This window comes from Ambystoma mexicanum, chromosome 5p (genome assembly GCF_040938575.1).
Source record: "Ambystoma mexicanum isolate Mex_15411 chromosome 5p, UKY_AmexF1_1, whole genome shotgun sequence".
In the NCBI taxonomy this organism is placed as follows: domain Eukaryota; kingdom Metazoa; phylum Chordata; class Amphibia; order Caudata; family Ambystomatidae; genus Ambystoma; species Ambystoma mexicanum.
In genome coordinates this window covers 559,007,767-559,079,855 of record NC_090930.1, presented here as the reverse complement: position 1 = coordinate 559,079,855, position 72,089 = coordinate 559,007,767, and positions in this window count along the sequence as shown.

Genomic DNA, 72,089 nt, shown 5'->3' with positions numbered 1-72,089 from the left:
TGATTGACAGTCAGGCTGTGTGAATGGGAGAAAACTGCATAAAAAGCAGGTCTCTGGGACTTGGAAGGCGCCACTGGATCGAGATGACCGAAGAGAAGCTGAATTAAGAGGACCAGTACCATGACTGAACCTCCCGGTGAAGCCCTGCTGCGGGTCCGAATCTGCAAACTTCGACGACACAGAAGATCTGCAAGGAATCTTTTTCCCTTGAGCTGGTGGGACCAACCAGTTTGCCAAACATCAAGCAAGACCTCCCTCCCCTGGTCGAATTGGCTGTGCACAGCTGCAGTGAACCGGATAGCCAGGAGGACCAGAAGCTGTTTGGGTTTTAAAGAGTGCACATTTTATTTGTTGCTTTGCTCTGCTGCTGGTTTCTTCCCTGGGCAGTGCAGGACCCTCCAGTCTTCCTCCTTCGTGTCAGTCCAATAGTCGCTTCAGGAACTGTGAGCCTGATAGGATCTGCCAGGAACCTCTGCCTCAGCTACAACATTCTTCTTCTTCTAAGGTCCTGTTCAAACCCGGTTGTTCGTTCCGTCCGACCACGTTGAAAGTGTTTTAAATCTTTGCCAATCTGAGGGCTTGTCCTTCTCTACTCTTTTAAATAACTTTTCTTCCGACCAACTTTGTTTCAAACTCTTAGCAAAGACTTAACCGCGAACTACTCTGAACTCTGATCCTCTGAAAAGACTCTGAACCATTAACATTGGCCCAGGCCTATTGATTTGAATCCTCATTGTAGCAAGCCTTTTCTAGATTGTCCTGCCTACTTACTTGCTGGTTCTGCTTAATTTTGTACAACCTTGTCTTCCATCCCCCCACTCCCTTTTAAATTGCTGGAGTGCCATTTTGCTCACACTTCATTTTGAGCTTAACTTGTCCAGAATTGATTGGGTGTTGTGTAGTATATTAAGATTGTGATTTTTCTGCTCTTTACTTAGTGAACCGCTTTACAAATGAATGTGTAAATAAATGTATATCTTTTTACTCAGAAACCTTGAATCAGTGTTTGTTTGAACCATAGTGATTACTGTCCTTTGTTTAACTTCTGATACCGCTCACTTTACTCTTAGTCTGGCTGCTCAGCCATCGCTACCACTTTATTGTGTAGTACAGGCTTGTACCAAAGTTGAATTTGTACTTGCACTTGTAGACTTATTTGTGTGTGGTGTTCCCAAAGGGTACTGCATATGATTCTGCCTAACAGTACCCACCCGCAGAAGTGATGGTAAGGTGCCCCCGAAGATCTGTGGCCACTTTATCGGCTTCTACATTTCCTGTAATATGTTAGGAAAACTGCAGCTATGCCACCAGTTCTCTGACAACTAGCTAAAAACATCAATGCCAACTGTGTGGAATTCAACCCTATATCCCTGAGCATTTGTGAGAAAAGTGCCATACAGAAACTAACTACAGCAGTAGCCAGAGCTGGCAACTGGATGGTGCCTAACATACACAATGGTAAATGTTGCACAATGCTGCAGGCATTTAAAGAGGACACTCTATGTATCACCCTGTCTGTATGCTAAATCCCTATGTGACGTGCTGCACTGGTTTATTTGCTGGAATTAGAACTATCCAACATAACACATGAACAGTAATTGGCACGAGTTGCAGAAGCAGTGTAACTGGCTATGAATCTGATCCCAACCTTCTGACAGTATCCACACATTTTTGCAATAAAGAGGATTATGGAGTACATCATGGTATCATTGCTTGCCACTTTATTTTAAAATCAAGGTGGCAATATTTAAACAACTTGTGCATGAGGATGAGGAAAATACAGCGGGAAATCATTCAGAAGAGGATGTGTTAACCTTAAGATGTTTAAAAGAACACATGGAACAAGAAGACAGAGTGAAAGGACAAGCAACCAGTGAAGACCCCCACTACTGGAAGGTCCTTTGCCTGACACTGGTTCAGGGGGCACCAAGGTGAAATACTGGAGAGTGGAAAAACGGTAGAGGCTGTGGGAGAGACTCCGCTCTGAATTTGTCTTTCTATAGGCATTGCAGTTTCTACAAAGGTTCAGCAGGCCGACTTAAAACTTGCTAACTGTATAGTGATCATGATCTGCTGCAAGACAAGTTTGACAAGAGGTCAGCATAGCCACCTGTTCTTGTTCAATTGGCTTTGAAAAACCTAAGCTGCACCGTAGTTGGAGTAAACTATGAACAGATGTGTAGTGTTACTTGGAATATTGTCTAAGATCACAGGAGACACATCAATGAGACACATGTAAGAGAATTTACTTTCATAAAAATTGAGGTATATCTAATTGCTGTAGACTACGGTGGATGACAACAGCAGGTACATCACTTGGAAGACACCACAACTGATTATTGTGATGACGAGGATTTGAATATGAGCCAGGAAATGCGGTGTTGTTGAGTGCATTGCAAAAGTACATCTTTACTTTTGTCTTCATCCTCACTTTATGTATCTCTACTAACCAATGGAGCAACACTCCATGTTCAAGTACCATGCTCACAGTCTGGAGGACTTGCCTCAGTTGCGTTCGTTGTAACAGCCCATGAAGGCACAAAATGCCCTCAAAATAGTGCTACATTCCACAATTATTTAGGGCTGTTAACAACAACTTTGGATTCAGGGGTAGTTCTGCCTCTATATATTTGAATGTACCAACAAACAGAAGAACTCTCACAAGTTATGTCTCAATGTATTCCTGCACCATGTTATTATTATTATAATTGGTTATTTATAACACGCTTATTTGTACTTTTTTATGTTTATGGTTTGTTACAAAAAAATCTTTTACACATGTTCCACATAATAAAATTACTTTCTAATAATAATTCATAATAAAAGTACATTTACCAGCCCAGCAGAACTCCCCAATATCACCAAACTGCATTTTCCGCAGTTACAAGTAGAATGGGAGGGCTGGCTCTGCTGAGCGCTATTCCCTTGCATCACAACTGTGTTTTGCAGCAACAAAAAGGATGGCTGCACTGTCTTTGCTGGGCACATATGGGGTGAGATGAAACTTAGAACACCCCGGGAATTGCTGCAAGTTATTTTCTTCATGTGCACCAAAGAAAAGAATTCAAATGCAGTGCTGCTCTGCTGCCAGCTTAAAACTTCCAACAAAAAAAGTAGTAGCGCCATGGTTGCCGCCGGTATTTTACCGATTCCGCTATGGTGAATGGCGGAATTACCGCCCCATTCCAAGGTTGGCGGCCGGTAATTCCCCATTCACCATTGGCCCTTCCCCATTCCCATTTTTGCCCCCATAGGGCTCAATGGAAATGGGGAAAGCAGTAGTTACGGTACCACAAATTGCGGTACAGTAAATACCTCCAAGGTCCCTTTTCGGGTCCAATCCTTAAGCCGTTAAGGTAGGACCCACAAAGGGACCTTGTAATTAGGCAGTAAGGGGTTAACGGCGCCACCACCTTTTATGGCGCCATTTACCCCTGTCCACCTGGGTCGTAATGAGGCCCATTGTAGGTTTTTCTAGCATGTTGGGGAGGCAAACGCCAGGAAAATGTCATTTCTGGGAAAAGCACACATGGCACGGTTTTCAAATTTAAAGAAAATATGCCCAGTGATAATATGTATATATTTACACGATAGCAAAATTTTAGGTGGGATGTTTTCCAGGGAAATGGTGAAAGACTGCCAGAACGACTAAACAGCATTGCTCCGTCTTGGGAGTTGGATCAGCATGCTTCTTGTAAAATATGGAGTCTGCCTATTTAATTTTTCCTGCCGATGACATGTGTAAAAATAAGTGTTTTGCTCCATAACTTATTTTGGCAAAAGTAACCTTGTGGAACAAAAGTACATCATAAAACACCCACCCTAAAAACTGAGTCACCTCCTTCAGTCCAATCTGCTTCCAGGGAGGAGGCAACATTACAGCCTGAACTATCCGATTTAGTGGTGCTATCTGAAAATAATACCTGAATGTATTTTTGCTTTCATTCAATTGTGTCTCCTGTGCTAGAAGGTTAAATTAAGTATATTCTATCATTTTCCTGTGTAAGTATCACCACAGTGGTGATTGCTGCCCTATATTGAATGTGTTTGATTTTTACTCCAAATTAAAATAAATAAATGTTTCATTATCACACACCAGCCTGGTTCATGCTCCATTGTGACACAGGGTGTACATTAAGGGGGCGGGGGTGATTGGCTGCCTTCTCAAAGCTGAATTCAAATTCATTAATTTATAAGTGTTTTAATTGTGCGCTGTATCCTTGGCCAGTATCAAGAGTCCGGGTTTGGAGTGTGACACCTCTTTAAAATCCTTAATAAACCTTATCCTCCTTCCACAGAATGAAACCTCCCTTGCAGATATACAAAAAACACAGAAAAAGATTGCGTCATTACAATCCAGGCAAGGAAAAGCATAAACTCTCTGCTCTTACTTCCCTTGTCTTTTACTTTTTTTAAACAAACTGAGCAAATGTCATTGCAGCTAGAACTAAACTCGTCTTTTCAGCACCTAATGCCAACATTCTTTGCTGTCAGTGAATCAGATTGCTTGATAAAGTTTCCCAAATATTGTAATCAGATGTCGGCCAGGGCTTTATAGCTGGTTACCAGATAAAATATGTTTTCTTTCTCCTTTAGGCCGCCACAGTATCTACAGCTTGTCTGCCCCCAAAATCTATTTCCTTGCGAGTAGCACCTCTTTCATCAGCAAGATGTTTAGGGGGCACTGCATAAACCAATCCTGATAATGGGCACAGGGGACGTTTTGTAAATACCCTGGGATTTGGTTTAACCCCCTGCATTCCTGAGAAAGCGCCCAAGAGAATCTGTAAGATCTTTGAGCTTGCAGTGTGTTAATCCAATCAAGCTCCTGCATCCTCTTTCTGGCCTTCAGTTGGGTGTTAATTAGTACATCTAGCGTTATCACATTCTTTTAGATTGTTACCACATTGCTCCTTCCATCCTTTAAAACACTTGTCTGACTGGGATGACTAATTTTGCCTAAAAATTTCAAAGGTAAGGGCATTATCTGAAAACAGACATTTTCTCTATAGGGAGATGATTTTCCAAACCACCACTGCTTCCATCGATTGCAGCCCCAGCTCGAAGAGAATATACCCCATTGGGAGGGAGGTTGGAAGTCGCAGGACTTTCCTCCAAAATATCCCTTCTAGAACACCCCATTCTTTCCATGGTATTTTGAGGATCAATTCTGCGCCATAGGTAAGATCCTACACTACCTTTTGTTTGTAAAACATCAGAGATGGCAACATTGACAAGGCCCCAAATTTCCTATGCAGAGCTGTTGCCTGGCTCGTTAGATTTACGGCCTTGGCCAACAGCATTACTAAGTGCACCCCCTCATTGAGTTTTTTGTTGATTATGGTCCCTAAATACATTATCACGTTTACCTTGTCCACTTCTCCACAATATCGTGCCCCATCCTCCATGATAGTCCGCCATTATCATTTTTACTAGCTGATGATATGATGAGGACTTTAGATTTACTTGCATTGACCGGCATACCATTCAATTCTAGGTAGATTACAAAGGTGTCTAATCTCTGTTGGAGGCCAATCTGCTTTTGGTCCAATAATACCAACTCATCAGAGTATAGGACCCAAGGAAGCTCTATCTCCCCCAAGTTTGGGGGGGGGGCAAAGATCCCTTGTTGGTACTCCTGCAGATCTGATATATAATGGTTAAATAGTATAGGTGCTAGAGGATAACCTTGCTTCAGGCTGTGATATGTCTGGAATTTTTTCGATAGTGCCCCATCTGATGAGAGCCTTATCTGGATCGATGTGTCTGAGTACAGGAGACTAATTGATTCTACCAGATGATGGGGACAATTCCAATCTAGCAGTTTGAACCAAAGCTGCTCCCTTTTAACACAATCAAAGGCTTGCTCAAGGTCCAAAAAGGCCAGGTACACATTCCTGCCAACTTCGATTGATCTAAGCTTGGGGAGATTTAGGAGATAAAGGTTTAATGATGTGCCAACCCCTTCACAAACCCCGTCTGTCTAGGGTCCATGTGGCCAGAATTGGCAGCCCAAGCCTTCAGGCATCTTAATAGCAGTCCTGCAAACAACTTACCCAGTGTGTATAAAAGGGATGTTGGTCAATAGTTTTTAGGGTCGCTACGATCACCTTTCTTAAAGATTGGCACTAGTATCCTATGTAGCGGGTATCTGCTTAGTTGCTAGGAAATGTTTGAAAATCTTTACTGTGAAATCCTTTCAGGCATCAAGGTTTCCATTCATGACACAATTTGCCAAACCATCCGGGCCAGCCGCTCTCGATGAGCTCAACATTTAAATTTCCTCTGTGTCAAAGCTAAATGTCCAGCTTACACTCAGTTTCTGGGACTCCCCTATGGGAGTCCCCCAGTCCCTTCCTCTAGAGAAGAGCTTGGAGTAATGGTCCACACAGCTGGCTTCCATCACCTGATTTATAACACACTTAATACCTAGTTGATTCTAAGCACCGACCCAGGGATCGAACCAATGTTGCTCTGTGTTGTCTTGCTTCCAAGGTGAGCGTGTTGTCCCTGAGCTATCCTCCGGAGACAATTCCCTCTTTTATGCCCCCTTAGGCAATCATCTAGAAGAGGGTAGGTTCATGCAAGAACATGTGCTTCTCCATGACATCCACTACTAGCTTGGCATTCTGCTCACACTGATTGACAGACACCACGCAATGCAGTGCAGTCACTCTGTATTGAATGTTCTGCCCAGATGACAAAACCCCCTGATTTCTACCGTCATTGACACTGGGCTATGCTGCAAGTGGTAGTAGAGTTGGTCAGGTTGTGGTGGGCCAGAAATGGGGAAGAGGGAGACAGTTGATCTGGCCTGTAATCAGGGGGATGGTGGTCACTTGTTAGTACATGACTGGTAGTGAGCAGGCATGCCATCTAACACTCTATTATGGCCACCATCACCAAAGTAGGCATGTGCTGCACTAGCTGCACTAGTTCCATGTGTGGTGCGCTCCTCAAACACATCATTGTGCATGGCTACAGTGATTACATATTAAGGAGGTGGCAAAAACACACTTACTTGGGTTTCACTGATGAACTGTCTTCTGAAAGAGGTTGCTTATTATGCGGCCTCCCTCCTAACATTCATGCCCTCCAGCAAGCTGAAGTTGTCCCATATCCATGAGCAGATTGATGATGGTGTCAAGTGTGCATATGTCTTCAGACCAGAACTCACCGTCTTGAGGTTAAGCCTGAATCTGCCTTGACCCCTGCTCATGAGCAGGCAGCATGAGGTTCTGTCATTCTCCTCCTCCTTAATCATCTCTGGCACTTCTACCTCGTTCTCTTTGATCTCTTGTACCACCACCAGTCCCACACTTTTCCCGCTCTGGCCTTCGTCTCCTGTAACTCTATGGATACCTTTCTCTGGTGGTCCCAGAGTACATCCTCCATGCCAACTCCAAGGTCAAGGCACCAACCCACCATCTGTTAGTACTCCTTGTGTCACTCAGCCTGAAAGAGAGCAGGTGTGAGACAACCTCTTGATTGGTAGGCTCCTTCCTCTCTGCAATAATTATAATACTCTCCATTAATTACAGTCATCCCTCCTCAACCACCAGCTTCTGCTCCTCAAACACCATCTCTCACTCCTCAACCACCAATTACTCTTCCATAATCAACATCCTCCCCTCTGCCTCCCCCTTTTCAACCACAGTCTTCTACTCTTCAACCACAATTTTTTCTTCCTTCCTCATGCTCTATCTCAACTTCCACCCTCCCTATCATAGGGATCCCCCTGAACCACTAACATGGAGGAAGAGGAGTAACCCACTCTTCATCTTCTCCCCCCACACACCCTCCAAATAAGAGAATATATTGCCAATGGTCTTAATGAGCAAAACTCAAATGTGCCTAATCTTACCTTTGGTGTCAATGAGCACAATAAGTGACAAAAAGAAGCAAAGGAATTCTCACAATGTTCACATAATGCGGAAGACTTCTATAAACAAAGAAAGAGTACGGAAGGTGACAGCACATAATATGAAGAATACTCTGTATGACGCACAAAGGGTTTTAAAAATGATTAAGGGAAAACATAGAAGATTAGAAAGGGAGCCTAAAGTATACTCCCAAAATTGTTAACACAGGGTTAAATAGGGATACAACACCACTAAAGAAGGAAAAAAATGCTTCTAAAACACTGCCAAACCCCTCAAAGCACTTCTTACTCATCCAAATCCAATAATAGTTGTGTCTGCTCTGTCCATTACTTGCTTGATAGCCCAGTCTCCCTACTCCAAAAATGTGTGGTCTCTGTGACGTTCCACTACAGCCAGGTTGCCTTTATTTATGCTAGCGAGGGCCTAAAGGCCATAGCGTTAACCGTCTGATTCCTTTAGAGACTACCTAAATGATCTAAATGTTGCGTTATGATTGGCTTGACATGCCTTTTTTCCGGAGGACCATCTTTCAAACTCTTTCCTCACTCACATCTCACTACATCTGTCTCCACTCTTCTCCTCTCTCACTCAAGATCTTGCGCAACCCCACTCTACTCCTGCCCCGTTTCTCATCCACCCTCCTGCCTCTAGCTTCTCGCTTTCTCATTCTCTCTCTCACTCTCTCTCTCTTTCTCACCCTCTGTAATCTTTTCTCACATTATAGCCCACCATTTCATTTCTCCTATATATACTCCCTCTTAATTAACCTGATTTAACCTCCTTTCTCTCATCTTTCTTTCTACTTCTCTACTTGATTCTCCCCTCCTATCTTAATTTCTCACCCCTCCTATCTCCACTCTCCTTTAATGTACCTGCTCTAACTACTCTCTCTCTCTCTCTCTCTCTCTCCCCCCTTTCTTTTGTTCTCTCTCTCCTACTGTCTCTGTCTCTCAGTCTCCCTTCCTCTCTCTCTTTCTCTCTCTAGCTCTTCCTCCATAATTCTTTGTATCTCTTACCCTCAGTCAACACCTTACCTTCACTTTTTTCCAAACAAGCCTAAACACTCTACTGAATACTCCTACACCTTCTATGCTGGTCTCTTACTCCTCCCCAAGCTCCTCCAACCTCAGCCAAATATCTCCCACTATCAACAGACTCTGTTGGCTATTTGTAGCAACCCTGTTCTTGCCTAAAAGGCTCTCTCTCTCAGCTTTCATTGAGTACGTAAATCAGTTGTTTAATCTCTTACCAATCTATTACCCACAGCCTCCCATCCCATTCCCTTGTGGGCTGCAACTTCCTCTGAAAGTCTTCCAAAGAGCTGTTAGCCTCGACCCTTTACAGTCTCTCTTTTTGTCAAACCAGGCATGCAGTAACCTATATTGGTTTTTCATTACTCCCCTCCTGGATCAAGTAAGTCATTGTCGAAACATTGTTTTGAGAGTATCCCTTTGTCTCCTCTAATACTGGGCAGCTCCCTAATAGTACCAGCTCTCCACTGCTGCTGCTCCTCTGTTATCTGTAGCCAGTCTGGGTTTTGTGGGTGTAGGTGTTGGGCCTCCCATTTAGCTCCTGAATGGGAAAGGATGGTCAATTTCCTTTAGGGCAGCCAGTTGATCTCTCTAACGGGCCTCATCTACTGGTATGATATTATAGGTTGTGTATAACAAGCCTGTACACAAGTGTTTCTAGGTGCGACAAGACAAGGAGGGGAAGACAAAGTGAGGAGAAGACAAACAATCGTACTAGGCTTGTGTCATTCAGATAGTGCAAGTGCAACAGTGCAAAAAAAAGGACAAGGGAGAGGGGGAAGTGCCAGGGAGATGGAAAGGGGAAGTGCAATCAGGTCAGCATTGCTCTGAGTGAGTGCAGCCATGGATGCGCGGCTCTGGGTAAGTGCAAGGAGGCAGGGGGCTGTAGATGTTACAGTTGCAGCCCCTACATGTGTGGTAGGCCCAAAGGCAGTGTAGGGGAGACAGTTCAAGGAGGAGCCTGGTACCCAGTGAGACTATCGGGTAGCCAAGCAACCAGTCAACGCAGCAGATAGCTAGGTCACAGAGAGAGAGAGAGGGAGAAAGAGGGAGAGAGAGAGAGAGAGAGAAAGAGAGAGAGAGAGAGAGAGAGAGAGAGAGAGAGAGAGAGATATTAAGGAGAGGAGAAAGGGTAGTCCTTGAGCAGCTTCCAAACTTCAGGTGGTCCGGCTCGAGTTTGAGAGGGGCATGGAGGCCATTCCAGAGGGAGACACCTGCAGAGGAGAGAGATGTATCCCCCCACACTTTCAGCCAATAGAAATGTCTGACCCTCAGTGAATTGGAAGTGGCTGAGCCAAGGGTTCAAGAAGGAAGGCATTTTGGAAGAGAGAATTGAACGTAGTACGGGCCCCTGCCCTAGAAAGCCTTGTGGACGACGCAGAGGGTCTTGAACTTGATCCTAGCAGCCTCTGGGAGCCAGTGTGGAGATTTCAGTGCTGGAGAGATATGGTCCCTGAGCCTGAGGCCAAGTATAAGTCTTCCAGTCCTGTTCTGGGTTAATTGAAGAGGTTGGAGAGTAGCGCAAGCAGATTGTGAAATAGGATGCTGCAGTAGCCAAGCCTAGAGAAAACCAGAGCACTGGAGACAGTGAGCGTCTGGGGGAAAGTAAGAAAAGGATGAATACCTCTGAGGAGGTACAGCGTCTTGCCAAGGTCCTCGATGTGAGGAGAGAAGGAGAGAGTAGAATCGATAATAACAACCAGGTTTTTTTTCCTCTCAGGAAGACGAAGGAAGAGGGCCCATGGAGGGCAGTCAGAATGAGAGAGGGAAAGCGGAGCAGGGGTCCCAATGAGAAGGATCTCTGTCTTACTGGCATTAAGGCAGAGATCGTTGGAGGTGCACCAATCCTGAATCTTGGATAGACAGTCAGGAATGAGCGAGAGAGGAGGTTGAGGGGAGTGTCATCCACATACCACTGAAAGTTAGAGGGTAAAGTAGAAATCAGGTGGACCAAAGGAGCTAAGTAGACATTGAAGAGTTTGGGTGAGAGGATAGAGTCCCAGGTGCATTATGGTACTTGTCATTTTATTCTGGATGGCATTGCTTCCTGAGGACCACCTGAAAGATCAGAAAGAGATGCCTGACCAGGACAGATGCTAACAGGCATCGGTACCAGGAAAGAATTAGCAAGGTACAGACTTGGCTTCGTGCATATCTGGGAGCTGGGGATGGGGGTCCCCCTCAAATTCCCCACACCACCTTTTGGGTAGGTCTGGCTCTAGCCGCCTAGTCTGGTTGCGAGGGATCCTTGGTCTAACCTGACAGAGTCATACGCATGAACATGTCACATCTCTCTTTTACATCCTTTTATTACCTTACTTTCCCTTAAAAACCCAAACGTACACAAAGCATGTCCCCTTGCCCTTGGTTCCTGCACAAAAAAGCCAATAAACCAAAAAGATTTCCTTTTCCTCTGTTCCATTTAACTTTGGTAATTTTTCACTTATTCTTGACTATTTGATTTGGTATTCCATTCATTTTGTTGTTGTTTATACTTATGCCAGTGTATTTGTGTTATTTGTTGCTTTATGTGCATTTGGGTTTCGAGGCATAGTGAAATTGGCAAAGATTAATTTGGGATGTGAGATTTTTTGGTCTTTGGCCACCATCATCTTTGGAAGAATCAAAATACGAATATGTAGAGGTGGCTGTTGTGGGAGTGATGGCTGATTTGCGGGCTTGTATTCTTGTTATAGGCATAGAGGCTGCCAGCTTATTAGAGGAGGGTGTTGTGGAGGATGTTGTGCTATTTTTGCGTAGCAAGCCCATTCTGCTGTTAGGGTCAGGCGGGTCATGGGCATAACTGATCAGCAGCACTGGGGGTCGGTCTCTGGGATGGAGCAGGTACGTTTGCTGCTAAATAAGGTTACTTCAACTCACAGATAAAGAAAGCTGCCAACTCATATAAAACACTTTTTAAAAGCTTCCATAAACTATGTAAGAATAGCACATCTGCTTCTAGTCTGCAACCATCTCAAACATGATGCAATGCGCTACAACACAATTTTACTAGTAAAATAAAAGCAATTCGTAAGGAATGCGGAAATGATCACCAGGTCACCATACGATGCAGTCAAGAGGTTTCAAAATCCTTCATTTCAACAAGCTTAGTGCTTCAAATAAAAACGCTCAGGAACATTGTGTCAATTCTAAATTCTTTAAATCCTACAATAGGCCCGGGTGATCCCTGTCCCTCGTTTACAATTAAAACTCATATAAATATATTTGCCGTCCTGTTTACAAATATTGTAAATGGCACCATTATAGTGAGCATTATTCAAGATTGCCTTAAAAAAAATCCAAGGTAACTCTTCTTCTTAAGGAACCCTCATCAGACCCAGCCCGCTACTCAAATTACAGAACCATTTCCAATTGTTCATTCATCTTAAAAATTCTGGATACAGTTGTCTCTCTTCAATTGCGAGACCACTTACAGGATGGAAACCTGCTGGGACACTATCAATTGAGCGTTGGACTAAAACAAAGCACTGAAACGGCTCTTTAGATGTCAAAGAGAATATTCACAGCTCTTAGATGCAGATGGATCATGCATTCTTATGTTAATAGATATGTCAGCAGCATTTGACGCCATTGGCCATCACATATTGCTGCATAGACTTAATCAGACACTTAAGCGGGATAGTAATTTCCATATTTGGTTTCAATTATTCCTTCAGAGCCGCACTTCCTCAGTCAAATTGACTGATTTTTAAATGTTTTCCTCCACACTGGAGTACGGTGTCCCTCAAGGTTCTTGCCTGTCCCCCATTCAGATCAATTACTTTATTGCAGCGCTTCACAATTTGGTGCTGAGTTTGGGGGTATGTTTCAAAATAACACCGAGGATACGCAAGTCATACTGAAAATGACAGGTACTCCAGAATAACATATATCATCAGTCGGGTTGTGTTTCATAACATGAAACAATCTATGCCAACAAATGTTCTTAAGCTAAATTAATTTAAAACTGAATGTCTCCTATTACACACTGTCCACCTAAAAATAGACATCACAGCAACTTTTCTGGTTATTCTTCTATCTCAGAAATGCATTTAAACTATGGCGAATGCAAAGTCTCTTGGAATGTTATACAATGCTACCTTATCCATGACAGCCCAGGTTCATGCAATTGGGAAATTCTCTTCATATTATCTGATACTGGTTAGGCAGGTATGTCAATTTCTGTCTGATAACAATTGAGCCACCGGGCTTTCCACATGTTTACACTTGCGGATGCCATTTTGCTGACTTTTTATCTCGCAACTGACGTCACGCGTACGTAGCACGTTATGTCATAGCCGCAACGTGATGTGTGTAAATAAACAAATAGTAAATAAAATGAAGTTGAATATATTTTTCTGGTACAATGGGTTGTATCCCAATGTTAATATAGTTCTATTGCAAACGAGCCTTGCATACATGTAGTTGATGCAATGAATTGTGTACCAATGTTGGTCTGGCCAGTATATTGTAAATGGGATTTACATAAAGATTGTAGTTGCTGGTTTCCAGATTAACTGTCCTTGGAAACCCCTGAAGGTCAGATATACTCAGCTTGAAATCCTTTAGATGCCAGGTTGCTCTTTGGTACATTAATTTCGAGACTGACTTGGTTATCTGCAGAGAGTTATGATTACAAGCACAACATCAATGTCCCCAGTGGGCTGAATATAACATATGTCTGCAGATTCCTTGCATAATGGCATATTCAGATATTGTCTAGTTCTCAACAAAAGTGGTTGGTCCCGGCAGTCTGGGAATGTGGCTGCATTCTTACAATACATTTAATTCATTCCTGAACAGATGTTACATTCATGTTTGGCGTATCTTGATTGTGTCACACCATTGTTGTTTCTATTATATATTCACCAAAATCAAGTGATACATTAAAACAGAACATATTTCCATATATGTGCTACCCATACAGGAACCTTTCATCTCCTTGGTACCAGCTTGATCCAATCCCAAAATTCATGAAAATATCAAATTAACATCTTTTGAAAACAGGGTCCACTCCATGTATACCATTTATAGAGTACAGCATTATGTAAATAAAATAATCTACACATTTCAAAAAGCCTTTTCGTAGGTGCCTGTAACCTAAAGATTGCAATTTATAATGTATATATACTGCTGGGCAAACACAACAGTTAATCTTTAGTCAAGCGACAAGATCATTGAAAATTGTAACAAAGAACTCACCTATATACAAAGAGAATATTTGCAACCACCTGTGTAGCATGTCTAATTACATGACATACAGTTACATAGTGTGCTTGACAAATGCGTACACCAGAGCAACAACTGGAGAAACACATTAAGCTCATGTTATTTATTAAAATCCAACATCATAATTTACAGATCAATCTGGATTGCAATTGCCTTACAGCTAATTTCTGATCTCCACCCCTTTTCACACATCTTGCTTTCTGTAGTCCAATGAAGCATATATCTGCTTTGTTCCCCATCTGGTGCTCTTCCTGCCAGTGATTGGCCATTGGTAATCTCTGATCTTGAATATTCAAGCAGGACAGATGTTCTCGTATCCATACACGCAACCCTCTTATTGAACTGCCCACATATATCTTCTGACAGATACAGATGACAGCATATACTATATGTTTGGACCAAAAATTAATACAATCCTTGATCTTTATTTCCATTCCTCAATTACACGTGAAATTCTCAGTATTCTGATGTGCATACCTGCACATGCTGCAGGTTCCACACGTATGGAAACCCCTGTGTGTAGATGACAAACACTGAATAACAGTTCCTACCTCATTAGGTTTTAGAAATGATGGGCCCACCTTACTCTTAATCGTCGGAGCCCGAGTTTATATGTACATTGGTTTCTCATCAATATAATCCTTCAGGTCTGCATCTAACATTAAAATGTGCCGGTTTTTCTGGACCATTTTGTAAAGCAAGTTAGTAGTAATTAGCGAGTGAAAACACGCGGGACACAGGCATGAAGGATGTACCCTAACAGGACATCCAATTTAGGAAGAGCACACAAGACCTAAGGAATACGTCCACGTGCACCACAAGCTTAATATATAGCAATATCTACAAATGAAAATGAATACTTAACAATGATTCTAAAAATGTTTAATTAACGTCTTTATTCATCTATATATCCTTGCAGATGGATTACTAATTATTGCTAACCCAGCACAACCCTAATGTTATTTGAGAAGCAGACTTCAGACAATTCAGACCATTTGTGAATTTAAGTGACATTCATTTTGGTGAGTCATGGAATATCACATGATTGACTGGACACATTGAAATATAATCTCACAATGAGCAAATGTAGCTTAAACATTGGCGATTATGAGGACCTGACCTGATTTAGGAGGTTTTACAGTTGAGGAAGATTAGTACTAGTCCCATATGGTGAGTGTGGACTTGCATAATACTCACATATTAACCTCAAGCAGGTTGCATGGCTAGTTGCTTACTACTACCTCACAGGGTGGAGTTTGGCACTTTTGATTGCCTAATTGGTTACACTTCACATGAGCAATAATTGAATACTGGGCACAACAGGCTATTTGGAACACGTGGAAGTGAGTGTACGTGGTGGCACTCAATAGATATTGGACATGATTAAATCGAAGTGCTTCCATTTAAGACTGTGGGACACACGTTGCAGCATTACTGCATGCTAATATATATGGTATGGCTTGATAACATAGTCGCATGGCAATCTGTATTGAGACCTCATTTATCAATGAGATTCGTGCACTTAAGCTGACACAAAAATCACTTTCTCTTTTCTGTTTCCTTGTCTGTTATTGATGTCTGTATCCTTACAATTTGATATATTTTAGGACACGCCCATATATTACATTGTATATATGTCATGATGGTACCTGTTTTGGATTATTTTCTTTACATACGGATGGATAGCTGTAATGTGTTTATTTAGAGACATAATGTAAAATAATTGTAGGCATTCAAAGCCCATTGTTTGGCTCGACAAAGATAGTTCGGATCAAAACACGTGTCAGCCGGGGCAGTCAGGAAATTGAATTAACGATGTCTTTGATGTTATTTTTGAGTTATGTTTTTTTTCTGTTCAATGCGAGGACTCTAATGATTTGTTTTTTGTATTCAAATTTCTTCTAATGAAAAGCAAATCGGATAAGTGCATCCTCTCTGGTCTAATCCATTTTAACCTATTTATTTACATGCTTGACATGAGCACACATTGGTCTTGTTTGCGTCTGATGCTTTCTTAGACTTGCATATCATTGTAGGACTGGAGTTGGCGTTTGCATAGTAGCTCCATGACTAGTTTGACATGTATGTTGAAAGGTAGGAGAAAGAGCCCTGAGGGATTTCATGCTCAGAAGGATTGAATTTGGATGTTTGGTTTCTTGTTCGTCCAGTTTGGCTATGATAAAACAATATTGGCTTGAACTGTCCCAGTGAGGGAGGGAAGACACTGGCCACATGTTGGAGGTACAACAGAATGATGGAGCAGGCCACTGCATCAAAGGCTCCAAAGCATTAACATGCGCATGTGACCAGTGAATTTTCTGATCAAAGTGGGGGCAGAAACTTAAAATAAATAGCTTAATTAAATAGCACAGTGTGTTATTGCATTGAGTTCTACAGTGATTTTCTCAAAAGTCTTGCAGTGGTACTGCAGCCCTACAATAGTATGCTAGTTGTTGTAATATTGGAGGTCCAAGGATGCTCTTCTTTTAGTAGATCTTGGACATGGCATTTTTTAGGGTTTTCTGTGCTTTTACTGTCCTTAGCAAAATGTTTATGAATGCAGTGATACAATTTCACAAAATGGCCGGTATGCTGCCTCAAACCAGTCTATCTTTTCATCTCCCACAGGATAAATGATACAGTCAATCATGTTCCTGGTTTTGGTAACACATTCTACTTTGCAGATTGACATTCTGCTGTACTAAAAAACGTAGCAACTTTAGTATTACACAATCAACAGGCAGCATTCTTTATTTACCACTGTAGCATCGTGTTCTCAAAGTAATCCACTTAATAAGACGCAATATATGATTGCCTCTTCTGCCCCTCTCTTGCCATATCAATTCTTATACTTTTGAACAAGAATGACTGATTCAAAAATACGATTGAAAGCCATTGAAAAAGAGGGTGGGCCTGTGTTCATCTTGCTCTCTACTTTTGTTGATTCTGATTTCCAATTGCACAATACATGGGGCATGGAGGGTGTTTCCAATCACGGAAAAGAACATTAAATATTCACAAGATATTACATTTCACCTTTTTGGAACACGTGAAGGTGGACGTGGGAATACACATAACTGTGAGTTCTGTCCCTGCTGTGACTTGTTTTGAACCCATAAAAGCAGTGGGATGTAACACAGGAGTTCTGCTTGTATATTTACCAATTTAAGGGAATACAAATGAATACATGTTTTCTTCCCCACATCACTCACATGGATGATGGGAGCTTAATGCATTAGTGTGCGGCATTCAAGCCAAACATTAACAATATTCTCAGGATCCAGGTTGAGGTTCTTTTGCACTAGTGCAGAACCCCAAGAAATGCACATGGTAATATGCAAGATGCACATTTCTTATAATTGTGCACACAAAAGGGGATTCACGCTTTTCTTTAGAGTCCAATTCATTGTGCTGCATCATTTTAAATGATAAACTCCTCCCACCAATTCACTTATTAAAACTCACAGTTGCATATAGTCCTAACTATAATAATCAGCCTTGACTTTTTCCCTTAAGAACTAGCTGTACCCAGCCTAACATATCTTAAACGCCATTCTATCATATCTTAAAGGTAATAATGAAATATCATCACACTTTTATTCATTTATTCACTCATATATTTCATTGTAAACACAATTAACTATCTCGTTCTTCTCAGATACAACACTTAATGAGCCAAATTATCTAATTCTGGAGAGCGCAACATATAGTTGTCCATGACTGAATACAGGTTTTGGAAGGTTTAGGCAGATTCTCTCAAAAGTAGTGGTACTTTTTAATGGTCATTGAAAAGGCTAAACATATAGGAACTTGTCTTCTTTTGAATTTGAAAGGCATATTTGTATCAGATGGAATGAGAGGTATGCAAAGTATAAGAACAGTATCTAAGTTTAATATATCGATTTGAAAGGCATAATTGTATCATATGGAATGAGAGGCATGCACTGTATAAGAACAGTATCTATGTTTAATCCATCGATTACTCAGGCCTCTATGATGTGTCTTTGTAAATGCATAATTGTCCAACTTGTTCCATTGCAGAGTTCCCATGATGGCATAAGATTTCATAGTAGCACAATTACAGCACTTACTTTCTGTTTCAGCTTGTGAGGAGGCATTCGTCCTACAGCGTTTCACACTGGAACTGCCATGCCCTTTGGGAAGAGATGTGGGATTAGACAGAAGTCACTTGAAATTATTCCAAATGTTTGCAATAGTGGAAGCTGAAGGTGACCACGTAGAACCTTGATCATTCTGTTTGTTAAAATGATAGCTGTTTTTGAAGTGGAAGGGCACACAGAGGGGCGGTTTGCCATTTGGACAGCAGAGGGCATCCTAACATTGATAAATTGCATCAGCTGAGTACGGAAACATACCTGCACATTTTATGTATTTAGATAAGGAGAGATTTAGAATGACATTTCCCCAATTACTGTAATACATGGATAATGGTGGTGTGTCACGCTATCCGCGCTCTTCCTACTTATTAACAAGATTAATCATATATGTATATATGGCATTAATATCAGTGTAATTGCTAGTATGATCGTATGCATATTTACACATTGAGCAGTTGCCACATTTGTGAAAACCTGAAATTGGAGTCAGCCATGTACTCTTGGTCTCAGGTACATTACAAATTGACTGTAGAAAAGAGGGGCTGACTTTGTCCTGAATTGTTTGTGCTCTAGTGCAAACAAATTTGGGTTTCTCAGCTAAATATGGCTTTAAATCACTATCCAGTAAAAGAATATTCCAGTGCTTGTGCAACAGCTTGTATAAGCGATTAGAGTCTCTTGATAATTTTGTAATAACATCAACAGTATTATGTGGTTTGGAAGTTTGTTTCGATGCTAGTAAAATAGTGGACCTGTCCATGGATCGATATCTCTTGAGACTATTTGTGATGTTTTCTTGAGAATATCCTCTTTGGCTGAACCTTACTGGCAGGAGCTCGCATTCCCTTACAAAGTCTTCATCTCTGTTACAGTTTCTACGAGCTCGGTAGAACTCGCCCCTTGGTATGTTCTGTATCATTGATCTCCGATGGCAACTTGTAGAATAAAGAGTTGAGTTGCCTCGGTGGCTTTACAAAAAGTTTTGGTGTTAATTTTACCATCCAATATAAAGATTTTGAGATCAAGAAATTCAATCTGGTCGTGGCTAGAATTTCCTGTAAACTTGATTCCAAAGTTGTTAATGTTGATGCAATTAAGAAATTGTTCAAAATCCTCATTAGTACCAGACCATATCATAAGCACATCATCTATGAATCTTCTCCAAAGAACAATATTTGTACTGTATTTAACAATACTTGTAATATGGGTTTCCTCCATTTGGGCCATAAATAAGTTTGCAAGAGGGGGAGCATACTTGGCTCCCATGGCCACACCCTTAACCTGGGCATAATATTGATAATTGAACAAGAACATGTTGTTATTAAGAGTGGATTCCTTGCTATTGACCATGTTAATATTCTTCTTGGTCTTGTGTCTTTGTCTGTGCTTTCGTCCCCCCCTCTTGCTCCTGATGTGGATGTTTTGCTGTTAAAGTATGTGATGTGGGATCTTTCCGAAATCTGACTTGCTTGAGCAATCTTTGGGAGCCCCTTTTGTACCTTCTTATCTGATCTAAAAAACGTGTCTCGCTGCTTGTAGAATTCTCGGGAGATACCCTGCCCTCTTCTTCTGAATCTGGATCTGAACTCACTGGAGAAACAATAGGTGTACTGCTGTGAGAGCGAGGTGCTACATCATCATATTTATCTGAAATGTGTACACCCTATTCTGTCGATAATCTTTATCATCCCTAAAGAATTTGCGACACTTCCTCAATTTTATCTCATCCTGATATTCGCTTAAAATTGCATACATTTTTTCAAAATCTTTCATTTTTGTTGCCTCTGGATTTGACATTTTGGAGATTTCTTCTTTTAGTGCATCTATCTGGTTGGTCACCCTGGTATGTTCCCTTTTAGCATGGCTAGTCAAGATTTCCAACATATTTTTAGAGTTTTGATGCAAATTCGCCTCCCATTGTTCTGCAAGACCTTTATCCTCATCATTTTCGAAATTAGGAAAAATAAGGATTGTAAAACCCCTTGGAATATTTGAATTTTCTAAGTAGTTGGTGAGGGATGCTATCTCCCAGTATTTATTGATTTCTTTTCTAGAAAGCCTTTCTAGTCTAACAAATGTTTGTCTCAAAGATTCCGAAATACCTGGTGTAATTTTGAATGTGTTGTCGGTACTCCCTCTCAGGGCAAAACGGGCTACCCTATCCTCCTCTCTGTTCAAAAGGTAATTGGCCATATTGTTCTAAAATGTGAGCTTCAGTCACAACAGTGTGGGCCCTGGGATAATGTTAAAAAAGTGTGTTAGTGGGTAGTGACCCTGACAGTGCGCTTTTGTGCACTTGGAATTATATATGTGTGGATGGAGCTGCGTTACGTGACACGTGTGTTAGGCGTACCCACTAGCACCTAATCAGTGAAATAAGGATAATGGTGGTGTGTCACGCTATCCGTGCTCTTCCTAATGATTGACAAGATTAATCATATATGTATACAAAGAGATTAATATCATCAATAGTCTTTTATTAATGCACAGTATCAGCCGACACGTGTTTAGACTATACATCGTCTTCAAGGCTGTTATCTATTTAGCTTTTGCATATATAAATGCACGTATGGTTGAATTTCCATAAGGTCAGAGATGAGTCTCAATTCATTCATGGACAGTTTTCATTAAAGTTGTGGTTTGGTGGGCGATATCCAAAGTCTCAGTCTAAGGACTATATCTCCAACTCTTTTGCCCTTTTTGGCTCTCATCAAACCAACAAAACATATGTCATCCTTGTTCCTCATTTGGTGCTCAGTTTTCCAATGAATGGCAAGCAGTAGTTTGGGTCCTGACTACCTAAACTAGCCATGTGCTCCCTTATTCTTACACGCAATTGTCTTATAGTGGATCCTATGTAAGTTTTGTAGCAAACACATCTCAATTTATAGACAATATGCATACTACGACAATTGATAAAGTCTCGAATCTTAATCTCTTGGCCATTAATATCAGTGTAATTGCTAGTATGATCGTATGCATACCTGTGCGTTTTATGTATATAGATAAGGAGAGATTTAGAATGACATTTTCCCCAATGACTGTAATACATACCTGTTATTTATTCAATCACATTTGGGGGCTAATAGTTCACAGACATTTTGTACCAGTTCAAGTGTGATTGTGCATGCTATAAACTCTAAGGCAAATTTTGAATTAGGAAAAAAGAATAAACTCTGAGAACACATTAGAAAACCTTTACACCATGGCAAGTACAATTTTGCATGTTATTAGCACTAAGGCAACAACTGCAATAGGGGAGAAAAAAAGCCTGATTTACAAAATGGTTTTCAGTGGGAATTTCCCATTGAAAAATGTTTTTGGAAAATTATTCTATCAACATTTCTTCATCAAGGCAAAGCTTGAACCTAGTTGTAATACCATGTTGTATGGACATGCTAATACAGTGCAACATTCTACTTATAATGGTTCAAAGACTATCTAACATGACTACACGCTTTTGGAACTAGGGCAAAATGTGCCCAAGTGCCAATTAAGTGCAAAACAGCACTTGCACTGGTGCAAGGTTCATGTAATCTGGTCCAAGTTTCCATCTCCTGTTTAACCTTAAATAGCTGACTTTTATTCAAGAAATGGATAAATCTGAGTTCAGCCAACAGCAGTTCTTGATATTCATTCATTACAATTTGTTTGATGCATAATCCCATCTCTTCTCTTTCTTCAACTCACAGTCATTATTGCCTTCAATTATAATCCATACACTAGAAATAAAAATGTTTATTTCATATTGTTCAAGTGCTCATGTTAGTTGATACATTATTATGTCAGCTATAAATATTTTCATTCCCATGTACACCTGTTAGGAAAGATTTCATATTGTATGTAATGTTCCCTCCATGTGGCAACCCCCAAACTTTTTGCTGCCATTTTACACCCTGATCTAGACTTTGCCAGAGAAGCGCAACCTTCCGCCGCACTCCTCTGGGCTTTCGCTCAATTTTTATGGAGAAACTGACATGCCCTTAAGACAGTCAGTACTCGGAGACTTTGTTTCCCTTAGTCCTTTCCTCATGTTGCAGCTTTTGTGCAACATGAAACAAGAGTGCACTGTAATTTACTTTACCGTGCTCTTGGGTCTCTAGTCATTCCAAAGGCCCTAGAAACTCTCGCTGGACTTATTATGAACTGTGCAAGTGTGTCATGGACAGGACTGGTGGCAGCTATCGTTTCTCTTGTGTTTTGAACCCTTTTTCTCCATGTTATCCGCGCTTACCGCATTTGGCACAAATAAGTGGCCTGGCTCCAAAATGGCCATGCCACAAGTTTCTTTGTCCTGTCCTTTGGCCATCTTGCCCCTTTACCTTCCCCTGGTCCAGCTGACCCGGGTTAGTCCTTATTTGGTCATGCGCTTTCCCGCAAAACCCAACCCTTTCGCAGGCTTCTGCATGCCTTGTGTGTGCCTACAGGATGTGGGCTGGGATGTCTGTTCCCAATACACATCCTATATGCCAGAGAGTCTGGAGTGTCCTGAATGCCTGGGACCACAGTGGTCTGTGATAGGTCCACGTATGGTGTGAGTGTTTGTGAGCAGATCTCCCATTGGGTCCTCTCTGTTTTGGCACAAAGGGAACTTTGGATAAGAGGAGGCTGAAAACACCACTACCAAGTCGATCTCCTAAGTTCACACCGAACAAGGGATAAGGAGCCAAGTATTCTGCAACAAGAAGCTGAGTCGAGGAACCACTGGTGACCCGCTGAGCCTCTGTCGTCCTGCGAGACCCCTCTGCATCTGATCATCCTAGAAGGTCTGCGAAGGCGCTTTGACCCATTAGAATAGTGGGATCAACTATTCCCGGCACCTTCATCAAACCCTGCAAGTAAGCATCTTTGGAAGTGTCCCTGGGCCAACCAGTGGGCTGACCAGCATATGCAGGATGCTTTGTGCTGTCACCGCTGCCGTTTCAGGGAAGCCCTCGAAATTTGGTCTACTGCTTGCTCTGCGTCCACGGCACCCTCACACAGAATTTCAGACACTTGGCATTCCCAGGTCTGAAGAGAGACGAGTGTGCCCGGACCATAGTAAAATGCGGTTGCCGTGTTGCTCTGCTGTGGTAACAACCTGTGCATGTCCGCTGCATTTGGGACACCCTTGACCCTGCAACCTGCTACACAGAATCTACACGGTGTCGAGACGTCCTGATCATCGCAGCTGAACCTGCCAGCAACGTGAACTGAACTGGAGAAGTCTGGGTCTGCCTGCGTCGGGGACCAGTGAGTAGTCCATACCCCAACCGGTGGCCCCTCGCGCAGGAGCCCGTTTCTTTTCTACCGCGGTTGTGAAATAGCGACTCTATTCCGCACTCTCACCCTGCCTCTGCCCACCAGTGGAGGCCTTACTTGAGTAGTGGGGACTTGTTCTGCATCGCTTCATTCACCTTCCTGAACTGTCTGAGACCCTTGAAGAGTCCCTACTTTATCCATTGGCACCAGCGCGTGCAGGTACTTTTGAGCATAAAGCTCCTCTCTTCGTAGGGCTTGGACTTCCTCCTAATTCGGTGTATTTCAGATGTCGAACTGGGTCTAATGATTATTTGCACTGCCTGTTTTCCTCCCCATCTAGGTGGTCTACATATTACGTGCTCCTAACTCCTAAGGCCCCTCGGTCTTGTATATACATTGAATTGATTGTGATGTGTTGGTTTACTTTAGTATTGTTGTGATTCTTTGCTATGGTCGATGTTACAAAGGCCTTGTAATAAATGTGTATATTTTTTTAATAAAACACCTGTCTGGAGTAATTTGTAAGTGTCCTTGCTTTGTGTGCTCATTGAGGTCTTTCCGTCACCCTCACCCCTCTTGAGACTTAGTCTTGACCGCCGCCATCGCTACCCTGATTGGTCTGGCTTATAATATATGGTGTCCCTGACCCCCCTATCCAGTTCCCCAGATGAAGTGTTAACCATACATACTTAGCCCTCGAGTCAGCCTTATTCCTGTTGCTGAAGAATGTGTAGTAATTAATAGTAAATGTATAATACAAACTACTTATATTAAGGCAAAGGGACCCCTTACACCTTCTAGGTGCCGTCATGTTCGAAAGTCCCAGTGTATAACTACTCGATATTTTCACTCTGGGCCAACCAATGTTTGCTGCTATTGTAAAAGGATAATTGAGAAAGCAATATATAAATGCTTGTGTATGATGTAATGAAATATGTTGTATTAGTTTGTAGTATTATTGAAACGTTTGATAAATATGTTGCTTTCATGCTCCTGAGTGTATGACCCAACTTGATACTACCTCATGTCTTGTTATTAGTCCGCCTTCTTATGAATTACAAGTATTAAGCCTGGTTAATGTTCAGAAATGTGTAATTTCCCTAATGCTCCCAGCTTTAGCATTCGTTCCCTCCAATGGTATATTGTGCAGCCCTGTGAATAAGAGAGTTGCTCAGAGCTATAAGGCCATCTCCCCCTCCTCCCGCCAAGGCCTGAAGGGGCTCGCTGCTGTTTGAGCAGCACAGCCTCACCTCCCCACATTGCTGCTGGACCCGCTTCAAGTATTTCAAGTATCACTTTCTCTTATCCTCCCACCTCACCTTCCCTACCCCACAGGCAATGCCACCCTCATCACTGCCACCCTCCTTCTCGGTCATCCGACCCATGAAGCGCGTGTCAGTTGAGGCTTTCGCTGCCACCTTCTCGCCCCCCCTCCCCCTTCGGCTGACTCCGACCCTGACACAGCCCTCTCCACTCTTCACTCTGCTATATCTGATACTCTTGATATCCTTGCCCCTGTCATGAGAATCCGCCTGAAGCCCAAAGCCAAATGTAACTCCTGGTATGACTCGGATCTCGTCACCCTTAAACGCAAGTGCAGGGTGGCAGAGAGGAAATGGCGTGCCTCATGTGCATCCTCTGACAAACTGGCCTGTCGCCTGCTCCAAAGGCAATACCGGCTCTCCGTTCTCACCAAGAAGAGAGCCCTTATCCAAGCCCGCATCTCTGCGGCATCTAACAATTCGGTCGAACTCTTTAAAATCTGCAAGGAGCTGGCCAACCCTGCTGCAGTCTCTACTGCTCCTGTCCCCTCCCAGGCCCTCTGCATAGCACTGGCCTCTCACTTCATTTCAAAAACTCAGGACATCCTGTTCTCACTCTCCTCTTATCTCCTGTGAATAAGAGAGTCACCTCCCCCCTCTATTCCCTGCTCTTCCTCTGGCCCTTCTGCAGCCACCCCTCCGCCCCCTTCTCTGCCTTTCCCCTTTTTTATGCTGACGAGGTTTCGAGACAAGTCCGATCTATGAAAGCCTCTTCAAAACAGGTCCACCCATGCTCCTCCAAAACTATCAAGGACCATATTGACTCCTTGGCTCCTGCCCTGGCTGACTTCTGCAATCACTCCTTCGCCTCTGGAGTCTTCCCATCCCCCCTCAAGCACTCCCTTGTGCACCCCCTTCTTAAGAAACCCTCTTCCAACCCCTCTTGCCCGGCTAACTATCGCCCAATCTCTATAACTCCATTCCTGGGCAATCGCTTGGAGAAGCTGGCCATCTCCCAGCTTAATCTCCATGCTGAATCTGTTGGAAGTCTTCATGACCATCAGTCTGGCTTCAGAGCTGCCAGAAGCACGGAAACTGCTCTCCTGAACATCCGTGAGGACCTGCTCTCGAACCTTGACTCTAATACTCCATGTGTTCTCATTTTACTTGATCTCTCTTCTGCCTTTGATACTGTCAATCATACCATTCTGCTCAACCGTCTCCATGGTAACCTGGGTATCACTGGTCAGGCTCTGGCGTGGCTGACCTCTTTCCTCTCCAATCGACCCTCTCAGGTCCAACTGGGGTCCTTCCGCTCCGACATCTTTTTCTCTACCTTTGGTGTCCCCCAGGGATCTAACCTCTCTCCCTGGCTGTTTAACCAGTACCTGGCACTTCTTGCCCACCGCATCGCCGCTCCTCTTCCCCACCCAGGTATAAGATTGATGTTTTAGAAGTTTTCAATAACAGCTTGGCATAGATGAGTGTGATGAATGGGTATGTTTCTAGAACTATCGTGGTGAATCTCCAGTGACAACCAGCACCTAAGAGCTCCACCCCGATGAGCCCAGCTGACCCAAGCATGTTGTGATGCCACCACGTGGATCTCCGCCAATCATGGAGCACCACACCTATATTCCACATAGTAGCTAGACATTGCCATCCAATCCCCAAGACTGTGTGGCCCCTATAGCTTATCTCATGCATGACGTGTATTTGTAATATAACTGACTGTCTTTGCTATTGTCAGACAGAGCACACTCGGAGTTTGCAAAGTCCTTTCCAAGCCCTATTTGATTTAGATAAAAACCTTTTAACTTCTCCCGCACTTGGTCGTCGTCTCATTCTCTCCTGGGGTGTGTCCTTTATCGCCTCTCAGTAAGGGGGGCTTTCTGCCGTATTGGAGGACACTTACTTTCACCCCCCACCCTCACCCCCCCCATTGACGGGCGCCGGGCCGCAGGCCCCGACACATGGCCCACCAAACACCATGTCATAACAAAACAGACCCATGGCCCTAATGCCAACCCATATCCCCCCTGTCACCAGTACAAGCATGCAACCATCCACTGCACCCACTCCCAAATTACCCATGCCATGACAGTCTTAAAAGAACCTGCATGGCCATGCATGAATGTACAACAGAGCCACACAGTGGCAACACATGACTGAGGCAATGCTCATAGAGAGATGTACAAAACCAATGAGAGTACACAACACCAATAATGAAGATATATGAAATGTATTAAAAAATATAATAAAATAACATAATGAAAATCAAACTTGCAAATTAAGAAATAATGAAAGCAACACCAAAAAAAGGAAAATCCAATGAAAAACAAAAATCCATAAACTGAAAACTGAAAAGTGGTCCATCGCCAATGTCCATATAAAGTAAATTAAATAAAACAACAAAACCATTGATCCATGGGAAGTTGAAATAACGAAAGTATGTACAAGCCTTGAACTATTTACAATTGAAGTCCAAAGGGTCCATGATCTCCAAACAAAAGGAAACCTACCAAAAATCCTATAAATAAAAAACTATATACATAAAGTGGAGCAAAGTACATGAACTCCAAAACAATATATAAAACAAAGGAAACCTAAGCCTAAAGAACTAGGTACAAAGGCGGTGGGTCCAACGGCTCACTCTTTGATGTTCCGGGGGAGGGCATCATCGAAATCCACGTTGATGTTCCGGAGGCGTGCCTCTAACCTGGCCTCGAGGTCTCGCAGGGATGCAGTCAAGGCCTACTCCAACTCCCTGCGAGTTGGCTCGAGGAACTCCGCCCACCTCAATGCATGGAGGTCTCCGCCCTGACCATTGTGAGCCGTTCCTCCTCCACTCGCCGCCGCTCCGCATCTACCTGCTGGCCCAACCGCTGCCACACAGAAGACACTCCCAATCCTGGGTCCTCCTGCCCTCCGGCTGATGCCTGCCCCTGTGATGTTGATGGTCCCGAGCCATGATCTCTCCCACCCTGAGCCTGCTGCTGCCATGCACGTGCCCTGCCTGTTGATGCCTGCACGTCCTCCTCTTGCTGGGGTCCAGTTGTTGAGGTGGCCACCCCTGCTCGACCTCTGACTCCCGACTGTGGCAGAGCCTGGCAGCTCCACAGGGGGCACAGGTGATACTTGGGCTGGAAGATGGCACAGAGGATGACTGGCGCATAGGGTGTTCAGTTGAGGAGGGGTTCACAAGGAGTTCCAGCACACGGATGAACCCAGTGCCAACGACCTGTCCTAGTAGGTCAACATGGCCAAAGAGGGATCCAAAATGATGTGCATTGTCCAGACGAGAACCCTGCACATCATCCCGAAATCCCACGTTGTCGCAATGACACCCCAGCTGGGACAGGCTGAATACGGTCACGGATTGCAACGTCCGCAGGGAGAGGAAGGCCAGTTGTTGCATGTGCATCCCCTCCCTGAAAACGGGTCTGGACGGAGGCATCCCTGCTGGTGCCGGATGATGCAGTCACAGGATTGAGGACGGGGTTACACACAGGCACCTCCGCAGCAGCCTGTGCTGCCTCCTTTCCCTACCCCTGGAATGCACCACTAGCACCAGTGGAATCCCCGCTCCAGGGCCCGTGCATGGGCCTTCGCGGGCTCCTCCTCAACCAAACCCCCCACCAACCTGGATGAATCCATGCCATATTCCTCCATAGGCCCCTGTGGGGGCTCAGCTGCCCCAGCTGCTACCGAGGAGTCCATCTCCAAATGCCGGCTCTTGAACATACCCTCGGCAGCTGCGGCCAAGGACGCAGCACCAGACTCCTCACTCCCCGAAGAGATGAATACCTGGGAGGGGAGCTGGGCCCTGTTTCTCTAGCTGGCGGTGGGATCCCTGCTGCTCTGCTCCACAACACCATCTCCATCCTCTTCATCAGTTTACACTGCAGACAGGGAGAGACAGAACCCAGGCATCAGGGCACTGTACAATGGTCATATACACACATGACAGTTGCACATGAGTGGCAGTGTCAAACTTCACAGATGGCATCACACTCCACAACACACATATAATTTGAACCCACACACATGCACAAATTAACTGGAATGGTGCATCAGGCAGCAGCATCCATACACACACAACAGCATGAACATCCAAAGGTCAGCCTGACGTCACAAGCAACATGGGGAGTGCCAAACATATACACACACGCCACCAGACAGACATGCATCTGTACATCTCCACCACCTGTCACAGTGCAATCACCGGCAACTATGTCACATCTGCCAATCAGCTCACTACATATCTGTGTCACATGCATCCATGGTGTATCACAGTCGCACACATGTCAAACACACACACACGCACATGTATACCGTGCATGTACATGAAGGTGGAACCAGCAAACATGTGTCACACCCCAACCATGGCATAGTAAATACACAGAAATGCTAACATGTGTGTGTCTCCACATGCATTTGTGCATCATGCTTTGGAACACATACACCATTGATGTGCATCACACATGACTGGACTCACATGCGGCAGGATCATGTCACTGCACATACACATCTATACATCAGTCTTACCAGACATATGTCCATGCTGCACACTCCTGGCACACCTCAACATGCACTGCATCCAATCAGTACACATGGACACTTACCACTCGACTCCGGACAGGTCTGAAGTCCTCCCAGTGCCTTTGGACATGTGGTAGGTCACGGGTTGCCAAACACTCAGTGTTGATGGCAACCTCAATGTCCATCCAGATCCTTCTCCGTCCGTCCTTGTCAGCGCATGTTCTTCTGAAGAGGGCATCGTAATGCACCAGGGCTTGCTTCACCAGGATGCCAACCTCTCCTGCAGTGAAGGTGGCAGCCCTCTGCCTCTCTGGCTGGGGGTTTCCAGTGGTCTCAGATGTTGTTTCCCCCAACATGGCAACCCCCGTGGCAGGTGTCGGTGGGAAACTGTGTCCTGGTGCTGGGCTGTGGAGTGATGGAACTGCAGTCGGGAGTCTTCTGTTCCAGCAGGGGTGGTCACAGCAAATGGACCCCTGCAGATGACTGACGTGCAGGCACCAAATAGCAGGGCATGTGGCCAGCAGGCAAGCAGGCAGCAGCAGATGGCTGGTGGGAGTCAGCTTGGGATTCTGGGGGGCAGGAAAATGGCCTTCTGGGCAGGAGTGTGGTCTTCCGTGTGTTGTTGCGTGGCCAGCTTGATACAGAGTGATTTTGCACATGAAAAAACAGCACATCAGCGTGTAATTCGAGGAAAGTGCCTTAGCGCGTAAGCACGTGTGTGATGTAACATGCGCGGGTGTTTCCCTCGGCACGGGTGCATAGTGATTCAGCACGTGAAAAAATTGCACATCTGCGTGTTAATGCATGTAATTTGAGGAAAGGGCCTAAGTGCGTAAGTGATGTGACGTGCACAGGTTTTTCCCTCGGCACGGGTTAAAGGTGAGCGGGGCCAGCAGTTCACTGTACGTGCTTTTCGTGGAGACCGACGTGTGTGTTGCTACTTCTGGTTGTTTCACGCGCCATCACTACTTCACAGCAGATCAAGGACGTATCTCTTCTTTTGGTGGGGGTATTGGCTCATTATCACGCTAGTCAGATGGTGAGTTCCACACATTATTTTTCCGACTGCGGGTCCCCCTGTGTATCGCGTACCCATTTTCGAGGTCATAGTAGCTTGCGTGTCCCACACGTATGTGTTTTTCTTGTCCCTGGGAGCCACCACATTCTGCAGGAGGTTAATTCCACACACGTGGTCTACCGGGGTTTGCAAGCACGGTTTTACTGCAGTTTTGGGGTGCCTGAGCATTGTGTGTCACGTCACTTCATCACCGGGGTCACATACAGCCTTGCAGGCACACATGGGTGCTGTTAACATCTAGTACCCCACCCCGTTCACCCCAATTGCCCAGGACAATTGTTGTGTACAACTCCCATTGGCACTACTACTACATCTGTACCAGCGCTACTACATCTGTGCCATGGTTGGGAAGCCACGAAAGGTGAGGGGCACTTCAGCTGGGCGTCCTCCACATGGCGGGCATGGTCAGGGACGTGGCCGGGGTGACCAGGGAGTAGGGGGACTCCAGGGTGTCCAGGGTGGCTGCAGAGGGGGAAGAGGCAGGGGTGCGCCACTACAGCAGGATGTTCTGCCACGTGTTGGTGCATTCATGAGTGTATGAGTCAACTAGGTGACAGTAACAGCTATCAACTATTGAAACGTAATCCAACGCAGAAATTGGAAAGGTTGATCCAACAAAAGGTGAGAAAAGCAGAAGAAAGGAGATGGATCACGAAAAAAGAGGCGGATTTCCTAATAGTAGAACAACCGAGGATTCCACAATTCTACATAATCCCAAAAATACATAAATCACTCACTAGACCACCAGGGAGACCGATAGTATCTGGGTGTGATTCGATTTTGGAGCCATTGTCAAAATTCACTGACAACTTTATGCAACCGATGGTCAGGGAAATGGAGGTAGAAGGCAGACCTTTTGACATAACTAATGAGATCTTGATCAGTCTTGATGTAATAGCCCTCTATACAAATATACCACAGAAGGCATCAATCAAGGTCATAGAAGAAAGGCTACTTACAGAAAATATTAGCACAAATACCCTGGTGTCTTTCATCATGTGGTGCACCAAAATGGCATTGATGGAAAGTTATTTCCATTTCAATGGCGCTTTCTACAAGCAAATACAGGGAACGGCCATGGGAGCCACCCTTGCACCGAGCATTGCAAATCTGTATATGGAGGCCTTTGAAAAGAACACCATCTATAGTGACACCAATCCATATAAAAAGAACATACTACTATGGAAGAGGTATATAGACGACGTCTTGATCATTTGGAGAGGAGAGGAAAACACTGCAAACTTGTTTTTTGAGTGGATAAATCAACAGAACCAACACCTAAAATTCACTGAGAATTACAGCAACGCAGAGATTAATTACCTCGACGTGACAATCAAAGTGGATGGACAGAAGGGAGAACTTTATGTGAAACCATATAAAAAAACCTTACAGACCGAAATGCTTTGTTACACTACACAAGCTTTCACCCACCCAACTCATACATGTGACAAACTACCCTTTGGCCAGTTTCTATGGTTAAAAAAGAACAGCACCAAAAGGACAGACTACAAAGAAGGAGCCAAAAAATTGAGAACCAATATTCATGAAAGAGGATATCCATCAAATTTGATCAGAAAGGCCATGAAGAGAGCCGGCAATAACAATTGAGAAGCATTGCTTGAACAGAACACGAGAGAGAAAAATTAAGACAACTTAGTGTTTGTAAACAGATACAGTAACCTCTCGAATCGGATTCAAAAAATTGTACATGGCAATTGGGGAATCCTTGAAAAAGGAAAAGTGCTGTTACAAAGGCCCTTGATGGCATTTCGAAGGAGTAAATCAATCAAAGATCAGATCATGCGAAATGATATTAATAAACAGATCCATCCACAACTAACTTTAACAGAAACCTGGGGGATGCGGGCACCAGAGGGACATTATCCGTGTGGATCTTGTGTGTGCTGTCAACAAACCAAAAAAACAACAGAAATAGATCTCGGTCTGAGAAGTCTATGGAAACAAAAAGTTGTCACGAACTGCAACTCTTGTTTTGTAATCTATGTGATCTGGTGCCCCTGTAAGAAAATGTATATATCGAAGACGGAAAGAAAAATTAAGAACCGAATCACAGAACACAAAAGTTGCATAAAAAATAGAGTGCACTCTGCCCCCTTAGTCGGTCACTTCATAGAGATGTTACACAAGGTTGAAGAATTGAGGTGGTCGATTATCTATCTGGTGAAGCCCACGAATGACATAAATCTTGACAGAAGGAGACCTATCGCAGAAAGAAAAGGAGTTCATTTTTCTAACAAAAAGCATAGAATTGGGTTTGAATGAAAAAACAGAATGACAAAATCTAACCCATCCAAATAGCTATAAGTAATGATAATAGGGTACTGGTTAAAACATGGATATGGGAGCAGCCTGAGACATCGATTCACATATATCAAGGAAGACCCGGTTACAACCATGGGAATGGTGCTTAAGACTGGTAATATACAACATCATACAAATTGGAGCCCACTGACCCGAATAAGAACAATAGTTGTAGTTCTGTCTAAGGCCCGACCCAAACTGAGAAAATTGTTCCCCAACTGGAGTCAACTCAAATAAAGAAAAAAATTGAGTGCGGCCCGACATGTTCGTACACAACTACAATAATGAGAGAAGATCGCGAGGATCCTGTGGAATTATAGAAATCTAAGTAGGACCACACGGACTGGACGTACTCCAGTAAGATGGAAGTAAAGTTGCACACTAAATGGTTAGACAAGTGGGATGTGTCACTATGTACCGACACTGCAGGAACAGCTACCAATGTAGCGTGGTATAAAAACGGTATATGGCTGGAGACCAAATAGTTACGAATAAGAGCTAGGGGAACGGTGTGAGACCCTGGCAACATTGGGTTAACACAAGCACTGTAAGACACAATCTGGGAGTAGAGCCACCACTGTATATATCTCCATTTGACAGAACGCATAGCCTAAAACGTACGTGTCGTAATGCCAGTGGTTGTCCCCTATGAGCGCAAGTGTTTTCATGTGTTGGTGCGAGCAGATCTGAAAGAGAACGCAATTTAAAAACTTACGTGTCAGAATGCCGGGGGTCCTCCATGATGAACGCGAGTTATCTCACGTATTGGTGCAAGCGGTGAAACCGCACGAATGGTGTGAACACTGGCGAACTCTGGGGCTGTACAAATGGGGGGCCGAAGGCTAGCAATGGAAAGACAGATTTAAATAATAAAATGAGCAAGTAAGAGACGCCGCCCCGACCGTGTGACGATATAGTCACATGACTCAGTGTAACAAAATAAAAGCGACGCATGAGATCAAAGGGATAACAGACGAATGGTCACAATGGAAGGAGACTCAACAGCCGGATAAGACGGTAGAAGACCCTGACAGGAGCATGGCAAGGAAGAAGACCTAGACAGGAGCAGGGCGAGGAAGAAACTGCACCCCACAAGGGGCAGGACAACAGAAGAAAACACAGGTGAGACTTGGTGTGCCCGACAATTAAAGGAGTAAATCATAGCCATGTGATAGTAATATATTGGGCAGAGAAATGGCGATATAATGATTTAGCCTCCTTCCCCTGTTGTGTCCCCTGAATTAGAAACAACGTGGATAATAATCAACAATACAGCCATAGAGGGTTCTGCAACAACACCATTGAAAGAGAGAGGGAACCGTGAAGTCTTGACTAATAGAAGCCAACTTATTAAGACAAATAATTGGGGAGTATCTCAGCCCGAATCCGAACGGCGGGGTAAGGTTGAAAAATATGATTGTGCATGCCTTTTAGAAATGAAATATGTAGCCGATTAGAAATTAGGCAGGAATAATTTAAGTTAGAACTCTGATGAATAGTGGGAACGTGGTAAAAACTTGGAAAGACTGATGCCAGTTTTTTTTACCCAATAGCTAAAAACAGAGAAGCCCAAGATATACCGCGCAGAAGAGAAATCAAGACAGTAGTGGCACAATGGAAGAAAAAGTGGAATTATACTAATATTTAGCTGAAAAGATATCTCGTCACCTGAGACAAATTAGAACACTAGCTCAGTATGTCATGTAAAAAGCAATCCATTATCTTACAGTAAAGGATAAAAGTTAAAAGTAGGACACCAACGATGCATCTTTCATGTTTCTCATACAGGGGTACACCCTAGTGATCGAATAGAGGTGGCGAGAAGCAGTGCCCCAACATAGTTGTGTAAAAGCGTGGCCACAACAACAGATGGGCCATAGCCCAAAGTAACAGAAACAAGCAGATCGTCATAAAGGTAAAATGTTAAGATGAATTTCGATAGGCCCAATAGGTTTTGAAGCAGTTATGGTGTACATCGTGAGATCACGTTACAAAAAATCAAAAGTGACAAAAATCTTACTACGAATGAACTGATCATGCTAAGCCTGAACCGAGCCAGAAAGAGTAATGATGTCAAAACAGATGTATAGATGGAGCTAGTCAAGTTAATGATGCCCTTCTGCTGCAATAATTATAAACAGCAGGTTATATGTAATAATAATTATAACCGGGAGAGTAAACGAGTACTAAAATTCAAATTTCCCACACTTACTTCCCACAGTTATCCGTTTGGTGGTTGGACTGGAAGAAGGCATAAATGGGATGCCAATTGAAGCTAATCCCTTTGAGATAATTCAAAAAGAAGACAGACACAATTGCACATTTCAATTGAATGTGGTACAAAAAAAAACCCTGAAGAATTTCCTAGCTATAAGCGTATAAGTGTGTAAGGAATGAAACATGTCGGGTATGGTATGAATGTGGTATGAAAGATAAAATGAGTGATATGAACACACAGTCAAATGTTGTATGGGCTGGGATGTGCTTCTCTAAGTGAGTGGAGAGCAGACAGCAGATCCGTATTGAGATACTACTTTGACAAATTGTTAATAGATTAGAGTACTTCAAGATATCGAAGGTGCAAACTTTGAAGCAAATACAAATGTGAAAAGTCTGTTTTTTAGAAATTGTTAAAATTGTGTAATATTATAGATGTGATAAAACAATTTTTTATAGAATTGTGACAAAAAATAAATAACTATTTTTTATATGAATGTGAGTGGTATGTGAAAATGTAATGAGCAGCAATCATATGCAAAAAGGGAAAACCCGAATGATGTTGGGGAAGCAAGTGACCCTGCAAATATAGTGTATTGACAACAAGTGTTTTTGTAGAGGGCTGTTGACAAGAGGTCGTGTAAACATTACCTCTCGTCTCTTAGGAGTGTGTTGCGGGAGCAGTCATGCCACCACCCCCTGTGGTTCTGGGAGATGCAGCTCTTGCATCTGGCACTGGTGCCCATGTGACCCGGCAGTCCGTTTCATCGACTGCCACAGGCGCAAGGGTAGTGGTAGCTGCAGGTTCAGCTGTGGCCACCACCACCCAGGCTCAGGGTTGGCCAGCGTATGTTGTGTTGGCACCTGAAAAGTCCCAGGATGATTTCCAGGCGGTCAGGAGGCACGTGGTAAGTGCATGCAGGGCTGCCCTGACCGAGGCACATGTCCCTGGGGCAGTATTGTCATCTGCTGCCCCGAGCAGCTGGGTATTGGCAAGTGCATGGGCAGATGCAGCCAACACCTCCCCAGCTGTGAGTCTACCATCCAGGGCAGTCCCGGTCAATGACCTTGGCACAGCGGATGTTGCTGCGCAGGGTCCAGTCAAGGGCACCCAGCAGCCACTGATGCAAGTCAGGGCTTCCGTCCTAATTCCACCTGCCACTCCCTTGGTTCAATCCACCAGCGCCACTGCCCCTACTGATCAGGGTGGCATTTGCCCATCAGGGTCCGGACTACTGCCCAAGAAGAGGAAGGTTGCACCTGCACAAGAGGCTGGGACCCGACACACGGCTCTGGCCTCCGGCACATCAAGGAAGAAGCGTTTCAGCAATCAGGAACTGGACTTCCTTGTGGGATACGTGTCGGAACATGAACGTGATATGCTAGTGGGCCCAAATTGTTACACTACAGCTGCCCAGCATTGGGAACACTGGAAGCGTGTTGCGGAGAGTGTTAGTGCATTCGGACATGAGGTGCGCACAGCTCAGGAGTGCAAAAAGTGTTGGGATGACCTCTGACGCTCTGCTAAGCTAAAGCGTGGCTCCAATTATGCCATTACTGGGTGACTGGCAGTGGGCCACCACCTCAGGAGGAAGAACTCATTCTGCACGAGTTGATCGCTGCAGAGTTCACACTGGCAGAATTGGTTGAAGGAGTGGGAGAGATGCTGGATTTTGACGCCCCGTCCAGTGAGTGTTTTTGCGTGTTTGTCCAGGCCATGGGTGGTTTGCTTGTGCAATGAGTTGTGCTTGACTGCCAATTCTTGCTATGTGTACATGGTTCTCATGTGCAAGTCATGCAATGCTTCACTAACGCGTGCCTGCTGCGCAGCATGCTGGACATGTAGTGCAGACAGGGACTGTCCTCATCACCACACTTACACCCTACTCGCATGCTAGTCACCCGGCTGCCCCTCCGGTCCATATTCCAGCTCACTGGCCCTTCTGCATGTAGCCTGGGGTGTCTTTCCAATCAGCACTCGGACTACGTCATTGCATGGCTGACATGCATGTGTCTTCTGCCTGCATGCTGGTACTCCACGTAGGCATGCTCCCTTGGCCCTCCACCCCCCTGCACCACTATTACACAATTGCGCTGGTGGGTAAGTTGTTGGAATGGCCTGTTCAACGCTCCTGTGTACATGCACACTTCCCCCTGCAACCTGCCAGACACATACTGTGGGGTACATCCTATGTCCTTGATGCAGGGTGTCTCACTCGTACTGTGCAGATGGCAGATGCTCCGCAGGGACATGAGTGACCATTCATGCTCCATGTGCATTCCATGCATGCCCCTATGTGTCCTTTGCAGGATGATCATTGTAGTTCGTGTCTTGAATGACATACATTTAATGGCATTTCATCATCCATTCCATGCTCACTGTGGCTCAGTCTGGCATCACGCACAGGTTTAGGGTGTCATAGTCTGTGTGGGGCACAGGCCTACACCTGTCTCAGGCCCCCTGACTCTGTCAAACTGGTGTAGTGCCTTCTGCACACATGGGTGTACTACAGAGGGTTCATCATGTGTCCTGCTCACTGTCCCATTCTCATCGGCTGTGTTGTCAGTTGACTCAGATGACGCAATGGACGTTACTCAACACTGTCTGCCAATACACAGTTATCTGGTCAATCTTTCACTGCCATTCAATGCCTCCCTGCATTTTCACTAAGGGGGGGAGCGTCTGTATCCACGGAAATCCATTGCATGCACATTGCACGTGATGCCTGACCTTGCGCTTACACTGCCTTCTTGTTTATTGATTGACATCATAATGTACTTGTTAATGTAGATAGTCGGTAATGTGCACATGCTCTGAACTGCACCAACCCACTTCTGAGCCATGTTACACCGTTCTACATGCCTACTCACTGATGCAATGTCAAAGTGACCTGGCCTATATGATCAGATTGTCATCCCTTCACTGTCATGAAAGGCACAGGCACAGGTGCATTCTGTGACACATGTACTCAGTATTGAAACACCCTAGTGGGTGTTTAGCAAAGTTGATCGGTCAATCTGCGGCCTAACTGGTATACTAACTGGCAGAGGCAGCAGATTGACTGTAGCCTGCCAATCGGGTTGTAATGACTGTGGAGCTCCCTGCCCGTGTGTATGTGTACACTTTCACATACATCAAAGCAAGCAGCATTGTAGCTGCTTGCTTTGCTGTATTGGTTGCTGTTCATGATCACAATACGGGTGTAAAAGGACACAGGTGTTTTTGAACATTTTCACATGTACATATGCAAGCAGCTTCAACGTTGTGTAGTGCAACATTGAGGCTACTCATTTATGTGTGTGTGAAAGTGTTCATTTACACATGTGGTTTTTTGCAGCTTTTTTGTTGACTGACTAATATGTAGTTGATTGACATTAATGCTGGTGAGATTTCAGCATTGCCCCCGTAATGTTCAACTGGCACAATCCAGAAGGTGCACTGTCGTGAAGTATGTGTACGCCCAGGCCCACTTAGCTAATCTGGTGGGGCCTGGCCATGATGATTTGACACACTGAATAATGGTTTAGGGCACATTCATAGCACAATGTGCTCAATCAGGCCCTGAGGGGTGTTCTGGAGGCTTCATAGCCGGCAGCTTGGACCGTACTGGGCCTTATGATCCCTCATGCCTGTTTGCAGGCCCTCACTTTGCTCGGGACATTCACTATGTCTACATGGCCCATGACACCCGGTACGGGCTGAGCTGCAGATGGATGAAGCAATATTGGTGATGATGATTTAGTGAAGCATGTGAACATGCATATTACGTGAGTCATGGTGTGTTTGCATTCACTTGCAGCTGTGGCCGTTTGGCCGTTCAGACATGCTTATGGTATGTGCCATCGATTTTGTTGCCATCTGTCAGTTCTGCCTGTGACATGTGCCTGACAGAGGTCGTGTGTGATGGAGGTGATATACTACAATCAGTACATGTGTAGGCTTCGCTATTTACACACATCCATTTCTGCTATTGTGATGTGTTTGCATATCGATGCCACTGGATGCATGCCAAAATTTTATTGTGTGTGACATGTTTGCTTCATGTATTGGCTGTCGATGTGATGTCTATGTGTGTGTGCGTTATGTGCATCTGACATTTGTGCGCATGTTTGTTTTTTCAACATTATAGATGAAGACGCAATGGAGCCAGAGGATGGTGATGTAAATCCTGATACAGTGTTGCTATTACATCGGCAACCTGGCACAAGTGGGGGTCGTGGGTGCTAGGCCACGATAACCCACTTGTGCTGCAGACCATCATGTCCAGGGCTGGCAATGGGTCTAGCTCAGATGATCACTCTGACAACAATGTTGCTTTGGATGCACGTCATGTCCATTCATCGACGGTAACTGATTCTGATGTGGATGATCCTCTGTCCGCGTCACCTGCACTGAGGGGCCAGATGGTGTTGGAACTTCCGCCTGTGGTGGATCGAGATGCACGGTTGCCTGGGGCATCACATCAATGGAGGGATGTAGTCCTGCAGCCGTGGGTGGTGCCAACCCAGTGAGGACCACGGCTCCTTGGGCCCCATGGGTGTCAAGCCCAGCAACGCGGTGGCCGTGCGCCACCGGGGTATACTGAGTGGGAGCAAGCCATGTGTGCCAATTCCAAACAACAGGGGGCAGCAATTGATAAGATCGCCCAGAGCATGGAACGTGTGGCCCAATCCGTGCTCACTCCTGCTAGGCAGGTGGTTCTCTAGCAGTGGGCAGCACAGTCCACAGCCCACTCGCTCAGGCTAGGCATGGTGGCCTCAGACAGGGCACGCCAGGCTGAAATGGTGTCTCTGCATCAAGCACTTGCTGCTCATGCAGAGGCACACAGGGAGGCCCTGAGAGATGACCATCAATCCCTCAGATCTACTCTGGGTGTGCTCTACATGTCTCAGAGGCAGCGGACAGAGGAGAGGTTGGAGCAGCTTGAGAATACCATCTTGGCTGAGCTATGTGCATCCCGGGAGGTGCTCCGGATGTCATGCGAGGCCATATCACGTGAGGTGCTGCATGCTGACCTAGGTGTTATCGCCGCACAGGACCAGGCTTGCCAGTCCCGCAGACTTGCTGCCGATGAGGAGCAAGCTGCACATAGGCGTGGTCAGGGTACTGTGCCATGTCCACCTTCTGCTTTCCATCCAGAGGATGACTCGGACGATGACTTATCTCCCACACAGGTCGGGCCATGCAGGAGTTGAGCCCATGGAGTTATTTTTTGTTGATCTCAACATCATTGCATGTGGGTGTTGAGGTGCACCCTGTACCTACACCCTCCTTGGTGCCTTCCCCCCTGGGTCGTATGTGGCCATTTTTTATTTTATAGTTAGTTCAATTAGTTAATATAGTTTAAACTTGTTTGTCTATTGTGCATTCATGTGACAGTGTGGTGCTTTGTGGTTTTTGAAAGCATCCACTGTCTGTTCCAGCTAGGCCCATTCAAGCTAGTGTTGTGTATGTGTTTGCGGCTTGGAGTCCTGACTGACACATATGCCACTCCTGCTTCCCCTATCCATGGATGGTTCGGTGTGACAACCATTTACACAAGGGCATTTGGTTTCCATCATATCTGTGGCCTGTCTAATGCTGTACTACTTGTGTTAACACCCCTAATGGGGATTATGGATGTTTTCTCCACGGCATGTCTGCAATCAATTTCGGTGAGTACATTATTGAACTGTCCATTTATTGATGTTATTTGTGTTGTGTGTTCTTTTCTTGCCTGTATACATGCTTGATATACTTCATGCTGTAGACAGTAGCCTGCACCCTTTGGGTGTCAAAGACACACTGATGGTGGGAGGGGGCCATGTGTTGATAATGTCTAGTTGGTACGTGTTGAGTTCAGCCCCTGGTGATTGTGGCAAAGGAGGATGCATTAGGAATGTGCCCCAAGAGGCACGACTCATGGTCCAGTCCTCACCGGAGATGTCCTCCTATACTACTACTACACTCTGTTCCATTTGGATGGCACGTTGTATCTGGCTTCCCTCTTGGACTTTGAGGCTGCCTGACGGCGCAGTTTTCCTAATGGACTACTGCTCTTTTAATTGTTTTTCACACTCTGGTGCTTTTATTCCTGTTCTTCTTCCTGCTACTGTCCTTGTTGCAGATCTGTCCACCCGTCTCTCGGGCTGTTATTTCACGTACTCTTACACTGCCTCGGTTTGCCTCAGTACACTTCTTTTCAACAGCATCTTTCTGCTGCTCCTCCTGTCTTTCATCTATTACATCCATGCCGTTATGTTGCCTGTTGGCTTTTACCAATGATATTCAAGTGTTGTGGCTCTTAACTTGCTGTCATCTGTTTCCGGCTATCTCGCATTCTCTGTGCCTTTCCAAACTTGTGCGGTCTCTGCCTTTCTTTGTTCACGCTATCAAGGATTGATTGGTTTTCAGCTCAACCATCCAGTTGTGCCAGCCTCCTTGGTTATTTTCGACGCAAATTCCATGCTCCACCTGTCAGGGTACAGAACCTGGGGTTGTGTGGGAGGAGGTCAGATGTAGGTCTCAGATATGGCCCAGTGACAAGCAGCATAAAGACACACACGCAGGAAACTTTCCAGCTGTTTTAAAAGCTTTTATGCCCTTTCTGCAGGAAAAGGAGCCTCCAGACTACCTTTCCCAGCAGGCACCAGGCCAAGAACTACAAAACCCTGGCCACGTTGGGCGGTGCACACATGAGCATGTTTGCACAAGCATACGCAAGGGGCTTGTGCTCAGATGTCCGACAGAAGCAGACGTGTTTCCAGGAGCTCTTAGCAAAGTGAGCAGCACGAGGGGCCACGCCCCAGCCGACCTTCCTCCAGGCTCCTCGCACATGCAAGCTAAGTAGTGCCAGTGCTGGGGAGCTTAGCCAGGCGTTGGGGAGGATGCGCACAGTACAGCTAAGCTGCGCTGATGAGCAAATGCCAAGTAGCTTTCCAAATTGTCAGTGGCACACGCAGGGGGTGTTGCCCATATCCTCGAGTATCCCCTGCTCCACAGAAGCTAAGTTATTAGCACAGTAGTGTTCCTAGCCACAAACTAATACAGTGCAAGGGGGGGCATCCAGCGACACACAAACTCTAGTGCAGTGCATATCATTAGCATATGCAATTAGCCACGTGCGCTGCCTATAGAAAGCTGTGGCTTGCAGAATGCAACTGAAATTGCACCTCACAACACGCATCTAGCAGCACATCCAAGGCACATTCTATCATGTGTGATTCTTAACACATGGTCTTCTGTTTAACTCGGGCCACATGCGGCTACCTTACCGCATTAACAGTGTATAAACCATGGGCAAGCAAAACTATACCAACAAAGAAGCAGGCAAGAGTGCTTGTTTGGGGAGGAGTCACTTAGTTAGAGGCATGAATGGTGTTATGTGTGTGTGGGGAAACACACACAGAATAGTAACTCACACTCTCTTTGCAGCATTGAACTGCTCCTGTTACCAGACCTGAGAGTGCGCAGGCAGGTGGCCAGCACTCACCCCAGAGATAAGTCTCTCTTTTGCTTGCCGGTAAGCCAGGTTGTACAATGTGCATGAAGTACATGGTTTCTCTGATTGAGTATGTGTAATTGTCAATAGTTGTATTTTGTATTTTCACTACTTTCCCTTACCCATCCACCTCCCCTCTCCTGACCCTCTTTCCGGTTATCCTAAATACCGTTACCTATCCAACCAACGGATCCCTAACCCTCTTTCCCCACTGGGGTCTCGGAGGCCTGTGTATGTTTTACCTTGCAGGCATTCAGATCATGGAGGGGGTGATTGGTTCATGCCACTCCTGCACCTGGAGACCGGAGCTGTGACTACCCATCAGTTGTTGCATCCTCATTGATTATTGTGTACTGAAATTGCTTCCCATCCTGTTGAACCATTGTTCAACTGTGCTACCTTGGTAGTTATCCTATCATTCTGCTTCGACATGTGATTTGCCATATTCAGCGACTTCAAGTCATCTACTAGAGACTCTTACAGGGTTTTTTTGTGGAGACAGGCTTTTTCCCAGGTTTGGGGGTTTGGCTCCTTGGAGTTTTCTGAGATTTGGTATTTTTACCAGTCAAGGTGGCCTCTGAGGGGGCTGGACCCTATTTACACAAAAGGTGGAACAAGGAAACAAAGGGGTAGGGGGATCCTGAAGCCAGGTAGACTAGAAGGAAGAAGCCAACGGAGCCCAGACACAGTTCTTCGGAAGGTCATGGTGATGAGTAAATGAGGGAGGACCTTTTGTTGTCGGACAGTACACTTGGGCTACAGTGTTTGGGCACTCTCTGACATTGTCATTGTGGGGTACTATGTACATGATGTGTTCTGCTGGTCAATGGCTGTTCCTGTGTTGTGTTTACTTTTCAGGTGTCAGGGGATTGTTGTGGTTTGACATACTGAGATGTACACATGGCCAATGTTCACATGTGATGTGTACAGGACACTGTGGGTCACTAGATTTCACATGCATGTATTGGGTGCATGTCCCTACTGACACGCACACTTACACAATGCTCCACCACACATACAACCACCCTTCCATGCCCACACGTGCACACAGATTGCCTTCTCTGGCATGCTGTGTCCCTGCATCGCATGATCACTTACCATTTGGGGCTTGTTTACATGCATCAATAGGTTATTTTTGTTGCTTGTCCTTTTAATATGATGCTCAAGGTGTATCCCCAACACAATGACTGCTCACTGTGCTGTGTGCTGAGCAGTGTGTTGCAGGAGACACACACAGCACACGGGTTTGGGATTTGCCGATTTGGCTTTGCCAATGTGCATGCCAACAGGCATTCTGTCTTTTGTTGATGGTACCGCTGGTGGCATGCATTTGTGTACGACTTTGTATGTGTGGGAGGTTGTTGGTCAGTCATTTCATCTGATTCCATGTCAGGCGTGATTGTGTCAGGCCTCTTTCCATTTATCACATGTCACTTTGTATCTAATTGGTCATTTGTTGTGCTTTTGGTTTGCTCTTTTGCTGTTGCATGTCATGTCATGGTGTGGCAGACAAGGGTGATGTGGGTTGGGAGGGTTTGGATAACATACCACTGATTGTCATGTCATGTTTTGCAGGGGGGTGGTGTGATGTACACCTTGCATGTGTTCCTTTTGGTCACACAGAATATGTTATGTTTAAGTAGCTAGGAATGCACACAATGTAGCACTTCCGTGACAACATTCTCAGGGTGGTAAGGTTGTGGCAGTTGACTGTCTCTTTGTCATCATCGATTGTCACCTGGTATGTGCCAGCCCTGTGTGCACTACGTAGGGGTGGGAGTTTCGGTGAAAAATGTGGCCACAAGCTGGGTCTGGGCTGCCTCGCCAGGTGCCCTTTCCCCTCCCATGGGCAGTGCCTGTACCTGTGGTTGGGGATGTGGGGGCACCACCATGTCCACCGGTACGCCCTGTCGTGTTGCAACATTGTGCAGGACACATGCTGCCACATTGATCCTGCACACTACTGGGGGTGCATATAGTAGCTGCCCGCCAGAGCGGCCAAGGAAGCAGAAGCGTGACTTGAGCACTCCGAATGTGTGCTTCACTATGCCCCTGGTTGCAATGTGGGCAGCGTTGTATCTTACCTGGGGTGATGTGGTGGGGTTCCATATTGGCGTCATCATGTGGTTGCTCAGAGGGAAGGCACTGTCCCATGGGGAGGTGAGGATGGTTGTCATTAGTTGGGTTTGTGTATTTGTCTCTGTGTGACATGCATGCATGTGCACAGACATTTGTACTCACCAATGAGCCATGTGTTGCCATGCTTCCCAGCTTCCACGTCCCGGTTCAGGGCGGACATTCTGTATATGCAACAGTCATGGGTAGACCCAGGATCATTTGCATAGACAGAGGTCATGATTCCGTGGGCATCGCATACAACCTGTACGTTGATGGAATGCCAGAGCTTGCAGTTTCGATAGATGTGCTCAGTGGCCCTAGGTGGACGTAGGGCCACATTGGTGCAATCTATGGCACCGAGCACTTTAGGGAAGTGTGCCACCGTGTAAAAGTCCTGGACCATGGCCTGCCTTTATGCGGGTGTTCTGGGCATGTATATGTGCTTGCGGACTGAGGGGCGCGCAGTCATGATTGCCAACACCTGGTGTAGGCAGCCTGACTGTGTGGCCTGTGAGAGACCCCCAACTATGGCTGTTCTCCACGGAAATGACCCAGTGGCCAAAAAATGCAGGACATTTAGCACCTTTTCCAAGGGGCTCAGTGCTTGGGAGCACAAGGTGGGTGATGTGAGGTCATCTCAGTGACCAGGACTAGGATGATACGAGGTGGAAACCTATACCTGCCATAGACCTGGTCATCAGGCATCCCAAAAAGGCTGGTCCCGTGCAAGAAAATGCAGAGCCTGGCTATTCTCCTCCTCCTGTGGTGTCCCACGATCAGTGCTGCGAGAAATGGGACATTCATTGTAGCTGTATATACGTGTTTGTTGTTTGCGCGCACTTTTATACTGCGCAGGGACGCTTCCGCCTGCCTTCGTGTGGCGGACGTGTTTACACCTGTATGTGTCTTTTGGCGTGCGCGGGGTTCCCGTATTCGATTCCATGAATATGTGTTGTTTGCACGCGTGTGGGCGTTCTGTGTATTTCCCAGCAGTACTTCCCCAGTTACACCTTCATTTTCACGCGTTGTTCCCAATTCTGCGTGTTCCGCCCCCTTTTTGGTGTGTGCGCTACACGTTGTGGCTTTCACTGTGTGCATCACGCATGGCGTTCGGGATGTTGAAGTGACGTGTGCGCCCGTGTGCGCCACCCACAGATTTGGCGCACATCCCGGGGGAAAACACATGCAGGGCCTTCCATGAATCACATGCGTGCACGTGCGCTTGCTTTTTCACGCTTGCGCCACAAATTTCGGCGCACATTTGTTCCATGAATCGGCTCCCAAATCTCCCAAAATAGTCTTATTTTTTTTAAATTCTCCCACCTTGAAACATTATGGTATCCTTGTTTCTAAAACGAATGACACTAGTGATATCCTTGTCTGTTTTTTCTCTTAAACACATTGTCCTCCCCACATTTTCATTGTCACTTTCTTTTCCGCCCGTTAAATAATGATATAATTATATCAAATACTCCCAAATGGTAATATGTGGCAACAGTGTTTGAAAAAGGCCTTTGCCAATAAGGTCCACGTACACCGAAAAGGTTATTTAAAAAAAAGAAGAAATTACAGGAACGGGGGAAGAAGAAGCAGGATGGTATGTAGGCATGTCCAACATGAAGTAGAAATAAGAAAAATCTTGTTAGGCAGAATCATATGCAGTACCCTTTTGGAACACCACACACAGTTAACACTACAAGTGCAAGTACAAATTCACCTTTGGTACAAGCCTGTACTACACAGTAAAGTGGTAGCGATGGCTGAGCAGCCAGACCTATCTCAAGAGTAAAGGGAGCAATAGCAGAAGTTACACAAAGGACAGCAATTGCTATGGTTCAAACACACACTGACTCAAGGTTCTGAGTAAAAGAATATACATTTATTTACACCATCAGTTGTAAAACTGTTCACTTTTATCAAGCAGCAGAAAAATTGCAATCTTAATATACTACACAACACCCAATGAATTCTGGACAAGTTAAGCTCAAAATGCAGTGTGAGCAAAGTGGAACTCCAGCTATTTAAAAAGGGGGGAAAGATAAGGTTATACAAAATCAAACAGCACCAACAAGTAAGTAGGCAGGGCAATCTAGAAAAGGCTTACTACAATGAGGATTCAAATCAATGGGCCTGGGCCAATGTTAATGCTTCAGAGTCTTTGCAGAGGATCTCACACAGTTTAGAGAAGTTTGCAGTTAAGTCTTTGACAATAGTTCGAAATGAAGTTGGTCGATGGAAAAGTTATTAGAGAAGGACAAGCCCTCGGATTGGCGAAAGATTTGAAACACTTTCACCGCGGTCGGACAAAACGAACAACCGGGTTTGAACAGTACCTTAGAAGAAGAAGAATGCTGCAGCTGAGGCAGAAGTTCCTGGCAGATCCTGCAGGCTCATGGTTCCTGAAGGGACTGTTGGACTGACACAAAGGAGGAAGACTGGAGGGTCCTGCACTGCCCAGCAAAGAAACCAGGAGCAGAGCAAAGCAACAAATAAAAGGTGCACTCCTTAAAACCCAAACAGGGCCCGCTCCTCCTGGCTAACCGGTTCACTGCGGCGGTGCACAGCAAATTCAACCAGGGGAGGGAAGCCTTGCTTGGTGTTTGGCGGACAGGTTGGTCCCACCAGCTCAAGGGAAGAAGATTCCTTGCAGATCTTCTCTGTCATCGAAGTTTAGGAAATTCGGACCCCCATCAGGGCTTCACCGGGAGGTTCAGTAGTTGAAGCAGTCCTCTTCCTTCAGCTTCTCTTCGGTTCTCTCAATCCAGTGGCGACTCTGCTTTCCAAGTTCCAGAGACCTGCTTTCTATGCAGTTTTCCCCCATTCACACAGCCTGTCTGTCAATCACACAGCAGGGTGGCTGTCCTGGCAGGACAGTCACCTAGCCAATCAAACAAGAGTGCGACTTGGGTCTCCTGTGCAGGGGACCTAAAACCCCTCCCTCACATCCTGTCTAACTAGACTCTCAGGCACCTAAGGAGGGCTTTTGTGCAGAAGCCTGCCAAAGTACAGTGAACAAAGGCACCAAACCTGGTTTGGTGCGCAGACTAAAACACAAGAAAGACCTTTACAAAAAGAAATGGTGAATAAATCCAGCTGGAACCAAATAAAAGTAAATGGGGTCCAGCGGATTTAAGTTTTAAACTACTAACATAGCCTACAACAGTACCAATGCTTTTCATAGACCGCAGTAGGAAAAATATGGTAGATACCACTGCCACCAGCCAAATCTTAAAGAAAGGGGAACAAAATAATGTTCCATGAGAGACAGACAAAAAGGGAAAACTATTAACCCTTTCCAGTACTCTATGAAATATAGTGTGTACTGGGTCTATGAATTTACAAAGACTAATAAAGTCAATGGCAATGTTACATGTTCTGGGAGACAGTAGTCAGTCCCAGAAAATGGAGTTTAAAGTGGGAAGTCTGAAAAAGACAACCCTGTGTCACTGCACTAAAGGTGCTGTGTGACACACAGTAAAAAGATGATGCCTATGGAGTAGGTGAGGCTCCACAGTCTATGAAAACAAAAATGTAAAACACACAGCAAAACACATGTAAGAGTGGGAAAAAAGGCTCATACTCTTACCAGGTGAAAAAAATAAATCCTAGAAATCCAGCACAGCTGCTGAAGGACTCGGTAGGTAAGGGAAATTAGCCATTCTGGAGAATTCTCCCTAACAAATATCATTAACAATTTCTTCTGAATGACTTTACTCCTTTCTTAGTCAATTTCTCCATATAACCTTTGCCAGAATAATCTTCTTCCTATTACAATTCCGGACATTGGCATTTTCATCTATTTTAATTTCCTCCCTGTGCATCTTCCACACATCCCAAAGACAAACCCTGCAAGTCTCTTCTCTCGAATGACAGCCCACCCTCCATATTTTACATGGCATCTTTGTTATCAATTATGTTCACATAGAACATGGTTTTTTTCCTAAAATGTAGCAGAGTTCTTCAGTTTGCATTTCTCAATTGTATTTCCCTTTCACTAAGGGTAGATTCAAAACTACTATTGCACGTTCACTTCCACAGATTTTGACAATCTTCCTCATTTTAATTGTTTTCATGTTTCCCAATTATACTTTCACCGCTGTTGCCTAGCATCCACACTGCATCTCCCTGTAGTTTCTGAACCTCCTTCACATTTCCAACATTTCTTTCAGATCATTTGCCATCTCCTTCAACATTGTGTTTCAGTGTATTGAATAATTAAACAAAATGATTATGGAGATTGTGCTGTACCTGACTTCCAGGTAAACCTCACCAACATACTTTTCATTGTCTTTTTGAATGTGTAGTTGGGCCTCTGGCCAATATTGGGTACAAGGGCAAGGCTGTGAGCCATTGGATGTAGCATGGCAGTTCTGTTGCAATGTGAGTGAGAATTCAGTGGGCAATGGAACATGACCTGGGACAGTGCTGACCAGGGACTTATAGGGGGCATAGAATGTGCCATAAGTCAGTTAACGGGTCAATAAGAAGGCCCCAGGAAAATCAGGGGAATTCGATGTGGCATCCGATTATTTTAGGGTCAATGAGAGGCATATGGTTTAAGACGAGGGGCAATTGGATCTGCCAATGAAGGGAATGTTAACGTCATGCCCAATTCAAGGGCAGCGAGAGTTAGCAAGGTGCATGTCTGGAACAATGTGAGTGCCATAGGTCAAAAAAAAGAAGGATGTGGGTTGGAACAATTACACAGGAATGCAGACATACCGAACTCACAATGTCCTTAAATGGGACAACACTGGGTGAGCAATGTTAAGGCGGGAATCACCATTTTCATGGGTATCATAGATGCAGCTTCATCACGCCAGAAAATGTGATGCCACTTCAAACGGTGATATTGCAATGTTGCCCTAGTAACATTTAAACACTTAGAGCTGGTAAGATATCTCAGTGGGTTGAGTGCTCACTGCTGCAATCTGAACGTGATCTGTAGGTCACAGGTTCGAATTCTGGCAAGGCCAACTCAGGCTTTCATCCTTCCGAGGTCGATAAATGAGTACCAATTTCGGTTGGGTGATATTGTATGTAAATAAAGCGCTTTGGATTAAGGCGCTATATAAATAACACATCATTATCATGCTGTGATGATCTGCTTTCCATGCACAACACTGACATCACTTCCTCTAGGTAGAATAGTTGTCATCTTGATCATGTCATGTACTGCAACAATACTAGTATGGTTTTGTTGACATAGTATCATCATTTTCTGAGATCAAAATAAATAACTAGTTTCAAAGTAGAAACTGGCATCCTTATCTTCTCGGGTCAATCTAGGCACCAAAATCAGAAGATGTTTTACATAGATAATAATGGCATGGCATGTTCAAGGACTTGTGTTCAAGGTTATATGTAGTAACATTCAATGAATAAAGACCTCTGGCTACAAGCGAAGCAATATAATTGGCTCATTTGACTTTGAAAGTAATGTGAATAGTCAATATCAAGCAATTTTAAATTAAAAACATGACTTTGTGAACAACAATATTTATTTGTTTTAAACATGATTCTTTTTTGTTGTTCCTTATGAATTTCATATTATGGTTGAGAATTCCCACCCATGCCACCACCTCAACTCAGCATCCTTTATTTGGAGTTACAAATATTGCATTCTTCAAAGTATACTAGAAGAATGGGGGACAATGCTAGATCACACTTTCAAAGCTCTTCCACATGCCCCCACCCCCCACCTGCTCAAAAACGCACTGCTACTGACCATATTGATTTCTTTTTGTTTTGATTTCTTTTATTGTATGTATGTTAATTAAATATGTCCATTTTGTAATTAATGGTACCTTCGTTTTTACCTTGAGCATTTAAAGTAGGCCTAATTGTTCGCTTTCTTTTTTATTTTGCTTAGTCTTTATTTTTGCTGTAATTTATGTATGCCCAAAAATGGATCTGGGGACAATGGCATTTTATATAAATTGACTTAAGAAACCTGCGTTGACATTTTAAATGCCTGCTACACTACTGTGCATTACTAGGACTACAATAGTGTGGCATTTCTAAAACTGGCAACATCATTTTCTAGAAAATAAATATATTTTAAATATAAGCAACACTGGTACGCATTGCACTAGAAAAAAACTAGTTTGAAATTGATAGTACATGACTAGCACCGGAATGAAGGTGACAGTATAAAAGCTAAGCTCTTGACATCGATAACGGGGAAGTGTTTCTATTTCTGAGGGTGCCAGTGCCCTTGCAGCAAGGGTAAACACAATCATATTTGCTATTTGAACTTGTCCTCATAGCCAGTTAAATCTAAAGTAGGTTTATACATCATACTATGTGTCTCCATCATGCACTTCTATTAGGATGTAGATATTGGCAGTATTAAGAAGTTGCCTATTCATACTGATTTTCACTCTGAATTCCTTTTATAAGGTGTGGGTTATTAAGGGACCCTGGTCGAGCATGTAGGAAATGTAAACCTAAAGTGCTGAAAAGTAGAAAACATCTGTGCTGGGTGGCATATGTCATGGCGACCGATAGGGCACACACTCTAGGCTACACACGAGTGAGAGCAGAAGTGTTAGACACCGAATCAGTGGGGGCAGGGTGGAGCAGAGCTCGAAAACCAGAGCCAAAAGGACTACTAAAATAGGGATACGCCTACAAGCTCTCCGGGCTGCACGCATGCCACTGCTGCCAAGACACAGCCCATATCTGAAGGATCTCACAGGAAGGTCCAGGTGAAAAGCATGTGTTCCAAGAACATGCAGGTACTAATGGTCCTGAAACATATAGCAGAGCAAACAGCGCATAAACACTGTGAATAAATGTGTGTCTAAGGGTTCTAAAATATATGACATAGGACACTGAATAGTATGTAGAATAAATCCAGAACCAATGGTGCAGAAAACCATGAGTCGAAACCTTTGATGTCGAAAACCCATAAGGAATGATATGATGTCATATGGGATTTATAACACGCCTATACACAAGTGTTTCAAGGCGTGAAAAGGATACGACAAGAAGCAGAAAACACTGTAACGTAAGCAACACATCCAGGAGATCGGTGTTTTCAAGAGACATAATGATACTCTGAAGTGCTCAAGCAGTCAGAAGAGTGATACAGACCTTTAAGCACAAGAATGATGAAAAGCTCTCCAATGGCTTCTGGTCAAAACAAGAATCTCAGTGTCAAGGACGAGATAGCTCGTCCTTGGCACTTAAGGGGTTAATGAAGGAGAAAAGGTTAGAAGGCTTTGCATGGTGAAATACTGAAATCACCAAAAAAGTCCTTGGCACTGTGGGGGAAACCTCATGGCAGTTAAAAGGTTAAAAGGCACTTCCCAGCAACCAAAGGCCCGTTAGCATTTTGTGGTACCCAATAACTCACACCAGGTCTGCAGTATTGAGCCTCAGCTGAATAACCTGAAAATGGCATTCCAGCTCCCCACAACCACAATTTAATTAGTGACATAATTAGATTTTTACTACTAGGATTAACAGAAAATGTCAGCTTCCATGCAGCACTGCAGCCTGTTGCACTCCATGTTTCCTAAAGTTGCCTAAGCAAGCCTCCCCCAGAACGCCACACCATGTACCGCACCATGTTGTCTCTGGTGCCCGGGCATCTTCACAATATGCGCAAAGGAAGTATATCTGTTTGGTAATGTCTCACTACAACCTATGCTAGCCCTTCCCGTTAACTACTCAACTTCTGCTTTCATGCACAGTACAAACAAACTAAGTAAGCCACTCATTCACTGGTTTTTGATGCCCCTTCAGACAAACAGTGAACAACAGAGCACTGATGGCCTGATTCACAGATCAGATTGTGTTCCTATGGGATTGTGCCTTCATTTATTTATTTAATTATACATTTATTAAGCGCACTGAACCCTTAGGAATCAAGACGCTGGTTACAGAGAGTGGTTACGGAAAACATGCATGTTGGCAGCAGAGAGGCGCAAAGCATGGTCACGAGGTATTTGCTGAAGGTCCAGTAGGATTGTTCCGCACCTAGTGATCCAGGTAGGGCATTCTAACTCTTGGCAGCGATGACGGGGAAACTGATTCTCCAGATCTCTTTCTTCTGAAGCTTGGGATGGACAGTTGGTGGGAATATGGGGTCCGGGTCAGTCTGCAAGCGTGAGCTTTGATGAATGTGTGTAACAGAAATCTTGGAGCAGAGTTATAGATGCATTTATGGGTAATAGCAAGGGAATTGAAAGTAATACGCTCACAAAGAGGTAGCACATCTTCTAGCTGCTGAGATGTTTTCCCACTTGGGTATGTTTAATGCAGCTCTGAGAGAGTTATATTGCCTGATTTGAAGTTACTTAATGTCACTTGCAGAAGTCCCTGCGAATAAGGCATTGCAATAGTCTAGTATCGGTCCAATCAACGCTCTTTCAATAGTAAGGCAGCTCTCAAAGGTTAGAAAGGGTCTACTTGCGTTTTTTAGAATGGTGGTATAGGCTGCGGCAGAAGCAATCACATTGACTTGCCTAGATAAGGAAAGAGTTGCATTCAGGTATACACCAAAGGTTTTGACATTGCTTAAGACAGGGACAGTTATGCCATCAAAGGTGAATGAGCTGAAGGCTTGGTCAAAATTGTTGAGTGCAGATTGTGAGCCCACCAAGGGAAACTCTGTGTTTTCATCGTTCAGGTATAGACGGTGTGAAGCCATCCACCTTTGGATAGTGTGGACGAGTGATTGCAGGTTATTAGAGTCTATTGAGATAATTCCCTGAGAGGGGGCGAAGGACCTGTGTATCATGAGCATAGTTAGTGTGAGCAATTCCCAGGTCATCTAGAAGGTCAAAGAGAGGTTTTGTAAAGATGGTGTAAAGGGCGGGGGAGACACAGGACACTTGCAGGACGCAACAGGCGACAGAGGCAGGTGGGGTCACCGCATTAGGGGAGAACACTCATCGATCTATCTGATAGGAAAGAGGCAATCCAAGAAATCACTTCAGGGGAGAAGTGCGCTGCTGAGGTGAGGTGTTGGCACAGAAGTTGATGGTCTACAAGGACAAAGGCTGCCAATAAGTCTAGTAGGAGGAGGAGGGCTGACTTTCCAGCATCCTTTATCTCATCCAATAGCATCCTTTATACCATCCAATTGATTGTTTAAGTCCAGCAGTGCTTTTTTCTGTTCCATGGCCTGGTCGAAAGCCTGAATGGTGTAGACCAACAAGGCACTGAGATTCGAGAAAGTTCTGGATTTGTAAGTAGACAGCACAGTCTAATATTTTCAGATGGAAAGGCACTGTGGTAATGGAGCAGTATGTTTTGGGAACATCTGCGTCAAGCATGTTTTTTTTAGAAGTGGCAGAAACCAGGCATCTTTAAGAGGGAGCAAGTGGCTCAACACACTCTTTAATGACGGCTGCTGGGTATATGTCCCCCTTGCAGCGAGAGGTTTCCAGACCTTTATCGATCTGAATGACTTTCATTTCAGAGACCATTTTGAAGTTAAAAACAGGTAGATAAAGGGCGATAACGAGAGGTTCAGTGTGGAAAGGCTCCGGAGTGTTAAAGCTCAGGGAGTTTCTTTTTAGAAGTATCGCTTTTTGGAGCATGTACATTTTATGAATAAGGGCATTTTGAGTGTTACAACACCAGGCGCTATCCTGAGAGATTTTGATAGGCAGAGGTACCGGGGATTCAGGTTTGCGAAGTAGGATAAAGAGCTCTCTGGCGTAGAGTTTGCATTTGCAATTCTGGTGTCATAAGTGGAACTTTTAGGAATGCTTTTTTGTAATTATGTGCTGCGGAGGTGAAGCCCAATTTCTTAGGCTCAGTGGGATTGTTCTTCCAATTGGCTTCGGCTTTCCATTTGAGGAGGTGAAATTCTTGAAGGTCTACAGTGAAACAAGTATTGAGATGGCCGGTAGCTTTGGCATTTTTCAATGTGAGTGGGGCGACTGTATCTGTTTTCTAGGAGAGGGTTAGGTTATATAGGTCGACCAAGGTGGCAGGTTCTGTGGACGGTGGCAATGGGACCCGAATCCTGTCTATCAGCGGTAGAGTCTTGAGTTTGGTGATATTACAGGTAGTCCGTGCAGCTAGAGGGGGCAGAAGTACAGTCGCTGCTGGTGCACCAGTAGCTAAAGGGATGTTAAATGGAATCATGTTGTGATCTATGCAAGGGTAGGGGAGATTGGAGGTGATGTTAATATTAAAGTTAAGATCAACTAACCAATCTAGTGTTCGTCCTTCAATGTGCATGGGGCAGAGGATGCCATGTGAACACGCCAGTGCTTCCAAAGAGCTAGCTAAGGACTGGGCATTTAGGTCTGCTTTGTCATTGTAGCCTAAATGAATACTCCAAAGTACTATAGTTTTGGAGGTTGGTTTAAACAGGGAAAGAATATGCAAGCTATCCTCCTCAAAGGAAAGGAGTGTGCCTGGAGCACGGTAGACAAGATGAATATTTATTGTGCTAATGTGTGAGAGACTAACAGGCCAATTCATGGAATAATTAGCGCGGCGCAAGTGGCCAAAAACGTGCGAATCGCAGTGGAATAGCGAAAATCGCAGTGCAAGTGCGAAAATCGCACGAAAAGCAGCGCACATCGATTCATGGAAGGCGGTGCGCGAGAAAACCATCGGATGTGCGATAAAAAAGTGCGCGGCGCACGTGGCGCACAGGCCATCTAACTGCGTGCGCCAGGTCACAGCGAAAATCGCACAGGCCACAGCGAAAATCGCACATAGCGCGGCGCACGCAACAAAAGTAGGCGGAACACGGGGCGTAACACTCGGAATGGGGAACAACTTGCCAAAATGTGGGCGTCACAGGGGAAGTACAGGGTACAAGTGCGCGGAACGCCCACACGCTCGCCTACAACACGTATTCATGGAATAGAATAGGGCAAAAAAGCGCACGCTCAAACCAGCGCACAGGCACAAACACGACCGCCACAAGAAAGCAGGCGGTAGCGTCTCTGCGCCTGTAAGAAATGTGCGCCAAAAGGTGCGCCAACAAATAGCACCTATATACAGCCATGATGAATGTCCTATACTGTGGCCCTCCAGGACAAATGACGTGCAAAGGGGTACCCACAAACACGGACACCCGCTGACAAAAAATACGTGTGCGTGTATACCGGGGTGCGCGGGAAGTCTCACACGCGATTTGTCCGGGTACGTGGATTTCAGGGGTGCGCGGGAAGTTCCACACGCGATTTGGCCGTGTACGTGTATTTCAGGGGTGCGCGGGAAGTTCCACACGCGATTTGTCAGGGTACGTGGATTGCAGGGGTGCGCGGGAAGTTCCACACGCGATTTGTCAGGGTACGTGGATTTCAGGGGTGCGCGGGAAGTTCCACACGCGATTTGTCAGGGTACGTGGATTGCAGGGGTGCGCGGGAAGTTCCACACGCGATTTGGCCGGGTACGTGGATTTCAGGGGTGCGCGGGAAGTTCCACACGCGATTTGTCAGGGTACGTGGATTTCAGGGGTGCGCGGGAAGTTCCACACGCGATTTGTCAGGGTACGTGGATTTCAGGGGTGCGCGGGAAGTTCCACACGCGATTTGGCCGGGTACGTGGATTTCAGGGGTGCGCGGGAAGTTCCACACGCGATTTGTCAGGGTACGTGGATTTCAGGGGTGCGCGGGAAGTTCCACACGCGATTTGGCCGTGTACGTGTATTTCAGGGTTGCGCGGGAAGTTCCACACGCGATTTGTCAGGGTACGTGGATTTCAGGGGTGCGCGGGAAGTTCCACACGCGATTTGGCCGGGTACGTGGATTTCAGGGGTGCGCGGGAAGTTCCACACGCGATTTTTCAGGGTACGTGGATTTCAGCGGTGCGCGGGAAGTTCCACACGCGATTTGTCAGGGTACGTGGATTGCAGGGGTGCGCGGGAAGTTCCACACGCGATTTGGCCGGGTACGTGGATTTCAGGGGTGCGCGGGAAGTTCCACACGCGATTTGTCAGGGTAGTGGATTGCAGGGGTGCGCGGGAAGTTCCACACGCAATTTGGCCGGGTACGTGGATTTCAGGGGTGCGCGGGAAGTTCCACACGCGATTTGTCAGGATACGTGTATTTCAGGGGTGCGCGGGAAGTTCCACACGCGATTTTGCCGGGTACGTGGATTTCAGGTGTGCGCGGGAAGTTCCACACGCGATTTGTCAGGGTACGTGGATTTCAGGGGTGCGCGGGAAGTTCCACACGCGATTTGGCCGTGTACTGTAAGAGATATTCAATTCAACACTACAGCTAATTCAACGCCTAGTCTAGAATACTGAATGAAAACCCTTATTGATATATCTTTATGTCCAGTTCATGCGTTCTGGATGACTACCCCTATATAACACCCCTCTCTTGGAATCCCCCTGACCCCACTGAGCCAAGAAGTAGTTCTGTTTTGCAAGTTAAAAGGTTTATATGAGAATTTAAACAATATATATATATCACACTTTATAATAAATTAATAATTGAATATCACACTTAATCTGATATGATAAAGATTAACAACGGAGAATCTGGAGATACTTCTTTATAATCACTAAGGAGTTGACATGAAATGGATAAGGTAGCACACTGGTAAATAGGGACAGAAGAATAATGTGGTAGAGAATGCTTTATAGGGTTCAAGGAAATGCAAGGTTGAATGAATGAAATGCAGTATAGAAGATAAACTGATATGGGTTCACAAAAGACAAGGTAACATTCCCTTTGTGGCAATTCACCCCCCCTATACAATGTAAGGAGATGGAAGAAAGAGCACACAGTTCTCATAAATGCAATCAAATGTAATTCAGTTCACCCCAGCAAGCTTAGACTACAGAAGTTTGAAACACAGGCCCAAAATGCTTTTATATGTGATAGCAATATATTGGAAAATGTGCTAAAATGATTTTAATTTCCTCTGGAGGTTCAGGTTGAGGATTAGTTGGTTTAAATTAGTTCAGGCTTACTTTAGCAATGTTCTAGGAATGATTGGCAGGTTAAACGAATTTTTGCCAAATGAAAGCAAGGAAGCTGCTGTTTTCACACGTGGAGAAATTTGCAAATCGCGGCAAATTCACGAGTGCGTTTTCCGCGATTGAGGCAAAAGTATAGGGAATAGGAAGATTCCCAGCTTTCAGAGGAAAGTTACTGCAAGTCTCTAAGACAAACGGTCGCGGAGATATCACCGATATGGTAAAGGTCGTTTTTCAGATTTGAAATTTTAAAAGTTCAAAGTGACAAGTTACAGCTAGCAACTAGAAATGACAGGTGACAGCTTTGCAAATGACAGGTGACAGTTAGGAGACAGTTCTGTTTAGATTAAAATAGATTGAATTATATTATTTTAACTATTTTAACTAAGAGATTGGTTCTGCACAGTTCTGCTAGGTACTCACAATTTATTTTTGAAATAAATGGGCCTCGCCACAGATCTGGTCAACAGGTTTTCTTCACTCGCCACGGACGGTTTCTGCGCACAGCGGTCTGGGTCAGCTCTGCTCTGCCTCTGGTTCTGGATACTGCACTGCTTTCTCTGGGTACAGCACTGCTTCTGGATCTTTCTGCACAGCTTTCTCTGGACCCAGCGCTGATCTGCATGGCTCCTGGATGCTGCTATCGCTGTTAGGTTTACTGGATGCTGAGGCCCACTGAGAAGAGTTGTCAGTTTGTGGGTTTAGGCCCTTGCTTTGAGTTCTGAATCAAGTTCTTTGGAGTTTTAAAGTCTAAGTGTTGAATCTAGTATCTTCTGGATGTTGTGTGGTCCGGCAGAGCGCGTTGCAGCAAATGGAATTGAATGTCCCTATCTGTCCTGACTGTCTGCTTTTATGTGATTTGAAAGTGGGTGGAGAGGCTAGCTTCCTAGGCCCTACCCCTCTCCACTTGTCATTGGCCACTTCCTCCTCTTCCCCTTGATTGGCCACGATCAGTGGGTGGTTCCTACCTCATTCCGAAGCCTGATGTTAAGTCACGCCCATGATGCGGCCACCGCCGGTCATAGGGGGTTTCACACAACACTGGAAATCTTAAGAGAGGTTGCATACTGGCCACACATGGGCCAGGACCTCAACCAATACTTGAAGGGTTGTCTTGTGTGTGCACAATTTCAGCCAACATCCCTCACACACCGTGCACCCCTCCAAAAGAGGGGGATGACACTGCCATGGTCAGATTTACAAATCGACTTTGTAGGCCCCGTGATTCGCTCTGCTAGGGGGAATGAGTACATGTTGACTGTGACATGCTTGTTTACCAAGTGGGTGGAATGTCTCCCAGCCCCAAATTGCAAGGCAGAAACTGCAGCTGCCCTGATGATTAACCACATCTTTTCCCGTTTCGGTCTACCTCAAAGGATTGAGTCAGACAGGGGTAGCCACTTCACCAGTGAAGTAATGACAAATATGTGGGAGATACTGGGGGTCAAAAGGAAGTTGCATATTGCTTACCGGCCAGCTTCTTCTGGAGCAGTAGAGGGATACAACCGAACCATTGTGAGCATATTAAAGAAGTTTGTGGCAGATTCTGGGCCAAGTTGGGATATCCGATTACCTCTGGTCCTAATGGCCATCAGATCTACCCCTTCATCTGCAACCAAAATGTCACCATTCGAGTTGATGACTGGACGCAAGATGGTGCTTCCGCAGCATTTGCTCTACAGGACCCAAGAGCAGACACTAATAAATGCCTCCACAACTCATGAGTATGTGGAGAATTTAAGGAAACACCTTCAACATGCTTTTGCTTATGCTCAGCGGAATCTAGAAATATCAGCTGATAGCATGAAGACCCACTATGACCTGAAGACTCCCAGGAAGGAATATTAGGTCAGGGACCGGGTCTATCTATACAATTTCCAAAGGAACCAGGCCAAACAGCGAAAATCTTTGCCTACATGGAAGGGACCCTTTGAGATTATAGACAAAATCTCCCCTGTGGCCTACAAGATCCGCATCCCCAAAGGCGGTTTGGCAGAGGGGGAAGACAAGTGGGTGCACATTAACCAGTTGAAGTGTTGCCATCCCAGGCACACTCTGCAACAACTGGAGGAATCCTCTGGAATCCTAGAGGGTACTGTCTCAGATTAATTCAGTTCTAACTTAAAAGATCCTACATATAGCCTATCAAATTCTGTGTTTCTCAAGTTTATGTGTTCCTGTCTCTTAATTTAAAAAAATGTGCATGTGCATATCTGTTGAGTTCTAAAATTCATATGCCACCCCACTATATCAATGGTGGGGGAAAAATGTCTATGAATAGGTATTGCCGCTCTTCCTTTGTCGTCCTAGGAGAAAGAAAACCTCGAGACTGGCCAAGGAGGACGATCCGGAGACCGGGAGCAGAGACACAAGGGGCCCGGGGTACCGCCCAATCTTCCCATCAGGACCGGCGAGGAGAACCGATCGATCAGTACCGGATGGATGAAAAGATACTGAACTGTGCCATTTGCAGAATTGGAAGAAGATTATGCGGACAGACCAGTGCGTGGGTCAAAAACCTTGTGCACCCGACTCCCCATCGACTCAAATTCAAAGGGCAGTCACATGGAGGGATTTGTTGGGTGTCCTGACCCACGTTTGAGCTATCATGCTGCAACATTTGGTGCTGTGGGCTTAGAAAATCCAAGATGGCCAAAAAGCCCACAAGTGCGCCAGAATCCAGGAGAACCACGCAGTTTGTGCGCACACCAAAATAGTTACCTCACTTGCCACCCACCAGTGTAAAGAAAGATCTTTGTTAACAAAATCCACTGTTATTGATGTCAAAAAGTTGCTGAAATCGTGGCTCACCGGACCACTTTTAAGATTCAACCCTTTTGTGGGGTTCCACATAACCATTTGACTGTAAGGAGCCCCATCAAAACAATGTTAAGCAAGGATTTACTACCATGTAAGAACCATTCCTGTTTGGAATGCATTAATCCAAGAAAGATCCCAAAAATGGATGCAGTACCAACAAAATCCTCAAGGCGGCGCTAGCGGTCTAAACTCTGACAGGAGAACTGAGTGCAGTTGCTGACAAAGGGATTTGACACAGCTGACTTCAAAGGCTGCATTTTAATTAAAAATTAGCCACCTGCTGTTCCCAGAGGCCTGAAGCCTGGGAAACCCTCTCACCTCCAGAGATTCACACCAGGAGTTAAAATCTCACATGACCTCTTGATTGATAGAAGGCAGACTGGCTGGGAGCCTCCTGGAGACCACACAATAGGCTCTTGCAATTGAATAGGATATGTTGATTTTGACTCTTTCCTGTCAACAAAGGCCTGCCTGCCAGTAGACACATGTGACTGACCCACCCAAGTCTTGGAGGCGGACTCTAACACTCTGAGAACTGAATTGAAAGCAAAATATATATTTTACAGAAACACTGATAACTCTTTGTAATCAAATGACAGAAATGTATAACTTTGAGAGCCTTAATTTAAAAAATGTACCATCAATTCAAGCCCAAACTCCAAATTGTGTGATGTTCTTGGGCAAAACCCTGTTATTTATGTATACTACAGACTCTGTGTTTAAGCTAGAGACATGTTAATTTACTGGAGTATGTATGGACAGGCCGTGTACATGTGTACAAATCTGGAGAAAAATCTGATGTTGCAAAACCACTAAAAAGTACAAAATATTGCCATTTCTGAATGCAAGCCCCCATGAAGAGCAGAGTTGGAACAGGGGATACCTCATGTGATATGTGATGGGTGCATGTAATTTTAAACAACTGTGTACCTGTGCAAATATGTCTTTAGGTAAAATACAGATTGTGTGTAGAGTTGACAGGGGTGGGTTCTCTGTATCATAAACAGACCTCAGCATGATGACACTTCATTTCATTCCCAAAATGAAATGTCCAAAAATGTTCCGGATCCAAGACGGTTTGTTGGTAAGGAAATCCAAAGCTACATTTCATCAACACTCTAAGGTCCTCTTTCCCAATGTAATCGGTATCCGTCAGGGGAAAGTTCTCAGGGTCCTCAAGGTGCTGGTAAAATTTACCAATTATTGGATCCCCCTTCTGAGCGGTAATCAAATCAGCATCAGGGGTCTCCTTACTCCATTGTGCAATTGAAAGGTCATTGTGAGCATTTGTCTGGGACCTAGTGATAGCAGTGACCTGGATTTCCCCCAACAGGGACTCTATTTTGATTAGATCCCCTTGGATGGCCCCAGTTTTGGCCAGCCGATCAGCTAAGTCATTTCCAGTTTTGTCTGGTCCCTCTACCTTGGAATGACCCTTGATCTTTTTCCAATAGATGGTCATCTCATTCGAGGTGACCAGATCATCAATGTTTTGGATCAACTTCCCATGTTTCAAGGGTTTGTTATTAGCACATAACATGCCTCTGGTTTTCCAATTAACCAGGTGCTCCACGAACCCGTTCCGTACATAATCCGAATCTGTGATTATGACCAGTTCGTGGAGTTGATGTTGGACAGCAGTGAGGATGGCTTGATGCACAGCCATCAATTCTGCCACCTGACTACTTCGGGGACCAATTTTGTATCCAGCGGAGGGTTCTGGAAACTCCTTCACCCATGCATTCCCTACGCCAGCCACCAGTTCTTTCTCCGCGTCGTTGTCAACATGGTAAGAGCATCCATCCACATAGACAGTGGGCATTCCCTCACACTTGTCTTCTTCAAAGACTTTGTGTGGGGAATTAAGGTATGCCTCCATGTTGTCCTTGATTTTTAGACTTTCGTCCTCGAGACAGTTTTCTCTGGCACAATCATGCAAGTCAGACAGACCTTGCGCGAGGGGACTCTTCTTGTTTTGGCCATATCTGACCTCCACAGGAAAGCCTTGCATTGACAGAATCCAGGAAGTAATTCGGGAATTACTCACATTTCCGTCCCGGATTCTATCACTTTGGAGATATTGCAGATGCTGGTGTGGAGTCTCCACTATGATGTGTACCCCCTGGATAAACGGGCGGTAATTCTTCAATGCCCACACCGTTGCCAGGAGGGCCTTCTCACAATCGTTGAATTTTTCCTCCACAGAGGATAAAGCTTTGCTCGCATAGGAGATTACTTTATTGACCTTGTCATGCTTTTGGTATAATACTGCTATCAAGCACGTATTAGAGAACCCCGTCTCCAGGAAGAACTCCTTGTTTCTGACAGGGTAAGCTAGGCAAGGCGCTTGTGAGAGGCTTCTTTTGAGTTGTTGTACCGCCTCGGCTTGTTCTGGCCGCATTCCCACTTGACCCCCCCTTTCAGGAGATGAATCAGGGGTCTGGTGATCTCTGCGTAGCCCTCAATGAACTTTCTGCTGTAATTAGTCAGTCCAAGGAGGCTCCTTAGTTCCCGCAGAGTTGTGGGGTCTTTCAGTTTTTGGAGTGCTTCCACCTTCTTTTCCTGGGGACAGAGACCCTGAGGAGTAATCTCATGCCCCAAGAAATTAACACGGGTTCTACACCACTGTGCTTTCTGAAAGGAAAGTTTTGCTCCGGCGGCCCTCAACTGCATCAGAACATAACGGATCTCCGCTATGTGTTCCTCCACAGATGAACTTTTGATGAGGACATCATCTACATAAGCCAGGTTACCCCTTGCACCCAGGTCGGGCATGGCCTTATGTAGGAAAATGTTGAATTCATTGCCGGAGTTGAGGTATCCGAAGGGAGTCCGGGTCCATGTGTACTGCTGGCCCCCAAAGGTAAAAGCCAGCTTGTATTGGTCCTCCCTACTGACAGGCACAGTCCAGTATCCATTGGTCAGGTCTATTGCAGTGAATACCTGTGACCCCTGGATCTGGGCCAGCCCTTGGTCAATGTAGGGCAGAGGCCATCTGGAAGTATGGACCCGTTTGTTGAGCTCCCTGAGGTCGGCGCAGAGTCTCCACTGGCCGTTTGGCTTCAATATTCCCAGCACCGGATTATTGAAGGTGCTGTGAACTGGACGGATTATTCCCCGGGACTCAAGGTTCTTAATTATTTCAGTAAGGGACTCCATTGATGCGAGAGGCAAGCGATATTGCTTCACAAACACAGGAGTCATGCCAGGGTCCGTGGGGATTGTTGTTGTGTGGGTGTCGGTGCGGCCACAGTCATATGAGTCTACTGCAAAGAGATCTTGGAAATCCAAGAAAACTTGTTTCAACTTTTGCTTTTGTTCCAGAGTCACACAGGCATCAGCTAGGTTGACTCTCTCTTCCACCATCTGCCTGAAGCCTGGAAAGACTTCTGGTTTGGCTATCTCAGCGGCCTCCTCCAGCTGGGTGGAGAAGTCCCTGGTCAGAGTGCTGATTTGGACTGGAGGCTTCAGGTGGGAAAGGCAGCCCTCATGGACCTGGAAAATCACCTCATCCCTCCTGAAGTCACAAGTCACATCTTCCTTACCATAAGGGCAAGAAGTGTACACCAGGAAGTTCCCCCCATGCCGGGTAAAAATCCTGTCTGGTGTTGTATTGTCCTCACTGTCACCGTCAAAACAGTCCTTGGGGATTGGTCCTAACAGTTCATTACCTAAATCGATGGAAAAATGTCGGTCATCAACCGCCATTCCAATAATGGTGCCTGCGGCTAGAGTAATACTCTATAAGTCGCTGTTATCCACCTCTATTAGAATGGTGTCATGTTCTATGTTGACTAATGGAGTTGGGTTTACCCCCAACCCTTGCTGTTGGAGAGAAGCGTTTAGATGTATGTAAGCATCAGGGTTTTTCAAATGTTGTCCTCTTTTAGCTTTCACTTCCAGGGAGAATTGTCGGGTCCTTTCTGGGATGGTGACTTCCTCTTTGATCTGAATTTCAACTGCATAAGGTAGCAATTGAGCTGACCTAAATGCTTTTTCTGGATCATCAAAGCCCATGGGATTATCCGCTAATCGGGACCAAGCTTTGAAGTTTATTAGGTCCAAACTAATGGCAAAACGATTGAGAATGTCACTGCCTAAGAAAAAAGCGGCAGTGACGTCTCGCACGACCCAACAATTGTGGACTATGCTCTTGTTGCCAATGGAGATTTTGAGCATACACCTGCTTGGCAGGAGATGTTTGGAATTGGGTGCTTCCAGGTCCATTTCCCATTTGTCTATCAGTTTGAATGTGGGAATGGCTGGATCTTTTGGGAGTTGGCGAAACATGACTTCGCTGATGAAGCTCTTACCGTTGTTCACACACACTCGAGCGAGAACAGAGTCCTTCCCATCATTTAACTGAACTGGGATGAACAACTGCTCTCCAATTTGCTGAATATCAGCCAGGCTCTGAGCTGATTTCACATCTTTCTGGACTATAGGAGTGGGAGTTTCTGGTTGTGGATTAGTAAAGAATTTCAGGGTGTTTCCTTCCAGTGTGGAATACCACCTTAAACTGGAAGGAAGGTTGATTTTCAGAAATAGAGAGGACCCCCCATCACCAGTCTGTTGTCATACTGCTATTACTGTCACGTCTGGAATTTGGTTGTTCTGGAAGTGAAATTCTACTTGGTCAGATTTCTGTTCAACCATGTGGCAGGTGCCGTTTAAACTAACATGGTTGACACTCTGTTTTAATTTTATTGGTCGGCTAGTCTGGGTCCAGAGGACCTTGTTTACGCAATCTATTAAGGGTGACAACCTCCTCAGGAGGTCATTCCCCAGTAAACAAGGGGTTCCCTCTGGAGTCACTACTATGACCGGGTGTTTCACCTTGTGTCGCCCGATCTTAATGTCCAAGTCTGCAGTCCCCTCAACGGGAATTTCCTTCCCGTCAAAGTACTGCAGTTGTCCAGGAAGAAAGGTGAGAGGAATTTGGTAATTCTCTCCCCTTCCTGCATACAGTTCGTCAAAGGCCCTTCTGGCAGAAGGGTAGCTTGAGATCCAGTGTCCACCAGTGCCAAAATTGTACCCTGCCCCTGTACTTGTACCGGGGCATAGTATCTTCCCTCCTTCTCCTCAAGGGGGCACATATAATGCACATTTTTGGACAACTGGTGGGCTAACTTTCTGGTTTTGGACATCGCTAGCGAAGAGATTTGGGCAGAATTCTGTGGAGAGCCTTGGGAATCTGAAAGAAAAAGTTGGCAACTGGAGATCAGAGCCATTGTGGGTTCCCCTGGCTCCGGTTCTGGGCCGACCCCCCCTTTTTGGAGGCAGTCATCAGGATGGGTTTGAACCAGAGGATTTTCTTGCTGTTGGTTCTGGGATGAGATGGTGGGCGGCGGTAGCTCAGTCTCCACATCTCCCCAGTCTGGATTTGCATCCCTAGGGACCCATTTTTCTTTGGGAGGAGTTCCCCCCTCTCTGAAGGAGAAGATCCTTTTCCCAGGATCCTCTGAGGATCCCTCTCCCTCAAATTGGAAGATCTGTACCTCCTCCTCAAACTGAGTCTGTTTGGGTCTTTTGTTTCTCCTACCCCCCCTCTGCTCCTTAGGAGGCAGACTTTCAGGGGCAAGAGATTTTGTTTCCGGTTCCTGGGTTTCCAGGGGCTGTTTACAAGTTGGGAAGGAAGCTTCCTCCAAGGCTTTACACCCCCCTTCCCCTTGTGCCTCCTCCCTGGGAACCGGTGTGTTATCGGGGTGCTGCCCCCGTCATTGCTCTGGAGCACCAGGTCCAGAGTTGGGTGCGTTCTGCGCCGGCATGCCGATCTGAGGGTTCTGCTGAGCCCTCAGTATGTGACCCAGATCCCGCGCCATGTTTTGAACCTGGCGCTCTAACTGGGAAACCCGCTCAGGCTGATACGGGGCCCTGTTTTCTCCCCTGGGCTGATCCCGGGAAGGGTAGCTATCCCTTCTTTGGTAGTACCCCTGGTTGGGAAGATTTGGATACCCCTCCACCCTTGGCCTCCCCTCTCCCGGATTAGGTTGTCTGGGCTCAGGGAATTGGGGACTTACATAATCAGGAGAGCGAGGGACCCCATTTGTGGGGCTGCCTCCTTGGCTCCCTGTCTGTGACTGGCCCGAGGACCTTCTGGGCCTAGCATTATTAGGTGCAGGTAGGTTTTTAGGCCCCCCCATCTCCAAATCCAAAACGGGGGCAACCTTTACCTCTGCCACCTTGGCAGCAGCAGGGGTGCTGTTGGTTTTGGGGTTTTTAGGCTGGTTTTTGTTTTCCACCGGTTTCTGCACCTCGTAGATGCGGGTGGCTTGTTCAATGACCCATTCTAAAGAACTTTTCTCATGAAAATCTCTCATGAGCTGGGTCATTATGTATTTGGTCAAGGCATGGAAAAAAGTATTAACAAATTCTCTGCTGTCTGTGCGCACCCTTCTGGTGGTCTGCGCAAAGGCACGTTTCAGTTCTTGCACAAATTCTTGTGGGGCCTGATCCTCCCCACATTGCAAATTGTAGGCTGCCTTGCGAGCCTCTTGAGGATTTCTGTGAACAGAAAAATGTTTCAAGATGGCCGCCTTATAGGTGGACCATCTTAAATGATTTTGGTCCTCCAGCCCCGCAAAGAAACTGGAGTATTCTGGTGAGAATGTCCATTTGACGTACTGGATGCAGCTACTGCTGTCCTTCAAATGGAAAGTCTCCATCATTTGCTCATAGAGCTCCAAGTGTTCCCATACGGAATACTTGGCGTTCTTATGATAAGGCGTGATAACACTCCTTATTGCCTTTATTTGCTTCAATGGGTCCTTAAGCAAGGCCCTTTTTGCCTTACTGGCCTTTTTGGTTCGGGTAACCCTGGTCCATTCATCCTCTGACTCAGAGGCACTGCTCCCAGAGGTTCCTGTCTGATCTTCCAGGTTTTCCCGGATTCTGCGAGCCTGGGAATGGCAGGCAGAATGTGGGGACCTGGTCTCCTGTGTCCTGCGCCGTTCAGAGGAGTCTTCAGATTCCTCTTTGCTGCCAGGATTTGATGGGTCCCCCCCCCCACTGACCTAACTGGGCAGAAGTTTTCAGGATGCCCTTAATGGGCCTATTCTCCTGGGGTTCCCCACTAAATTGCACTGTGCTTGGGTGCCCATACCCGGATGCCCGCCCATCCATTCCTGGGAGGTACTGGCCTATGAGCACCATGCTTCTGGCTGGATAGTAATCTGCCATCCCTGTGGCGCGGTGCTCATGCGCGCCAGGGTACATGGGGGTGGCAGAGTCCAGGGACTGAGAGAGATAAAGGCCTCTGGTACTAGGGCTCCTGAGGTTATGCTCAGGAGTTTCCCTTTCCCAGCGAACCTGGTCTCTATCCGCCCCTGCTCCCTGTTGCAATGCAAGAGCCTGCGCCTTCAGTTCCTCAGTTAAGGCCTTACTAGACTCTATCAGTCTCTCCTGTATCGCTACCTGTTGTTGGAGCCTATCATTGTGCTGGCAGAGAGCCTCATCTCTCTCTGTGTTTCCTGATTGGTCCTGGAGCACTGGGCCAGTCTTTGCTGCAGGAGGGTTACCTCCTGAGCTGTGTCCCTATTGGCCTGCTCCTGTATTGCCAGAGCCTCCTCCACCCTCCTGGTGTGCTCTAGCAAGTCCTGGTGTTCTTTTTGGAGGTCACCCAGTCCCTGGTGGGCCAGGTGATTTTCTTCCATTTTTCTCCTTAAGTGGCAGACTTCCTGGCCTAAGGTGTCCCTTTCCTGACCAAGAGCTTGAATTTGTGACGCCAGGTCGTCCCTTTGCCTTTGGAAGGCACCAGCTTCCTGGCTCTCCTGATCAAACTCTGCCTGGGTATCCAGGTCTTTCAGGATCAGTGTATTGCTCTCCTCTTTCTCTCTGTCTAGTTGGATTTGCAGGGTGGCTACCTGCTCTGTGCATGCCCTGTTGAAATTGATCTGTTGCTCCAGCTTTTTCTGGCTCTGCAGTAGGGAGTCCAAACTGTCTTGGTGTTCCTTCTGCAAAGCCAGAATTCTGGTATCCTGGTCAGCCTTTTCCTGTTGCAGGATATCCATATCCTTCTTTATTTTAATGATGTGCTGTCTACTCTCATTTTCTGACTCCTGGCTCCCCTGCAGCCTCTGCTCAGAAGAGACCAGGTCAGATTGGAACTTCTCTAACGCCATCTGTCGCTTATTCGCCAGATCTTGGCTTTCAGTACATTTATCCTGCATGTCTCCCATATATAGGTACAGGTATGCCGCTATCCTAACCATCTTGTCTTGTTCATCCTTAGCTTTAGGAGCCATGTATAGTTCACTCAGGGCCACATGTAAGGGACCCTGATCTCTCCATTATTCTGACCCTGTTTCAGTGACCTGTTGCGTGATGGCCTGCAACCAGACCATGCGGTCCTGGTGAGTCCACTCACCTCTCACAAATAACTTATGTAAGAAGTGCTCTCTGGCTATTTTCATGTCTACTAAGGTCGTCATTCTAGAGATTGGTCTCTGTCCTGACTTACAGAAGTTTATATTTTATTTTTGCAAAACAGACCTTTTCCTTAGAGCGTTCCTTTGAGGAGTGCTTTACAGCGTGGTGATCCGACCGGATATGTGTATCTGGTCAGCTGGCACACTGTAGTAATCTGCACAATTGATAGATCTAATCCAAACGTCCCGCTCGAGCCCCCAATTTGTAAGAGATATTCAATTCAGCACTACAGCTAAGTCAACGCCTAGTCTAGAATACTGAATGAAAACCCGTATTGATATATCTTTATGTCCAGTTCATGCGTTCTGGATGACTACCCCTATATAACACCCCTCTCTTGGAATCCCCCTGACCCCACTGAGCCAAGAAGTAGTTCTGTTTTTCAAGTTAAAAGGTTTATTTGAGAATTTAAACAATATATATATATCACACTTTATAATAAATTAATAATTGAATATCACATTTAATCTGATATGATAAAGATTAACAACGGAGAATCTGGCACTAGCCCACTTCTTTATAATCACTAAGGAGTTGACATGAAATGGATAAGGTAGCACACTGGTAAATAGGGACAGAAGAATCATGTGGTAGAGAATGCTTTATAGGGTTCAAGGAAATGCAAGGTTGAATGAATGAAATGCAGTATAGAAGATAAACTGATATGGTTTCACAAAAGTCAAGGTAACTTTCCCTTTGTGGCAATTCACCCCCCCTATACAATGTAAGGAGATGGAAGGAAGAGCACACAGTTCTCAGAAATGCAATCAAATGTAATTCAGTTCACCCCAGCAAGCTTAGACTACAGAAGTTTGAAACACAGGCCCAAAATGCTTTTATACGTGATAGCAATATATTGGAAAATGTGCTAAAATGATTTTAATTCCCTCTGGAGGTTCAGGTTGAGGATTAGTTGGTTTAAATTAGTTCAGGCTTACTTTAGCAATGTTCTAGGAATGATTGGCAGGTTAAACGAATTTTTGGCAAATGAAAGCAAGGAAGCTGCTGTTTTCACACGTGGAGAAATTTGCAAATCGCGACAAATCCGCGATTGCGGCAAAAGTTTAGGGAATAGGAATGCGGTTCTAGGTTCGTTGAAAAGCCAAGATTCCCAGCTTTCAGAGGAAAGTTACTGCAAGTCTCTAAGACAAACGGTCACGGAGATATGAGCGATATGCTAAAGGTCGTTTTTCAGATTTGAAATTTTAAAAGTTCAAAGTGACAAGTTACAGCTAGCAACTAGAAATGACAGGTGACAGCTTTGCAAATGACAGGTGACAGTTAGGAGACAGTTCTGGTTAGATTAAAATAGATTGAATTATATTATTTTAACTAAGAGATTGGTTCTGCACAGTTCTGCTAGGTACTCACAATATATTTTTGAAATAAATGGGCCTCGCCACGGATCTGGTCAACAGGTTTTCTTCACTCGCCACGGACGGTTTCTGCGCACAGCGGACTGGGTCAGCTCTGCTATGCCTCTGGTTCTGGATACTGCTCTGCTTTCTCTGGGTACAGCACTGCTTCTGGATCTTTCTGCACAGCTTTCTCTGGACCCAGCGCTGATCTGCACGGCTCCTGGATGCTGCTATCGCTGTTAGGTTTGCTGGATGCTGAGGCCCACTGAGAAGAGTTCTCAGTTTGTGGGTTTAGGCCCTTGCTTTGAGTTCTGAATCAAGTTCTTTGGAGTTTTAAAGTCTAAGTGTTGAATCTAGTATCTTCTGGATGTTGTGTGGTCCGGCAGAGCGCGTTGCAGCAAATGGAATTGAATGTCCCTATCTGTCCTGACTGTCTGCTTTTATGTGTTTTGAAAGTGGGTGGAGAGGCTAGCTTCCTAGGCCCTACCCCTCTCCACTTGTCATTGGCCACTTCCTCCTCTTCCCCTTGATTGGGGGAATGAAATGAAGTGTCATCATGCTGAGGTCTGTTTATGATACAGAGAACCCACCCCTGTCAACTCTACACACAATCTGTATTTGACCTAAAGACATATTTGCACAGGTAAACAGTTGTTTAAAATTACATGCACCCATCACATATCACATGAGGTATCCCGTGTTCCAACTCTGCTCTTCCTGGGGGCTTGCATTCAGAAATGGCAATATTTTGTGCTTTTTAGTGGTTTTGCAACATCAGATTTTTCTCCAGATTTGTACACATGTACACGGCCTGTCCATACATACTCCAGTAAATTAACATGTCTCTAGCTTAAACACAGAGTCTGTAGTATACATAAATAACAGGGTTTTGCCACAGAACATCACACAAATTGGAGTTTGGGCTTGAATTGAAGGTACATTTTTTAAATTAAGGCTCTCAAAGTTATACATTTCTGCCATTTGATTACAAAGAGTTATCAGTGTTTCTGTAAAATATATATTTTGCTTTCAATTCAGTTCTCAGAGTGTTGGAGTCCGCCTCCAAGACTTGGGTGGGTCAGTCACATGTGTCTTCTGGCAGGCAGGCCTTTGTTGACAGGAAACAGTCAAAATCAACATATCCTATTCAATTGCAAGAGCCTATTGTGTGGTCTCCAGGAGGCTCCCAGCCAGTCTGCCTTCTATCAACCAAGAGGTCATGTGAGATTCTAACTCCTGGTGTGAACCTCTGGAGGTGAGAGGGTTTCCCAGGCTTCAGGCCTCTGGGAACAGCAGGTGGCTAATTTTTAATTAAAATGCAGCCTTTGAAGTCAGCTGAGTCAAATCCCTTTGTCAGCAACTGCACTCAGATCTCCTGTCAGAGTTTAGACCGCTAGCGCCGCCTTGAGGATTTTGTTGGTACTGCATCCATTTTTGGGATCTTTCTTGGATTAATGCATTCCAAACAGGAATGGTTCTTACATGGTAGTAAATCCTTGCTTAACATTGTTTTGATGGGGCTCCTTACAGTAAAATGGTTATGTGGAACCCCACAAAAGGGTTGAATCTTTAAAGTGGTCCGGTGAGCCACGATTTCAGCAACTTTTTGACATCAATAACAGTGGATTTTGTTAACAAAGATCTTTCTTTACACTGGTGGGTGGCAAGTGAGGTAACCATTTTGGTGTGCGCACAAACTGCGTGGTTCTCCTGGATCCTGGCGCACTTGTGGGCTTTTTGGCCATCTTGGATTTTCTAAGCCCACAGCACCAAATGTTGCAGCATGATAGCTCAAACGTGGGTCAGGACACCCAACAGTACGTGTATTTCAGGGGTGCGCGGGAAGTTCCACACGCGATTTGGCCGGGTACGTGTATTTCAGGGGTGCGCGGGAAGTTCCACACGCGATTTGTCAGGGTACGTGGATTTCAGGGGTGCGCGTGAAGTTCCACAGGCGATTTGGCCGTGTACGTGTATTTCAGGGGTGCGCGGGAAGTTCCACACGCGATTTGGCCGGGTACGTGTATTTCAGGGGTGCGCGGGAAATTCTAC